The sequence below is a fragment of the Melozone crissalis genome, unplaced genomic scaffold (assembly GCF_028551555.1).
Source record: "Melozone crissalis strain CALT ecotype California unplaced genomic scaffold, PUWL_Pcris_2 ptg000005l_1, whole genome shotgun sequence".
Lineage (NCBI taxonomy): Eukaryota > Metazoa > Chordata > Aves > Passeriformes > Passerellidae > Melozone > Melozone crissalis.
The window spans coordinates 55034358-55088991 of record NW_026535783.1 but is presented as its reverse complement, the minus strand read 5'-3'; the positions used below and the strand labels follow the sequence as shown (position 1 = coordinate 55088991).

At 37.4% G+C, this 54634-nt stretch overlaps 1 protein-coding gene across 2 annotated transcripts; it reads left to right on the top strand.

The window, feature by feature from the left end:
* The first annotated feature begins 20296 nt into the window (after nucleotides 1–20296).
* Nucleotides 20297–54035, top strand: RGS7BP (regulator of G protein signaling 7 binding protein). Of its 2 annotated transcripts, XM_054282295.1 has the most exons (6): nucleotides 20297–20506; nucleotides 23218–23384; nucleotides 43000–43130; nucleotides 50763–50910; nucleotides 52171–52241; nucleotides 53741–54035. In XM_054282295.1, the coding sequence occupies exons 1-6, from the start codon at nucleotides 20348–20350 to the stop codon at nucleotides 53830–53832; spliced, it is 768 nt and encodes a 255-aa protein (XP_054138270.1). In that variant the 5' UTR covers nucleotides 20297–20347; the 3' UTR covers nucleotides 53833–54035. The 2 variants fall into 2 exon arrangements, with proteins under 2 accessions (XP_054138270.1, XP_054138261.1); XM_054282286.1 differs by lacking the exons at nucleotides 52171–52241; nucleotides 53741–54035 and adding an exon at nucleotides 51648–52155.
* The last annotated feature ends 599 nt before the right edge of the window (nucleotides 54036–54634 follow it).

Here is a 54634-nt window from a genome sequence, read left to right as displayed (position 1 = left end):
CCTGTTGGAGGGAGTCCAGAGGAGGCCACAGAGAGATCAGAGGGATGGAGCACCTCTCCTATGAGGAAAGACTGAGACAGCTGAGCTGTTCAGCCTGGAGAGGAGGAAGCTCCAGGGACATCTCACTGTGGCTTTTCAGTAGGACCATCTAAGAAAAATGGTGACAAACTGTTAAGTTGGGCCTGTTGTGACAGGACAAGGGATAATGGTTTTAAATGGGGAAAGAGTACTCTAGAGGTGGTGAGGCACAGGTACACATTGCCCAAAGAAACTGGGGATGCCCCATCCCTGGAAGTGTTCAAGACTAGGTTGGACAGAGCTTTGAGCAGCTTGGTCTAATGGAAGGTGTCCCTGCCCATGGCAGGGGATTGGAACAAGATGATCTTTAAGGTTCCTTCCGGCCCAAACCATTCTATCATTCTATGAGTTTTAACTAAAAGTTAATCTTCACTTTAACTACTACTGCTTTTTTTTCTAAGCATTTCTTACATGCCAGGTATGTACAACCCTGTTTTAAGATTTTGGACTGCAAATGCACATCTTGAAAGAAGGTGCTTCAGAAATACCATTAACATACCATGCTGTGAGTTGACCAGAGATGTCTGTACATGCCAAGTCTAATGCATAGGGTGGACATGAGAATTTAGTGACCAGGAGCTTTTCAAAGTTCAAAAACTGCTGATACATAGACTCAAAAAAGTACACGTATTGTGCAAAGTGAATATGGTGATCGATTAATTCATAGAGGAGAGTGAGTTGAAAAAGTACGACAACAAGAAATAAGTGAGAGAAAATTGTGAAAAAGAGTAATTTAATTTTCACTGTCAGGAAAAGGAGTTTAAATATGATGTGGTGATAAGGAGGGAGCCCGTATGGAATTCAGGGAGGGAGATTAAGGTGGCTTATCCTGTACTCATGTATCAGAAAGAGAGCCCCAGCCCACTGTTCTCATGAGCTATTTAATGGAATGTGTGGACTATGTTAGCTTTGCCCAGGCTGTGAAGAGAATGACTTGCTGCAAGAGGATCAATAGGGAAAAGAAGGCCCCTTTTATCATCCATCAAAAGATGCTTGTACTAGGAGTGGGTACAGCAGGGGAAAAAAAAAAGATCACATTTTTTTCATTAGCTTTTCAAAGAGAAAAAAATGAGGATTGAGGCATACACACAGCAGTACAGACATAAAGAGGCACAACCAATAAACCTAAGGGAAGACAGCAAAAGAAAAGGTTTAGAGGGAAAATGAGGAGCTTCTCTTTCCCACTGAACTTTGAGACATCTACTTTAATCAGCAATTAATTAATTATTACATTATCTGGAGTTCTCAATTGCAAAATCCTAACAGTATTTCCAGTTTTGTTTTGTAGCTATGACCTGATTTCCTTCATCCTTTCTAAAAATAAAGCCATCTACTGTCAAAAGAAGTTTTGAAACATTTACAGAAATCGGTTAAAAATTACTTGATCAAAATTACAAATAGGCGATTTTAGCTCATATGAATGCTTTGAGACAGAGTTTTTGGTGTTTTCAAGAACCATTCATGTGACCATCCACTTGGCTTACATAATTTAGACCTGTGAAAATGGTTTCAGCTGTCTTAGATTTCACACCCTTCTTTGGATCAAAAGTGTGTATGTAACACATACTTATCACAGCATGTCAGGTAGAATATAGACTCCCCCATCCTGTTCTGGAAGAGATTAAAACATACTTGCTATTGCTTCTACTACTAAGTGATTTCTCTGTCTCTCTGTACAGTGTACAGTACATTTTAAAACCATGCACCATATTCTGGATTTCCCTTCCAGGAAGCAAAACAATATCCTAAACAAGAGGCATCATTGCAGATTTGCAAGGTAAGACACAGCACTTTTTACACACTCTTGTGGGTACTGGGAAAATTGATCAAGACACAAAGGTAGCCAGTATTAGAACATGACATATAAACTGATCATTTAAGTTAAAAAATATAGACGACAAGGAATAATGCCTCATTTCTTGAAACTAAAGGTTTGTCTGTTGATACTGAAATCAGCCTGATAGAAACTTTCTGACACAGTTTTGAATATTAGAAAGCAGGCATTCTTTACTGCAGCCTAGTCACTCAGAAGTTCCTTCCTCTAATTGCGTGTGCCAAGTGTCAGGCGAAGAGTGTTTACCATACACATTGATTACAAATTACAAAAAAGATATCCCTGCTTATCTGATGTGTCTGTATCACTTTATTCACATAGTTGCACCCCTCATCAGAAGTCCTTCTATGGTTCTTTGGGATCTGTCTTCAACGCCTTGTGTCCTTTTCAGGGGGCTGTTTGTCAACCCCCTTCTGAGTAAGCACAATGTAATTGTTTTTGTACAACTTACTCTTTGTCAGCCTCTCAGAGCTGAGCTGGCATCCTGCTTGCATTTTGAATGGGTTCTGTTTGCCTGAGTTACATCCTTTATCTATTTCTCCAGCAGTGCTGTTGTTCTACTGCCCTTACCAGAATAAAATGCTGTTCTGTTCTACTGTCCTTATCACTGTCTTTGACTAAACTTATGACTTATGTGACTTATGGACAATTGAAAGGATTTCATTCATTGCCTTAAAGTGCCTGTACGTAAATTCCAAATTTTAGCTTTTTCTTTTGCATGTCAAACTTTGGAGTTTGCCTTGACAAAGGCACAGTTTATTGGTATGAAAAAAAGAAGAATGTATTTAAGTCTGTAAGACTTATGAATAGGTGACAAAAGTCTCTTACAGAGAACACCTCTAAGTATTGCAGTCATCTAAAGAATTTCTTAAATTAACATTAATCCCTTCTTGTAAGTAAAAAGTGCTTGGAAAGAAACAACTTCATTCAACCATTAAAAAAAACCCTAAGAAATCCCTTTAGAGCTGTGTTTATGATGGCAAAAAATAAAATTGTAGGTGGGATTATTTAGACCTCCCCAAGTGACCTTGGCCTTAAAGTCTATGTATGCCACCTTAATCTCATGTATATCAAAGGTGGATGCGTTCTTCAAGAAACAGTAAGGTCATGGCTCCCTTTGAAACCTTTTTTTGCATTAAAATTATTTTAAATTAACTTCAACTTTTGTAACCATAGAAATCATGGTACAATAAAACTTCAGCCATTGGTGTCTGAAGGAGATAGAGCAGTAAATCTTTGCTCTCTGAAGATATTTATAGGTTTTTATTAAAAGTTTTCAGAGGCTAAGAAAGAAATGGAGATATACGTGACAATGCTAGGATGTATCAGCAGACCTACATCCTGCAAAAAATTTCTGCCACGGATTTTTTGTGAGGGTAAAGAGGCCAATTTTTCAGAAAGGTTTTGTTCCTTGAAAGCTTTATGTGCTGAACCCAAAGCCTCTGTATGTCTAATGCACACCCCTGCAAAGGGACTAGGATTTCAAAACAGGTTTTGAAACATCCTTAAGAGTCTTTTCTATCTCCTCCATTTCCATATCTCTTCAGAACACATCTCTACATGCATGCAGGAGTGGTTGCCCCAAAATGATCAACTGTGAAAAGCCTGTGAAGCAGATTTTATCTGAGGAATTATTACCATATTCATAACATAGCAGCTCTGTGGACTTAGAGAGTCAAGTACTCAAAAGCTGTCACATATCTTTTCTGCCTTTTCTCAGCTACACTCTGAAGAAGTGTGTGAAGTTCCCATTGACTGGTGCCCAAATATTTTCTATTTTCTGTATTACATAGCTTTATTTGCTTTATTAAAAATCCCACGATTCTGGATGATTAAAAGATGATCATAAAACCCAAGTCTCTTGGAGAAATAGTCACACTCTCATATATGACAATTGTGTAAAAGTACACATTTAAATGCCTATTTGAAAATTACTTTAAATTGTAATGTTCTAAAAGCATTAGTAAGAAAAGTATTCAATTTTTGATTAGGTATATTTTTTTGTTTATTCCTTTGAAAAGTAAGTTGAAATTGCTTGGAGCTACCCTCTTAAGTAACTTCCAGATTGAACATGTACATTTTGCCTGCAAATAAGATAGAGAGACTATGACTACAATAGCCATACTTGATTTGAATATGCAAAAATAGTACTTGCGTGTGTGAACTTTACTGGAAGGCAAGTAGGAGAGTTTTAAAAACAATATATTTTTTTAATCTTCTTCAGGATGAATACTTATCAAACTAAAGGCACACATAGGAGTGTCAGGAAATCAACACATTTTAAAACTGATGGAGAAAAAAAGCAAAACATCAAATTTAATCCAATATATAGTCATGATATAGCACTCAATCATATTTTACCTGCTTCACAAGCACAAATAATAATAATAATAATAATAAACATATCAAAACTTAAATTAGCCAAATATTTCTTAATAAGAAGTTGGTAGATGTTGCTCTCCTTCAAATGTAGTCCCTGATCTTTTATTGAGTCTCCTACTGTTCTATGTCCTGGTTCTGCATCAGGGTGGAACTCAAATTCTATTCCTGCTACCTGAGGAAATCTGGAAGCTAAGAAGTTTTCCCATCCACAAATACTGGATAGGAAAAAGGAATAAATCAAATCAATGAACCATTCAGAACAATAGTGTAAGAGCCAGACCCAGAGCAAAAAAGACATTGCTCTTAAAATAAGACTAATCATCATACTTGCACCAAATATTCAATATTTTAAGGTTATTTGAAGCCGTAGCTGTTAGCTTTTTTGCTAGCAGTCTGTAACTGATTATCTGTGTTTACCAAATGGAAGGTGTCTACATTTTTATATTCCCATATTAGAAATGTTTATTATAGGGAAGTAATAATCATACTTTGCAAAAGTGTAACACAAGTTTTGTGATACCATTATTACCATTAAATCAAACTGTGTGAAAATATTTTAAGTATGTAAGAAAATTCATTTTATTATACACAGGTCAAACTGACTGAATGATTACTCTACAGACTTTCCGTCAAGAGCTCAATATCTGTAAAACACCTTTTAAAAAATTTCCAATACTTTTCTTCACTGGATTTCCAACTCTTAGTAGGGGATCTAAAACAGTGAAGATAGCAAAAAGAACATACATTGTAAAATCTTTGGCAGGTTATACTCAGTTTAAACAAAGGGTATGTACAAAATCAAAACAGATAATTATGAAATTTCTAGTAAGATTGTTCTTCCATAAATATTTGGCTAAATAATACATTATCTTGTTAAAAGATATAAAGTCAGCTGTAGTTTGAGGTTATCCTAAATGAGAGGCAATGTGTATTAAAAAGCTGTTCAATAACAGTGATATAGGAGTCAATACCACAAATATGTATACACATATTCATGTGCAGGAAATAGCCTTAGAAAATTAAGCAAGCGTCTTGAGTTAATGACTTTTTATTAAAAAAAAAAGTGTTGTTTGATTTTGTAAAATTTTGCACACCTGGGATCATGGACGAGCCAAATCTCAATCATAATTCCACAATAAAAATGGTATATAGAGAGTAATTAGCTAAGAAGAAGAGGTAATTAGAGATAGAAATACCATCAAAAAATATTGTATATGAAGATTTGTTGATAATTTCATTTTTTAAATAGTTTGGTAGCACTTTGGTTTCAAGCATGTTTGGCAATTACAATTGTCCTGAAGATTCAGTTCAAGCATATAAAAATGTGGGAAATTTATTCTCAAATTGCTTCTTATTTGATTGAGTAATGGAAATAGTTGTGTAATTCTGTCTTTCAAGACCAGATCTAGGAATTTACCAAGATTTTTGTCTTATTACATTACTGCTGTACTTTTACCTAGCATAATTCTTAACTCTGACCTATTTGTTGTACAGAGACAATGTGCTTGATTTCTGTCTTAGATGTGGTATTTTAAAATGAAAAAAATAAGAGAAAACAAGAAAAAAACCACAACAAAAGAAAAAAATTCCAAAACCAAACAAACACCCCCCCCCACCAACAAAAAAACATCAAAAAAACCCCACATACAGAACATAGAGAAAAGTAGATATTTAACTTATAAGACTCACCAATACACTATGACCTATGTAGACCATATAGACCAATTTTTAAATTATTTTTTGTAAGACTATGTGTTCATTTATGCACCAATATATTGTTGTACTTCAATAATAACCAGTAGCAGTTAGCCTATGTGATTAGTTCATGTGTTAACATGCTGGTATTTTCAGTATACATATTGATAGATAAAACATTAAGATTTACTCTTTCTTTTTTTTTGCTAATTTTAAATTCCTTATTTCTTCAGAGATTTCTTTTAATGGAACTATATTTTAATGCTTCCTTTTGTGTTACAAGTTCCTGACTTCTGGATTTGCTCTTACTCAGATATTTTGGAAGAACTGCTCCAAACTAAATCATTAAGATGCATTTCTAAAGTTAAATATTAATATATTCAGAAGATTTTATATTTCTAAAAGTGTTTTAAATGATGACCTGAAGCAGTTACTGCTATATCAGCATAAGCACCTTCTAGTATGATGCTGGCTGTAGAATTTCCTAGAATGCTTCCTACTCTCACAGTATCAATGACCATCTAGTTCTCTATCAGCTGAGCAAAGGACTACTTCTAAAGGATGATGAATAATGAGATTTTCAATATACACAAACATTCCTTAGTTGTAGAAATATTTTTTTAAAAAATAGATTCATTTTATAAGTTTCAGCAGAAATACAACATGAAAAATATGTACTATCTCTTTAGTCCCATAAATCTGAATAACCATACAGAGCATCATTAGTTTTGCCCTTAATTAGTGCCAACATTTCTGAAGCCACCTAGCTTATGCTCATGCTTTTGAGAAATTTAGCAAAACCAGCAAAGCCACAAAATTCATCACTCAAGTTCAAGTTTATTTAAGCAGGGGGGAATTCCAGTCTAGCATTTCTTTTTGTATCCCATATACAGGATTTGCATGTAATAATAGTAGACAGTAGAAGTGATGAAGACTTGCTGTAAGATGATAAACCCAAGGTATTTTCCCAAGAGTAAAAAATAAAGTTTTATCTATGATTGTACTTAGGAAGAAAGATTGATTGAATGGCAAGAGACAACTTGGAAGATGAATGAACTAGGGGAATTTGTTCTCATGCAGGGAATCAGTTCTGACCTGCAAAAAGTATGTGGGATTTTACTTACAAGCTTTGAAAAGTCAAAATCATCCTTTTTTTTGTTTGTTTGTTTCATGCTTCCTCTTCAAAAGGAAGGTAAAAGGATTCTAATTATGCTAATGACTCCTACAGAGAAGACTGAAGAATTTGGACAGAACTCGAAAATATATGAAAACAGCTCATAGTCACATACATCAAATTAACACATTGTAGCTTGGTGCTTAAATCCATTCTTGGAACCATCATCACCCACGAGCATTTCCTGAGCAATTTTCTTAACTATTCTCCCAGTTAAAGGTTCAAAACAAACTCACCTGTGGTAAACAACAGAAACACTTCTGCAGGTTTAAGATCAGGGACTGCTGACAACTTCACAATCAATCTAACAATCTCAAAGTTTTACTGTAATGCTTAGTGGGTTTTAGCATCCTTTGTGAGTACCAATGATCTAATTTAAACTGTCTTGTGTTCTCCAGAGTCCTCTCTGAGACTATCTAATATCTCTGAGAGATATAGTCTCTGTATAGAGCATTTCACATGCTAGTCCAGTATGTTTTAGGCACAGGTCTTACAGGAATATACCTGTGGTAGACTCTGAATGGTATGAGTGCTGTATATCAGAGAAATTTGATTCTTTTAAAGTAATGTTTTGTAAGAAATATTTTATTCACAGTAAGAATGCACAATGAAACTCAAGAGCAATAACCACATAGGTAATTAAAGTATAAAGGTCTAGGGATTGGATTATGTGCTACTAATACATAATTATATAAAAAGAAATCCTTATAAATGTTAACCTTCAATTAGAAAGTCCCATCATCTATAAAACAGAATGTTATTGGAAGCTGTATTCTTTTACTCGGCCAAATAACAGTCTCCAACTGTTTAATGCGTAACTGTCAAGAATAAATTTCCTCCTATTAATTCATATACTATTCATATCATTCCTATGCCATATAATTCATATGCTCTTATCAACAAATTATCTCAACAAGTCAGCAAGTAACAGATAGGATACTGATTTTTTATTATCTACTTTCATATATTATGCAGATAAAGTAATAATTTAGAATCAAACTGCATAAATTGTAAGATTTCTGAATCTCATTTTCATAGCTGAGCTTAAGGCTCAGTTTGATGATGTGATGTTGGCTGGGCAATCACAAACCATATGAAGTTTACCAAGGACATGGACCAGGTTCTGCACTTGGGATGGGACAACCATGGATGTACCATGTCTGTTCCCAGACAGACTGGGAATGAGAGGCTGGAGAGCAGTGCCATGGAAAGGGCCCTGGGCAAGCTGATGGCAAGCTGAACATGAGCCAGCAGTGCCCTGGCAGCCAGGAGGGCCACCCGTGTCCTGTGGGGCATCAGGGACAGCATCAGCAGCCGGGCAAGGGAGGGATTGTCCTGCTCTGCTCTGCTCTGCACCGGGGCAGCCTCACCTCCAGCGCTGGGGGCACTTTGGGTGCTGCAGTGTAAGAAGGAGAGCACTGGAGAGTGTCCAGCGAGGGCATGGAGGGGTGAAGGGCACTGAGGGGAAGCAGGATGAGGAGTGGCTGAGGACACTTGGTCTGTTCAGCCTGGAGGAGACTGAGGGGAGACACCATTGCAGTCACAACTTCCTCCTGAGGGGAAGAGGAGGGGCACTGATCTCTTATCTCTGGCAAGCTGTGACAGGACCTGAGGGAATGTCATCAAGCTGTATCAAGAGAGGTTCAGGTTAGATATCAGGAAAAGATTCTTCATCCAGGGGATGTTTAAGCAGTGGAACAGGCTCCTCAGGGAAGTGGTCACATCAACAAACGTGCCAGAACTTAAGAAGCGTTTGGCAAGCCTCTCAGGCATTATCACACAAGGTGTGATTTTTGGGGTTGTTTTGTGTGATTTTTGGGGTTGTTTTGTGTAGAGTCAGGAGTTGGACTCAGTGATCATTATGAGATCCTGTGGGCCCCTTTCAGCTCAGGATATTCTACGATTCTATGGTTTTTAAGGGTAATAAATTCATATAACCACTTGTGTAATGTTCCATTAATAATTAAACTGAAAAAAATACATAAATAATAGACTACATTCCTCTGTGGTCCAAGTTCACTGAAGTAAGTCAAGTTGTATTAGGAGAATGTATAGATCTCATTTCAAGACAGACAGGTAAACTAATTCAAAAATTTCTGCTAAAAATAAATATAAACTGCTTTAAAAAAGCCTGAGAATCCCAGGACCATAATGTTAACACAGTACAGTTAATTGCAAGTAGAATAATACAGAATATAGGAGTACTTAGAGCTTCCCACCACCTAAATTCATGCTCAGATGTGAAGTCAAGATACAGATCTTATAAAACTCTACATCCAAGGATATGGAGCTGCTTTGTGGCTCAGTATTTATAGGACCATACAATGTGCTGAGGTGGAAGGGATCCATCAGGATAACTGAGTCCAGCTCCTGGCCCTGCACAGGAAACCCCAAGAGTCACACCTGTGCCTGGCAGCATTGTTGAAGCACTTCTTGAACTGTCAGGCTTGATGCTGTGACCACTTCCCTGGGGAGTCTGTCCCAGTATTATTGACATGGACTTTTGTGTTTCACAAATCTAAAGGTTGGTTTACTTATATATGTCATTGCCAAATAAACTAACTTGTGCTTTATCATTTCCTGGGTTAATGCACTGCTGTTCTCAACAGCCAGTTCTGTTGGTTACTATTTGACACATTCTCATTTGTGAATCTGAACACTTTCTGCCTACAATTAAAGCAAAGTATTTTACAACTAAGACTTAATTACTCTGTTTATTAAATAGTGTTTCTGCAAAAAGCACACATTATATGGTTTGCTTGTTAATTTCAAATAAGATTATAGGCCAAAGCAAAAATCTTACAAAGATTCAAATGGTCTTGGATTTATGTCTTCCCTGAAGTAATTGTTCCTGAGAACTGGAAGAGCTACCAAGATGCTGCTACTGTACAAATTGTGTGCTTGTCCTCCTGTGACAAGGGCTATTTTGAGAGACCACTAGTCAAAACCAATATCTTTTTTACCCATCATGTGAAGTAATTAGGCTGTATTGACACAGAAAACACCATAGACTGCATTAAAGGTAAGAATTCAAGGTTATGTTTGAGACAACTTACGAAAGCTACAGATGAAGCCACTCTCCTGGAATAAACCAACAAACCAGAGGTTCTATGAAGTTCACCTTAGATTTCCTTACTGAAGACAGCAAATGGGAAGTACATCTGCAGGAATCATGTGCTGTTGCTACACATAAAGCTGATGAATTTAACCAATCTCTCTAAAACCAGTAAGTGCATTCAGGGAATCTAAAACCAGTAAGTGGATTCAGGGAATCAAATTTTTACATGTATTGCAAATGTACAAGCAAAACTACAACAACAACAACAACAAATCCACCAGGGGCATTTGTCATACTCTTCATGCTGCTTATCTATACTTGCAGCATCCTTTTAATTGATGTTTTGGTAAAGATTTCATTTGGCATTTCCTCAAAATAACTGAAAATATTTACAAACAAAACAGATGAGCAGTGTTTAGAACCCTATATTCTCTTTCAAATGTCAATAGCAGGTGTTCTATAAATAGAAAGGGAAGATAAAATAGAAAAAGGTTACAGGCAAAATATGAATTTGCTCTTTTTCTGCCATGAAGTTATTCATCATGGGCTTTACCTACCCCATGATGAATAACTTCTACCAAAGTGCAGTAACTTAAACATTTCCTTACAAGATTTCACAACTTTTTTTAAGATGGTATCTTCAACTTATCAGGATCACAGTGAATTCTCAGCTGAGTTCCAGCAGCTGTCCTTTCACATTTGTGCTATCTAAATTAGTAAGTAAATTCCCAATACCACCATCTGGGGAACATGGAAAACACTGAACACTGAGAGCTGGACTCTCAGCAGGCATCTGCTGAGCCTCACTTACATGAGACTGTGTTAAGAGTAACCCACTGATTACATATGGAGCTGTTGTTTGAACTGTTTTTTCCTCCCTTAACTGTAGCTCTCCCCAGAGACAAGGCAAAGAAATAATATATAGGCAAATATTAACCTTTATTATATAGATCCTTCATATACATAGCATATATTTCACTGGATATCTCCCCTCCTCTGTGGTTACCTGTGGTGAACAAAGACGGGACGAGGATTCTGGTCCAATAAGCCTGTAATGTAGTATAGTCTAGGTCTATTTATGAATTTTTAATGTAATTTTTAAAGTTCATTTGTATAATAAATCTTTCTCTCTCATCATAAGTTTTAGCTTGTGTAGGGTAAGCTCTGAATTTTACTCATACCTGGAGGTGTGATGTGCTAACCTCAAAACTATAGTTTCCCTTATTATTTAAAAGAACAAAATACAAAACTGTTCTTCGATCACATAGAAAAAACAAATGTAAGTATGGAAAACAGAGAAATGAGTGAGAAACAAAACCAGAGAAATAAGTACAAAACATTTAATGGAAGGACAATGCAAGAATACATGATAAAAAACAGAAGATGAGAATAGGCCAATTTAAAAAATATGACATAAACTGTGAAGAACATAAAGCAAAGAAACAAAAGGACAAAGTTAAAAAGACAAAAGACAAAACAAAAAAAATGCAAGTCCATAAAATAATATTGGAACCAAGGACTTAATTCTTTGCCTCTACACAGTAATGCAGTCCTATATTTTTAGGAGAATAGTCATACATTCTCAGATATTTAGCTCTTTACTGACAGCACAACAGCCTTATTCAGGATTTTAAAAACAAATTTGAAAAAAAGCATATGCTATATATTTCTGAATCACTTCAGGTCCTCCCATATGCTATGTTCTTTTCCCAATCTAAGGAAGACTTATTCAAGCTTAAGATGCATTGCTTTTTCTTTTTTCTCCTTTGAAATACATCGTTAGAAACTCTGGTCTTAGTGAGTATGTCTCCCTAAACCCTACCTCTTCTGAACTCATACTTGTGTGTGAGTTTCTTGATTCTTACAGGGATATTTAATTCATTATCATACAAAGCTCAATGAAGAATTATTAGAAAGGGTTCTTTTGTTTCCATCATCTGCAAAGAAGAAAGGAGGAGGAGGAGGAATTAGAAGAGAAAGAAGTTGCTAGGCAGAGCCTTCATCCATATGTTTCCCAGTTTCCAAGGAATACACCTGCCACCACAAACAGAAGGACACTTTTCTCATTACGAATTTTTCCACATCCCAATAACCAACCACCAAGGTAAATCCAGAAGCCTACACCAGCAAATCAGTACACCACAATAATGATTAACAACCTTTCTACATAGGTAAAGGGATAAAATACAATCAATCTTCAACTGAGTAAAGTTTGGAGACTTTTGCATATAATGAAGCAACAAAACTGGAAATTCTGGAGAGTATTGGAGAGTATTTTCTGAGAGGCCACCATTTCACACTAATATAATGTGGAGGGGGGGCATAGAGAGAATCTTTCATTTGCTTTCACATGGATGATATGTATGATTTGGGTTTGTTTGTTTTGGATTGGGTGGGGTTTTTTGTTGTTGTTGGTTTGGAGGGTTTTGGTTGTTTGGCTGGGGTTGAGTTTTTTTAATTTTATTTCATTTTCATATTCTATTTTTCTGAAATTCCCTAGTTTATTCAGTTCTAGTTTTCCTTAAAATTCTCTGTGCTTCAAGTGAATGTCATTGGAATAACACCAGGCAACACCATCATTGGCCCTCAAAGTATTTCTAGATTTTTGAAAGAATAATGTTAAATCTCAAAGTTAGGCGAACAAGAAAGAAAAGTCCCCGTTACTGTCCTTGTATGTCACAATGCACAGCCAGATTCTCAGAAATACACAATGTTCATCAAGAACAATTACAGGTTCTGCTCTGCATATTGAAAATTTTACCAATGAATTTAAAAAACATCAATTCTGTAGGTTGATGAGCTTAATGAAAGAAGATTGATGACTGATTAAGGACAAGTACAACAAAAGCATTTGGCAATATGTATTCTCATCAAGAAAGTCTTGATTTCAGGGCAGTTACTTAGAACAACAAGGCCAAAAAGAGCTCAGCTTTCCCCCGTGGAATCCCCACTCGTCATTTGATTCAATCCAAACTGCTTTTACATGCAAAAATTAATTATGCTGTACTTACCATGTACCAAAAGTAAATTAAGTCATGGTGGTATGCCATAATGACACTTACATGGAAACAGCATCATTTCCCATGAGATCTAAGCTTTCATTTAAAGAAATTATGAAAATACAGTTATTAAAACAAATCTTTCAAATGGGTATTTAACCAGCAGTGAAACAGTCCAGATAATAGTTCTTAACAGGATCTGATCCATTTCTGTTCATTTCAATAACACATTAATTCCAAAGTCGAGTAATGATCACTTCAAAAACCTCTTCCAACCAGGTAACAAACATGACAGAATAACTGAAATTGATGTAAAATATTAGTTTGTTGGGCTACAAGATCTTTAAAAGGTAGCTAGTGAATGGTTATTAGGAAGAGCTGAGGAGAAGAGATACAAACTGGACCATAAAGGCTGTTTCACAATGCCAAATTCAGATGGCAAGTAGAAGAGATTTCAGAGCACTGCTGCTTCCATTGAGTTTATTTATTTTGAGCTGTAGTCTCATCTTCACATAACATAAATACAAATTCGTCAAAATTACTAAGCCTGAGTGTCCAGTCTGATTTAATGTCCAGACTTTCATTAGGTCACTTGCTCTGAGACATTACATACATTTGAATTATTCCCTGAAACAGCACAATTCTTGTGCTATATTTACATTAGATACAGTAGCAAAGTTTTACTATCCTTGACTTGCCTTTGTTATCTGAAAATATTCGTCCTTTTTTAAACATTATTTGACTTTTGCTTTTAAAAATTTTGCAAGAGAACAGTAAAAATTTTATAAAACTACTATTTATATTAAAAATGTAAACATGTAGCCTACCTGCAAGCTTCCTCTTTTGGGTATAGTTTATGCTGCGTGCTGTTCCATTGCTGAGCTCTGGGACTGCGTGACCATGAGGCAGGGCAGACAGTGGCAAAACCATTTCTTACACTAAATAAACCAGAGATTTCGTATAGGCCTTTTATTTCTAGTAACCACTACAGAATAGCCATGGACATGACAATGAGCACAAATTTTGCCATCTCTTCCACTTTTATAAAGTAGAGGACTTTTTATAATGTTTCTGAAGATGCAGTAGAGGACTTCTGTATTGATCCAGGCTTTTTTCCTGTAGACATAAGCAAGAAGAAAAGTACTTGAGTCTGGTATTTATACTCTCAGATTCTCAAAAGACCATACTCAGTTTTTAGAATTAATTATATGTTCCCTGAATGCATAAATTATTGCAGTTTATACACTTAATATAAAAACACAAACCCCACATATTCCTCTTATTGCATCAATCAAGCACTCTCTAGACCACCATATAGCAAACATTGCATTTTCTAAGTAGTAGAGCACTGATACATCTAAAGACTTTAATTACTTAAACATCCATTTGCCTAAAGCTCTATTCTCTTAGTCTCCCTCTAACAGCTCCTCACAAATCCATTGTGTTTTCTTTTTCATACCTCTTTCTATTCTTCTTTAATAACAGTAATCTTTCACTTTGAGTTTAATCTTCACCAGCCGATTAATAATGTACAGATTCATTGTAAGACTTTATTAAAATATTTTATTCTGCAGTCTTTTATTAAATTGTCATGAGAGTTGTGACTCTTAAGGGATTTTAATAATATCATTACACTTAGCTTTTAATTGTCAGTTCTTACACATATCTTTTAATAATTTTGGGCTTTGTGTGTTATGACACTAAAAATATTTTTTCTTGGTTTTTTTACAGACTTTTACAGGAAGATTAATCAGTGGTCTCTTTTATCTTCCATTTCTTGGGTGTCTTTGTTTTATGTCAGATTTTCTGTGATAATAAAAAAGTAGGTAATATTAAGGCAAAATTGTATTAATTTATTGCATTGTCTACACTATTTATAGTCATCCTCTATTGCATTGACTACACTAGAGCTAAAAGTAAATAATTTGCTTTCATAATTTCATGAGAAACTCATCTTAACCTCTTTCATTTCAGAAATAATTCTTCCTTTGTGCAGTTCGAAGATTTTCTGTGCTAATGTTTGGGTTTTTAAAGAAGGCTTTTTTCCCCCCTCTTAATAAGAGAAGTGCTGATGGCCTTAACATTAGGTTACTAATGATACTGTGTTTTTAAAAAATATAGAGGTGAAAGCAAAAGGTAAGTGGTTCTATGGGCCATTTTCTTAGACTTCCTTGTAATTAAATCCTATATTGTGCTGGGCAAATGCAAATAAATTTGAAAAATTTAGTCGGCTACCCTCCTGAGTGTTGCCACAGATATTTTCCCACAGACTGTTCCCACAGTGTAAGCTCATGTTGGAATTACATATGTAAATATATGTGGTAAAGAACTAGAGAAGATGGGAACGTATCATGGATTATCTCGTTTAGAATTGCTTTCATTCTCTGCTTTAAAGAATGAAATAGTTATTAAGTGCCAAATATCTTACCATAATAATTTCTAGAATCCTCAAGGCATGACTTAAATATTACAAACAATCTTTTGCAACACTTACCGAGAAGGCAAGTAAAGCAGACTTAGCCATTTTTACATTTTTGCTAGCTTAAGCATGTTGTTTCATGCATTCCTAACCAAGAGCAACATGCCTGTACTGGGCTGACAGCTACAGTCTCCCTGGTGATTACAGTTTTTAAAAATTTGACAGCAAGCAAAGTAAGCCTTTTCCTCAGCATCTCCGCTGATAATACACTGCATGGACATAAGCTTCCTAAGTGAACTTCGAAATTATTGAGACTTCTAAGATGACAGAACTTAGGAAAGTGTTCCTGTCTGCTTCACAATTTTAACTGACAGACTGCCTGTGTTTTTGGAATTGACTGATTATAAATTTATCAACACAAATATGTTTCTTTGATTTGAAGGGTATCTATATAAATTGGTTTTAGATTCAAAATGCACCTGTAGTCAAAAAACCACCCAATTCTAAAGGAACTGAATATTATATTTTTCTATATCTTGCTATTAAAGTAGTACATAATGAAAATACACTAATGTTTGTAAAATTTGCTACAAAAAAATTTGACTTGGTAAGCATTGCACTGAGCACAAGCTGAAGAGAAAGAGTGCTGGGAGCTGTCTCTGCTGGAGGACCTCTGAAGCCAGGAAGACTTTGGATACATAAAAGACTACATGGAGTAAGTATGGAATAGTCTCTCTTGTGGCACTTCTTTCCCTAACTCCCCAGTCTTATGAAATTATTTATAAAAACGAAATGGCCATTAAAGTGATGATTTTCAAATGAATTATTATATATTATTACATTTTTATTTGTGATATTTAAACAGTTTTACTCCATAGGAAGCCTGGTGAAAAAAACAAGTGCTTTATCTCCAGACACTGATCTCACCCCACATTTTCAGGGTATAAATCTGTGCACTGTCTTAAAATATAAATTTCTTTGAAAATATAAATTTCAGAGAAATGTAGAAAAGTGTATATTTTTTGTTTTCATTTTCAATTTAACCTTAAAACTTATAGTTTATTCTTCTGTCTTATGAAGATCATGCAGAAATACTTTCTCTTTTTTTCTTCAGTATCTGGAATCTTCTTGGTTTCCTCTTCTCTCTATGTATCTGTATCTAAAGAAATGGCCTTTTTTCCTCCTAAATTTTACATATCTCTTTCCCTTTTTTTTTCCCCCTACAAGGATATTTCGTCACATTTCTCAGAAATTCAGTCTCTCTTTCATAACTTATCTAGTCTGTTAGATTCTACACTCCCTTGAGAAATATAATCAGAAGCCAACAACCAGAGCAATAAACGGACAAAGATTACAACAAAATGGAACAAGAGAAACCAAATAATCTCAGTTCATGTTTTGGAATTACCATACAGGCTAGGCAGAAGAAAGACCCGCATATACACTTCTGGTTCATTATGAGCTATAGAGCTGCAAAGAATTTGACTATAATAGGCCATGCAATTGCTGAATTTACTTCAAGGTCACCTGCCTATGGTCTTGAGAGGATGCCATAGGAGGGAGAAACAAGCCCCTGCTTCCTGCAATCCATTAAACATCAGGAGATGAAGCTGGAGCAAGGAAAAGGTGACAGAAACACTAGTTCAGACAAGAAAGAATCATGTTTCTCTCTTCAAGAAAGTTTTCAACATACATGCATCAGCTTTCAAGAGAGAGCATTTGTTTCCTGGCGATATATATTTTCAAACCTTGCTGTTTTCTTGTTGCTTCCACTGCCTACCCTGCAACAACCTTTGGTGGCTTAGCTTGGAGCTCTTTCCCCCATCCTCATTCCTGGGATGCCTACAAAAATCATTGTCTCTTATGCATCCCAAACTGAGTTGATACTTGTCACTCCAGGTACCTCTCACTCATATGTTTCTCCAACATAATCCTGGGTTATGCTGATGAAGTGCCATCAAATTCATCACGTTCAGCCAGAACAATTATGAAAACATGGAGTCTTACAAATTACAGAATCACCATATCCACTTTCAAATGTGGACATATTGAATATACCATGTGTAGTGAAATAAGTCGCTAGAACTTCAAAACTGTTCCAGATGCTGGCTGACAGACAAAACTCAGCTGTGACTCAGCTTTATACAGGGCAGATATATCACCAGGAACTAAATTACAATCTTTCTTAAAAGCCAGTGGGACTTTGGTTCTGATTTCAGGGGACCAGAACTTCAGCCAAGACAGGTAATGTAAAAGTAAACTCTTTGATACATTTATTGTTATTGTTGTTTGGTTTAGTATTAGCATTTTTTTCATTACTGCTATTGCAGTAGCTCTTAATAAGACTAGAAATAGACTGAAAAAATACTACAACATTTGACTAAAGTGATCCTTAAGCAACAAATAAAACACTAGCACTGGTATAGCATAGCGTTATATTTAATTTCCCTTTACAAATTTATTTTCCCTTACCTATATAGATGTGAGGAGAAGATGTGTTCATTTTGCTTTTTACCAGTATTAAAAATATTTTTCTTGTCATTAGGAAATGTCTTTTCTCTATATTGTAGCTGCACAATGTTCTGGCCCAAAGCATAATTTCATGCATTTGCTTCCTATAAAAGAATTAAATTAACCATGGAAAAAAAAGTGATGTCCTTAAAACTATCAAACTGCAAGTTTTTCTTCACAGAATGCTGAAAATCTAGTATTATGTTTACAAAAGTAAAGTTACAACTACAAGGTCATTTTAGCTTTAACTAAGGTGATGACAGCACTTTCAAGTGCTGCAAATCCATCCATACAACCACATATCCAGCAGCTTACATTTTTGTGAAAATAGCAGGAGAAGTCTAAAAAAGAGTTTCAAAGGAGATTCATAGGCCATATCCAGATTAAAGTGGATATGAGGTTGTCCATGTTACAGTAATGGTCAGTACAGCCTGAAAAGAGCTCCTCAAGCTGCCAGAGTGGCATTGATGGCATATTCAAGCCCCCTGGCAAGATGGAGGTTACTCTGTGTGATGTGTTTAATGTTGCTTTGGATTCAAGAACATTACCAAAACACAAAAAAAGCTCTTATTCAGCGGCCTGAATAAATAAAATTATACCAGAAGAGAGCTAAACAGCCATAGCTCCCTGGGTACAGAAAGGAACAAGACCAGCAGAAGCTGAAGCCGTCTCAGGCCATAGCTCACGCAGGGGCAGTGCAGTCCCCAGGAGCCCCCGGGGAAGGCAGCTGCAGACACAGAAGGGGCACAGCCCCACAGCCCCCACAGCATTGGAGGGGCTGTGCCCACGGCCTGGGAGCACTGTGAGCACCAGCCCGGTGAACTGCAACTGCACTGCGGGTGCCCAGAGTTTCTCCACTTAATTATTATTTAATCTTTCCTGCAAGTAACAAATGCAATTGTGTTGCATCACAAACACCAAACTTTTTGTTAGAGCCCCAAAATATGAAGTTTTTTTACAGACAGAAAGAAAGTCATAGTATCATAGAATATGTTGAGTTGGAGGGAACCTATCAGGACCACTGAATTTGCTCCTGGCCTTGTGCAAGACACCCCAATAATCTCATCATATGTATTGGAGTGTTGTCCAAACACTTCTTGAACTCTGTCAGGCTTGGTGCTTTTACACCTCCCTGGCAAGCCTGTTCCAGTGTTCACTACCCTCTGGGTGAAAAATTTTCTGATATCCAACCTAAACCTCCCCTGACTCAGCTTCATGCCATTTCCTCAAATCCTTGCACTGGCTGTGAGAGCGATGGGATTGGCACCTGCCCCTTTGCTTCACCTCACGAGGATGTTGAAGACCACAGTGAGGTCTGCCCTCAGTGTCTTCCTCTCCAGGCTGAACAAACCAGTGACCTCAGCTGCTCCTCATAAGGCTTCCCCTCCAGATCCTCCACCATCTTCGTGTCCCTCGTTGGGACACTATCTAACATTTGACTAAATTTGATCAATATTGAGCAACGAACCAAGTATTTTTTTATAGAGAAAAGCGACACCTAAGCACGCCTCTTGAAGATCAGGTATGAGCTTCGGCAAATGCGGGACGGGCGGTGCCCTACGATCCCGGGCCGCGCCGGGGCGGCTCCCAGTGGGGCGGCGGCTCCCCGGGCCCGGCCGGGCGCGGCGCTGGCGCGGCGCTGACCCGGCCCTTCACGGCTCCGGCGGGCTCGGGGCGCGGCGGGCGCGGCCGCGGCGCCCCCGCCCCGCGGGGGCGGTGCTGCTGACGGCGCCAGCCCCTCCGGACCTTCCGCGCCGCTCGCGGCGGGCGCCCGGCCACACGCGGCGGGTCGGGCTTCCCCGCCGGGAGCACGGGGCAGTGCATGGGCGCTCTTCTCCAGCGGGCAGGGTCGCGCTCCCCCCACTCCCCCCGCCGGCTGCGCGAAGGAGGACGGCGGAGCATGCCACCGGCGGGGCGGTTCCGCGGGGACTGACATGCTGCTGAAGGAGGGCAGGCGCCAGCCCCTCCGCCTCTCCCCGCGGTAGCGGAGGCGATGCTGCAGGGCGCTCCCCTGGCTCTCCCGCAGCCGCCAGGCTATCGCCCACAGCAGCCGCGCTCGCTGCCGTGAGCGGCGCGGCTTCCCCCGGCCGAGGCGACGAGCGGCGCGGGCCCGCACCCGTGCCCGGGGCGGCGGCGGCGGCGGCAGGGAAGGCGCTGCCCGCGTCCGCGGGCGGCTCCGCGCGGCGGATGCGTGTGCATGAGCGCTGCACCGAGCGGGCGCAGGAAGCGCCCCCGCTCCGCCGCCTCCATCTTCCAGGGCAGCAGGACCTCGCCGCACGGCCGCGACAGCGAACGCCGGGGCAGCGGCTCCGATAGCGCCTACCAGATCCAGAGAACCCTGGACGACTGTAAGATGGTGGGTACGCCGGGCGGGCTTGCCGTAGTTTTTTACCTTTTCCGGGCTCTCCCGGCGCAGGCAGCGGTGCCGTTCTTCCCGCCACCTTGACTATTCCCATCACGTGCAGTTGCACTGTTTTTTAAACCGCAGTCCCCTCCGGGGTGCTGCCCTGCGCCCCAGCTCGCCGCGGTTCCAGAGCGGAGGCGAGAGGTTCGAGGAGACCTGAGGGAGCCGGCTGCGGGACAGGGAGCGGAGCCGGTCGCCTGGACAGTCCTGCGGGAGCGGGAGTCCTTGCCCCAGTACACTCACAGCAAAGCAGCTGGAGTTGCTTTTTCGGTAGATCCGTCCAAATCTGTCCCCAGGCTTGGGCGCACTGAAGCCTAAATGGGTAAATAGTTGCCTCCAATGAATCGCTGCACTACTTGCTGTCTTGTGCAGCAACCGCACGTTTGCCCTAGTATCCTTCTAAATAAGGAGACCTAGAATTAGAGGCCCTGAAATGCTGTTCCTGATGTATATGGTACCTGTTACCAGTCTTCCCAGAGTAGCTGGTTGCAGTTGTAAAACCTCAGGTGAAACGCCTGTGTCTGTTATTTATGGACTGTCGCATTCTGGTATGAGATTTTTCCTCAGTCATATTCAAAATGCTTGGATTCTGACACTTTCCTCCAAATCAGCACCGTATGCCCCCTTTCAGGCTTTCTGACCTCCAGTCAGCCTGACGCTGGGCCCCAAAATTACTCCTCTAGCTAGTGACAGATGTAGGAAAAAAATGAAGCCACTGCTACTTTTCTGGGTAAATCTGTACCTCACTAAAGCTCTGTCCAGTAGCAATGGAGCTGCTACTTCTATTCTGCTGGATTCTGGCAATTTTTTTTCCTCTGGTGCTGAAAAATGTGCTGGCAGATTATCCGCTCTGATGCTTCAAGATTGGGAGCCATTCCCAGTGCATGGAGGAGCAAAAGCTGCCACAGTAGCTCTATAAATATACCCAACAAGTGGATCTTAGTAGGTTCTGCCTGTTTTCTTATTCTCAATAGCATAATGTTGTTAGTTGCAGAGAAGTTTTTAGAATTGACTGATTAGAAATAAACTATGTTTTATAAAGGATGGACTATCAAGTTGTGATAGGATTTGGGAGGTAAAATCAGTGTGGTTTTTTCTTGTTCTGTGTCTTGATTCAGCAACATATGTGTGGTTTTGTTTTCCTGGACAGTGCTAAGGTGTCTGGATGAGTCTGTTTAAACAGGGGATGTCAGGTGAGAACTGGCAAAATGGGTCTGATGCAACCAGTTACCAGTTACAGGATGCGACATTTTTCTTCCTATTGCAGAATAATCACACTATGACACTACACAGTACAAATTTTTTCCTCTCCATTGCCTTCATGTATTCTCTTAAGCTACAGAATGATAAAAGTTGAGGACTTGTTTAGCAAATAATATTGTGCCTAGGGCTTTGTTTGGTGTGTGCTTTTGGGTTTGTTTGGGATCTGGGTGTGGGAGGGTGCAGATGTATTGAAATGCACTTGGGCTGACTTGCTGCTCCTGAAGCAGAGGAACCTATTTGCTGTTCTTAAAATGAAATTTCAGAAAGCATGGTCAAAACTATTTTTGATACCAGTTCTCAGCTATACAGTTAATTGCAGTGGAATGCATCAAGGGTATGAATATAACACTGCAGAGGTGACTCGTTTATTTCCTGAGCATGAGAATTTGAGGACTTGACTTTAAAAATTAGTAGCTCTGATAGACTTGAGGTTCTCAGTATGTTTTTATGTTGGGTACGTTGAACTCCTGGTGGTAATGATGACTGCAGAATTATGAGCAATTACTCTTGTCTGTTTTTATATAGTTTGGAATTGAGGTCAAAACACAGATAAATAAATATTCTGTTCTATTACTCTAATCCTTCCACCCCCGCCACCATGTGGAGCAAATGGTCTCATATGCATTCTTTCAGAAGACAGCAAATGTTTCGTTTCTTTAAAATATCATTCCCTGTGCGTGATCGGTGGAACTAAACAATAATGGTCTTTCCATAACAGTAAAATGATCCATTTATCCAATAAGATCTGTATGTATCTGCTGTATATTGGATTTCTATGCAGGTTGTAGTGTTTATTTAATGATTTCTTCCTTTTTCCCACATGCACTTTAGAAAAGGTGCTTTCTGGAATTTTAACAGGAAAGTGCCTATCTGGTACATCTTCTCAGTCAGTAACAGCAGATGAGTTTTAAGTCAGAAATCTGGGTTGAAGGGAAGTAACAGAACAAAAATCATTACAAAATAAATTAGCAAAATTGCCAATTTAAAAGCAAATGCTACATTCCAGTCCCTGAACATGCTGTTAATCAGGAAGCAGGAGAAGCAAAGGCAGTAATTTCTGGAGATATTTTCGCCTTTCATGATAGCAAAAAATAACCTCATGCTACTAGTAAAGCAGATGTTTTTTTGTCTGCTTAATATTTAATACTAATAACTCAAACACTTTCAGATATTAAAAGCAGAAACACTACTTTCCTACAGATGAACATTTATAGCTCACAGAAGAAGCAGCTGCCATGGAGGCTCTAGTTGTTTACTGAATCGTGTGCTCTTGATCCTGTGTGCTACGAAATTTTGAGAAGCAAGAACAAGCCCTAGATTGGGCATGCTTTTAAAACATGGATTGTTTTTACCAATGTAGTTAAAAATTCTCATGCATGTAAATTGTTTTTGTTTTTCAGCTTGTCCAGGAGTTCAATACCCAGGTGGCTCTCTATCGGGAGCTGGTCATTTCTATTGGGGATGTCTCAGTCACCTGTCCTTCTCTGCATGCAGAATTGCACAAAACTCGAACCCGAGGATGTGAGATGGCCTATCAGGCTCATCAAAAACTAGCAGCAATTTCTGGGTAGGAGACAACTTATTAAAGCCGTATTCATGTGCTAATCTTTGTTAAGTACTACATAATGCTTTGCCTGAGAGTTTGCATTAACTTATCTTTCTGTTTTAGGCGTAGGGGTGTATGACCACAAATTTTGCAGAATGTCTAAATCCTTACAATAGTGCAATTTTGTATCAAATCCTGGTCCCCTCACCAAGAACATATCCTTCTGATTTCACTGGATGCTTTTATGTGAGACAAACAGGATTTTACTGCTTATCACTACAGATCAAGGGGGAAGTCATGCCCTTCAAGGGTGAAGTAGCAATAGCTTTCTGTCCAGTCTTTCATTGAGTATACCTAATTGAATAGTAAGAGACAACTAGCTCAGTTCAACTAGAGACTCAACAAAATTAAGCCAAAATTAGGTGCAAACCAGAGGAGTGGGATGCCAAAACTACTCTGAGAACTTATGTTTATCTTCTACATGTTTTTAAACCCTTGTTTGTGTTGAAATAAGAATGAAAGCTTTGCCAGCATATAATGTCTTAATTTATTCTTTGGTATTACATTATGTACATTCCTTTCCATGGTGACAGAATGTATTATCACATACTTGAGACTATGCCTCAGTGCAAGATCAACCAGCATAAATTGCTGTTTCCTAAAAAATGGGAATTCGTGCAGCTAATTCCATGTGGGTTCTTCACAGTATGGTGACTGGGGCATTTGTATTTATCATGTACCCCCTGAGTCATGTCTTTCTGATTACACTTTTTCAGAACTTTCTGCATCTGTCTATCTACCATAAGGTATTTTGCACCACTAGAAAAAGAAAACGCCTTCTTTTTTTGTAGCTCTGCCTAATCCCTGTTGAATTTCTTTTCGTCACTGTAATATATAAAGAAGTCTGTTATAGGCTTGGTATATAATGGGAGCCTGAACTAACATACCAAACAGAAGAGGATACTGGTTGGATATTTTAGTAGAATTGTCACCCTTTTCAAGTAAGACTTTGTGCAAAGTCACTTAAGTTGATTTTGTGACCTCTGATTTGTTCCTCAAACAAATTACGTGCTTTTAAAATGCTTAAGTCAGTGGGAACTTTTAATAAACCAGCAATGACAGTACATTGAAAATGTGAAAACAAACAGTAGTGAAATTTATCTTTTTTGCTTTCAGACTCAAAAGAAAAAGTAATATGAACCAAAATAGTACATTTGAATAGCTGAACCTATTTTGTAACTTTAAAATATTTTTTCCCTGTAAAGAAAACAACTGGTACATGCTCATTTAGAAAGTATGTGGGTTTCTTAAGCAATCATTTCGCAGCTGGAAGTCTGTCATATGCACAAAGATGTCCTGAAGGTTGTGCAGTTGCCGCGAGATTGACATTTGGCTAATCTAAAACTGTTTTAAATAACTCTGATAATACTGTGATATCCATAACAACTGGTAGGTGTTAGAAACTATCTGGAAATTACTTGTTTGGTTTGACACACAATTTACAGGATATGCTTCGCATCCCCATGCTTCTGTAGCTGAGAAAGGCCATATGAGACATTAACTTTTTTATGTATTTGTGAGGAAAGGTGGAAAATGAAGATTAAAAGAAAGCAAAAAAGAAATAGAAGGAGAGGAGTAATAAATAGTCTTAGAGATTTAGTTTTCATTTCGACAACAAGACTGATATAGTCTGTATGAAATAGGATCTGGAATAGGAATCTAATTGGATAGAAAGAAGTATCAGGAAGAAAAATGCTTAGGGACGGGAATGCATTAAATCATCCTTAGTACTAGTCAGGAGGGTAGTGTGCTGCTCAGAAACCACTGTTATTCAGCATATGGGATGAAGGCTTACTTAGTTCACTGCTTTAGTTCAAAATGCACAACACTGCACTGGGTAACATGACAAGTTATATCTTCCAGGGCTTATTAAAGAAGATGTGTTGCTTTTCCACCCAGAAATAATAATAGCAAGTAGCTTTTTGTGTTACCAGACTATAACATTTCACGAGAGAACAGCATTCTATTAATTAAGGCCATCAGTACTGTTCAGGTAGTCTCTAAGTGATCTACCTAAGAGCACTCTTTACTTTTGAGAAGTTAGTGTTAGTGTCTTAGGAGAATACTAAGTTCATTAAACTTGTTTGTGCTGTTTTCTTTGGAAAATTAGCAGACACCTTAATGTTATGCTGTTCCTCTTTGAATATATCAGGATTTCACAGAATCATGGAATTGTTAGGGTTAGAAGGACCTCTGGCGATCATCTGGAAATCACCTAGTCCAGCTCCTCTTGGCACTAGTGCATGTGAGACTCTTAAATACACATGTGACTTGGACAATAAGAAGAATTCCCTTTTGTAATTCATTTGTCCTACAAGACTAAGCAAGGTAACAAATGGGAAAGATGCAAAGACTTGGAAAGAAAAAAAAGAAAAAAAAGAAAGATGCAAAGACTTGGACAATAAGAAGAATTCCCTTTTGTAATTCATTTGTCCTACAAGACTAAGCAAGGTAACAAATGGGAAAGATGCAAAGACTTGGAAAGAAAAAAACAAAAGCAAATCCTCTATGCTGGAGAAAGGAGCTCTGGGAAGAAGTCTGGAAATTGTAGAAAGGGAAGGAAATGCTGAAGTGGAGATAATGCGTTAGAAACCGAGCAGGATAGAAGTCATGAGGACCAAAAAATACATTGGTCATGGACATATCAGTTCTGGAATATTAGACAGACATCAGAGCAGGACAGTGATGTAATGTGAACAAGAAGAGAAGGCTGCAAGTGTACCTGTAGAAAACGGCTACACTGATATGCCAACAAAAGCAGATTCAGCTGTAGAATCAGAGGAAGTGAAAGTCATGATTATGTTTTAAAAACTGAGAGGAAGAAAGACAAAGGAGATGATGAAAAAGAAATGAAGTAGCAAGGAAACATAAAACGTTATGAAGTCCACACTGGATTAGACCATATCACCCCATCTAGCTCAAACCTGACAGCTGCTGGTAGCAGCGATTTCATTAAAAAATAAGCAAAGATACAAAAAACAGGTTGTGCATGGAACGATGACTTCTCTCGCCAGCACTCAGTAAGTAAAGGCTGCATGTGAACAATCAGTATCTGAAAAATGTGATTTCTCTAAACATTAAGATCTTTTACTCAAAAAATGCTGAGGTTGAATAAGGACATCTTTACAGTGTGATGTATTTAAAAACCTATTTACTAATAAAATATTACTGAAAAACAAAATTTCAAATTAAGTCTCCAACTTCATAGGGCCTCAAAGATATTACATCCTCTTCTTTACTTGCTCTGATATCTTTTTCTTATAGAAGTAGTGAGATGTTAGCAGAGGGGAATTAAGATTAGAAATAAAAATAATCTAAATTGAAATATCCCAATTCTAATTAATGGTCGTTTAGGAATGCAAGTCAAAATAAACCATCTTTTCATTGTTGGCTTTCTCAGGACTTTAGGTCGATTCCTGCTCTTACACTAAAAGTTGTTAGTGATTTTTAATGAACTGTCTTCTGAAGAAGGTGAGTAAGGTTCAGTCCTTTCATCACATTTTCTTCTATATAATGTAGCAGAAATTAAGGTATTTACGTTGTTCATCCTTATAGTATTAGTCGTCATGGTCAAAACTGGAGAAAGTATAGCAACCAGAAAATGAGTCAGCATGATTTTTTCCAGAGAAAAAGAAAGGAAAAAATATTTGTAACAGTAAGAAGATGACAGGAAAAAGATGTGAACCTCTGTTTTGGAAGGGAGTCTGCTTTATGGAATGATAGAGTGGTGATCTTTTAGAGTTCATCAAATGGGGTTTCATCAGCTGGTTTTATAAGTGGAGTCCACTGAGTCTGGGATGTCAACAGAGAGATAACTCAGAACTGTATTTTAAGATACAGGTCTGCACAACTGTGCACACACTTTTGTAAATGTCCTTACATATTCTCAGGCACTTGATATGCTTACATAATGTGTGCACTTGGCAAACTGAGACCAGAACTGGCAGTGTCTCTGTGACAGTCTGATATATATATATATGTTGGCAGTGGCTTTTTTCGCATGAAACAAAACTTGTGTGAGAAGCTCAGGGGTGCATGGCAATGTACATCTGTGTGAGCATAGCTCCAGAAGTAATTTTTCTCTGTTTTTCTGACTGGTGTTGCAAAGTCCAAAATATAAGGAGGAATAAACCTCTCTCTATACTAGTATCTGCTGGGGCATCAGCTCTGCAGAAGAGCATCTTGGGGCGTTCTGGTGAACATCAGGTTGAACATGAGCCAGTGCTGTGCCCTTGTGCAAAGAGGGCCAGCAGCCTCCTATGGTGCTTTAGGAAATGTTGCCAGAAGGTTGATGGAGTTCATCATTCCTTTCTGCTCAGGGCTGTTGAGGCCATGACTGGAATACTGGGTCCAGCAATGGGCTCCCTAGAAGAAAGGAGGAAAGGACATCCAAATCAGGGTGTAATCAACTACCTTAAAGATGGTTAGGCAGCATCCCACATACAAGGCAATGTATGCTAGACCTACATGCTAGACCTGGGATTGTTTAGGTTGGAGAAGAGAGGGCTGGGAGGGGGATGTTATCCATATGCATAAAAACTACCTCATGGAATAGTGTAAAGAAGACTCAGTCAGACTATTCTCAGTGATACACAGTGATAGGACATCAGGTAAAAATTGAAATACAAAGAAAAATTGATTTAAAATTTTAAATTCCTTTTTTTCCTGTGAGGCAGGTAGAATATTGGAACAGGTGCAGTGAGAGGTTCTGGAGGCTCTGTCCTTTGAAATACTGAGAATTCAAGTGGTCATGGCCCTCCATAACCCTCTGTAGCTGACACTGCTTTGGTAGGAGGCTTAGGCCAAATTAGTTCTAGATGTCCCTTCCAGCCTGTGATGAAGTCATCATAAATCTCCTTGGGAAAAATCAAAGAAGGTTTCCTTATTTGATACCCATGTGCATCTGTTACTTTTATTAAATAGTTTTTAATTTTAAGTACCTCTAAGTTCAGGAAAGGTTGAGAAAGTCAGCTAAAAATCGCATCCTGATTGCAATCATTTGCACAAAAAGACTATCATAATCTTGCTTTAAGTTTTTAATTTTATGTAATTTCTACTTTTGTTTTCCTTTGCCATCTATAGTAGGAATTCTCATGTTTTCAATAAGCACCAAATGGTAATTTTCTCAGAGCTAATTAATATTAGATTGTTTCTTGAGGCTGTTTTAAAACATTCTGCTGACACTCAATTGTGCCCAATTTTTTTATTGAACTGTCTGAATTCTCCCTGAATTACAACCCTACAGAATTATTATCTGCTTTCTAAAGGACACAAACAAAAAAGATTGCCTCAAATATTTTACACATCAGGTGAGAAGAAGACTGCAGACCTATAAGTTAATGAAAACTGTAATAAGGTAGGCATAAGAGAAATAATTTTAATGGTTAAACTGCATGTGTTAAATAAAGCTCTACTGGCAGCCAGTATTAGCTGAGCAGAAACAAAGCACAGCAACACTTAGCTCAACAGGGAAGAATTTTTATAATGGTGATTCAAAACCAACTTTATACCAGCAGTTAGAGCAACAAACCAGAGGTCTGTCCCACCTAGACCCTGATGGAGCAGCATTCATGAAGATCTCTGTCCTTCATGGACATCTTTGCAGTCACTGCCATGTTACTCCTGTCAGTGTGTGTATCAGAGGTGGGGAGAGTGATAATGTTGATCATGGGGTTCTGACTCACAGGCGCTGCTGGCTGTACCCAGCTCTGGGTTGGAGTTGTTAGTGTTGTTTCAACTGCTAGATTAAAGTTAATAAAAAAGGTAAGGGCTTCACAGAGATTGCAGTATGATAACCAGAATGTGACCTGATTAAAGTATAGTTAAATATCAAAAGTAATGTTATGATACGTAAGAAAACAAGGGAGGTAGTCAATATGCACTGCAAGAATCAGTACTCTTATACAGTGTAGTACCAGTAGCTTAATGCCCTCTGAAACTTGTGATTTTTTGCTAAAATGTTGCAGATGTTTTAAATAGTAACAGCTTAAAGTTGTGACCTTAAAAATCCTGTCAAGTAAAAAATACTGAGATCTTCCATTTCAGAAAACTCTTGGAAATATAAAACATCATTTTGCTCTCATGGGCTATACTAAAAGCATCTCAGTAGGTTGTTTCAATCCTAGAGCTCACAATTCTTATAATCATTTAATAGTACGTTACTTAGGAAATTGTCCTGATGATGTAACTATGACTGTCTGAAATGGGTGAAGTCAGGGAGAGCTTTGTCTGCCTTCAAAGAAGAGCTTTTTAGTATTACTAAGCATTCTTATCGTATAAAGTCTCATTGTCCCTCAACTTTGACATTCAGCTTCTGTAAAGATTTACTGGAATTTTTTACATGCTTGAAATTTTTTTGTAGTTTTGAGCAGATCAGATAATAGAAGAAAATTATTACAGTCTTTATTCCACTTTGTCTGGCTGGCATATATTCACTGATTTCTACATCGTGAAGTGATTGCAAATGTAGTACTGTGTATCAGAAACTACACCTGTTACAGTGACTCAAATCCTATTTTGACTAATGGGAGTTCCTGTGCATGGGAATGGGAATGTTTTGATAAACAAGTTCAGATGTGGATAGTTCAATGTACCCCTTAAGGACCATGTAGTGCATGATAGTGCAGTAGGTATACCATAGCTTAGTCTTTTCACAAGAGAGTAAGATGCACATGTATTGTTCTGAATAGATTCCTTGTCAAAAATTTTCTCTGATTATATAATCCACATGCATCTAAAATTATGGAAAGGGAGAGCAAAAAGATAAAACTATTTTCTGTGGAACTGAGTTAAAGTACCTTTGCTTATTAAGAATAAAATATATTTACTCAATTTAAGTTGCAAGTTGAAAATGAAGTTAAGTCAGGCACCCCAAGTTCAGAAGGCAAATAATGGAAGAAAAACAAGGCTATTTATTGAGCCAGACCTCTCAAAATAGCTGACCTCTATAGACCGGCATTTTCTTTGTACCTCTGGCTTTGGAGGTGCTTTAATAGGTGTTTGGGACTTGAAGATCCAAGGTATTAATATCTCCCTTTATAGATCTGTCTTTCATAACTGCAGGCCAGATTTAGTAAGGGGCAAACAGACCTAAAAGTGGTTTTATTACTCTATTATTTTTCTATGTTCCAAACAGCATTTTGAAAATTCTAGAAGTTCTACATCTGCAGTAACACAGTGTAAGTTAGTTTTGACAAAGTGGAAGAGCTTGTAGCAACCTGCTTAATGATAAACCTCACCAGCAGTCAGAAGGACAGCATTCTTGCTTGTGCAGGATCTGACAAGATTGTTCCCAGAGGTGCTGGCAAAGCATCCTCAGAGCCTGACAACTTTGGACCCTTCACAAAACACAGCGGCCCCTATCACTTCCTTTTAGCCAAAGCTGAAGGTGAGTCAAACTTAATTTCTAGACCACTTGCACCTGTGTCCTAGAAAAGGCATGAAAGTGAGAAAAGGGAAAAGCGAGTGCTAAAAGTAGAACAGACCTTGTCTTTGTCAGTCAGTTATTTGCCCCTTTCTTCCATCTGACACGCAACATATCCATAGCCCCTTCCAGTGCAGTGCTGCCACTGCTGAGACACTCCAGGACTGCTGGGTAAGCCAGACAGGTAAGCCAGACTGCTTGCATGATGGGTCCCTCTAATAGCAGGGAAGCCATGTCCCAGCCCAGCAGCCAGGGAGGCTGCCCATGCTTGAGGATACTGCTACAAATAGCAGTATTCTCCCTGGCAAACATAAAGCAGTGTAGCTTTTCCTCTGTGACATGACCTGAAGCTGTGAGGTAGTTGTGGAGAATTAGGAGGCACATTGCCATTGTCTAACCCAGTGGAAAGAGTATTTTGCATGAGGAATCAAAATGATGTTGAGGTCTGCTCTGTACTTGGGCTTCAGCAGTGCCATTGCACGTAAACACTGAAAACCATTAGGGAACTTCTTTTGTGGTATTCTAATCCTTGCTCCCATATTTTTTTTCCTATGTTTTAAGCAGATAAAGACATAGACACAGGGAAACAGAGAATCAGAACTCAGGTAAAGGCTGACTATTCCTAGTATTTTATATCTTCAACCTGGCAAACTGTACATTCATCTGCACAGTACCATGGCCTAGCATCAGAGTATCCTGCAGATTTAAGGTGGTTTCCCTTCCATTTTAACATGCCCTCTGCATTCATCACTCCCATTGTGGGTTCCTGGAAAGAAATACCAAAAACGAAGATATTACTGTAATTCAGGTCCTTCAATGGACCGTTCTCTGCTGTGCATGAACAGCATTCCACTACAGTTAGATTTTAGAAGGGTTATTTCTCAAACTCATTAATAATGGAGTATTCCAGTTATAGGTAAGACTATCTGTAGCAATGATTGAAATAACCAACCTGTTTCACATTCCTATTCCGAGGTATACACACCTTTATATGAGAAATTTGGGGACTGAATTACATTGGCAGGGTCTCTTCAGAAATGCTGCAGAATCAGAGCTGATCTTTTGCAGAAAATTTGGTTTCTCTGCCAGCAGTCTCTAACTTGGTGCCCTTCTCTTGCCCCATTTTGTCCTTTCAGAAGATCTGCTCTCATTGTTGAACATAAAAATCTTTTTCACACCTTTACTTTGCAAGTGATTTTCTTGGGGAGTAATCAGCCAGAGTATCTAGCAGTTAGGTATATCTCTAGAAACAGGAACTATGAGGATTTTGAAAAGCCCACAGAACTTAAGTGTGGACTCTGTTTTGACAGTTGCTGTTACCTCTGCTTCACTTCCGATTTTCTCATGACCTTTTCTCCTTTGTCATTCCTTTTTTCAGTGTTTCTTGCTTTTTTTCCCCGTAGCCTGTCTCCAAATAGTAATGAAATGAACATCTGATGTGCTACTGTCACATTAACTATTTGGGAACTTCTCATGGCAGTCTTGAACGTACATCTAACAAGCCCCCTGGAATCCAATGATCTTTAGATCTGTGACATTACTGTAGTAAACATGGCTAACAAAAATAATAAATTTTTCAAACTCCTGTGTTTTGGGAAAAGTCTGGAAAATCTCATTCAACCTCTCACTGATGTTGCAGATGAATCACTTATTAAATAGGTGTACCAGTACTTACTATCTCTGAAAAATACTTATAATTTTACCGCATATTTGAGTCTTTCAAGGAAAAGCATTGTTTTCAAATCTTCTGTTTTATTGCTACAGTAGATATTACATTTTTATCATTGTTTTCATAATTAATTTCTTCTGAAATTGATTTTAAATGTCAATTTGCTGGAATTCTAAGCCTTAACATGTAAAAGCACATAGCAACTCCTGTTGCTATGTCTTGTCATGTCATGTCACAAGTGGAATCAGTTAATAAGCTCTTCTAAAGCAAAAACCAGAGTGTTACTAATTTATATCAGTAAATAGTGCTTCACAAGGAGATCTAGAGATAAATTTTAGAAGGTATTTGAAGATAGAAGTGTAGCTGATTATGAACCTTTCAAGTGATGCTAATTTCAATGCCCACAGAAATTAGGAGTACCAGAGAACCTTGCGTGGTTCAAAATTAACATTAGACCAATCCAAAAAAACGTTTTCATTGCAGTATTTCTGAAAAAATAATATACACTTCATACCTATCTTCACAGATGTAAATGAAAGTTGCACTTGTGCTAATCTGTAACCAAGATGGCCGAGAGGAGTGCCTTTGTTGTCCCCACTAGGCCTGCTGCTTTGAGTCTGTTTCAATAGCATATTTCAGTGTTTCTCTTCTGTAGGTTTCTAATGAAACACAACTAAAGCTAAGAATTTAGTGATGAGTTTTAAGTGCATCTTTCCTGATCATTTTCCTAAATACTGTTCGATTAAGAAATCCCACATGGCTGCAATTTGGGTGATAGACACTGCCTATCTTTGTCCTGTTTAGCTTGGCTTAATATTGTTCTCAGAAATTTCTTCTGATTCTCACTGAATCTTATAAAGCCAATCTATGTTGACAATATGTTCATATATCTTAAGAGAAATGAAAACATGAGATAATGGAGTTATGCATTAGAAAGGCTTCAGCATGAGCTCTCAGAATTCCACATATACTGGGATTTTGCTTCTGATTTCTTGCCTCTTTTTTTTGTAAGTCTTGGACTGAGAATTGCCGGTTAATGGAAATGCTTTTACTAATGCTCAGTATTTCTCAACATTCTGGATCACTGTTCTTTAGTTAGAGGGGAACCATTTTGATTCTGTGCCCCTCACTGAAATCAGTCAACAACATTGACAAGTTAATTGTGCAGGGCCATGCAGTTAAGGGCCTGTCCTTCTCACAACCCGTGTTTGATCAAGCTCTTTCAAGTGCTTCACTTCCTGCCCAGTCAACTAAGAAAAAACTTTACACTTACTGGGAGCTGCTTGGTACATGGAAGTTTGCTCTAGTGACAGTAGCAAATAGTAGCTACTCTTAACAGCATCATCAGTACCTTGCAAGATCAGTCTCCAGCCATGGGAGATACCAGTTCTGTCAGGCTTCCACTGGAAAAATTCCAACCAGTTTCAACAGGATGTACAAAATCTGTTGTAATTTTTCTAATTGCTTTATCACTCTGTTTCTGAACAATTAAGTAAATAATTGAATCTGGGCATTAAGATCTTGTCTTGACAGAGCATTAAAGGAAGCATTCCAGTATTACCAGTTAAATGCTGTTTAAATTCATGTTTTAAAGTTAAAATATGCTGAAGTGTTGACTGTTATTGAATTGAATTTTCTTCTTGGTGGGAAAAGGAAAATAGATCTACATTTACATTTTCCATATAATTTTTAACTATCAGAGAAATAATATGCTGAATTATTTGTACATTAACATGGGAGGTCTTCTTTTCTCTTATATTCCATTTTTTATCTTGCTGTTCTTATCTTTCATAAGAATGCTTCCATCATGAACATTTCCTGGCAGGAGATCTCGTGTAAGAATTCAGACACTGGTATATTAAATTCTGTGCTCAAAGTTGTTGAAGAAACTGCTTTCCCATTTCAGAAGAACACAAGTCTGCATTTATTGTGTGAGCAAAGAGAAGTTGACACTTCATATCTCTGTCTGTCATGGCAAGACAGATCATTGCAAATGTACTGCTGGTAACCTTGGCAGCATGGCACATGCCTGAGTGGCAAAATATTTTAAAGTGCCATGTTTATACAGCAGCTTCCAATTATTTCCAACAGTTCTGGAGTTGTTATTGCGGTGAAACAGCACTATCCACCCATGTGTTTACGAGCCCTCCCAAAAAAAAACCCAACACCAACAAAGTAGTGTTTGGTACTTGGGAATATTATGACAACTGCAACCACAGTGTGTAAGACTGAGTACAGGGTGAGGCTGTGTGCTGAGGAAGCACTCCCTTCATGCAGAGTGAAGAGTTCCAGTGTACCAAAGTTGTGGATATTCCAAAGTCTGGGCATATAATTTAGCTGCAGACCTACCAAAAGTAGTGTGTGTACATTTTGCATCATTCAAGACTCAGGAACAAGAAGTATGTCTGTGCAGCTGCTAACATACCATGCTGAATGCCTAAAGGAAGACTTCATGGAGAAATCCTTGTTTCCCAAACAGAAAAAAAGGCTTTTCAAAGAGGGGAAAAAATAAAAGTAACGCCAGATCACAAAGTCAAGTAACCAAAGCAGGATTAAAAACCTAAGTGAAAAAATTGCAAAGTGCTTTTTGCTAGAATACTGCTTCCTGAACACATTTTATCAACAGATGGTTTTAAAAATTTCTTTCTCCATATATGAATTTAAATTCAGGAAGCTAATCTATCTCTTTTTTCTTTCTACTTCTATTTTTTTCTTTTTTTTTTGACACATTCGAGTTTTCTCAGTCTCAGCTGTGATTTCTAACTACTCTTACAGATTCGATCTGTGAAGTATCTGGTGAAGCTGTGTGAGATTCTACTGATTTTATAACATAATTTCTTTTTCACTTTGAATACTTCTCTGTGGAGGTATTTGAATTTTTCTTTAAAAAATTAGAATATTTCTTTAAAAAAAGATAAAAAATACTCTTGAGGTATAAGCATGATATATTCAAGCACTCCTAGCAGCATTTGATACATAAAAAATCCCAAACACCACCTTATTCTGAGAAACCTGGAAATATCTAGTGTATGCACTATTTTCCTTCTAGTTTAAAATTGTAGCAGTCACACTATTGGTCTATTTGACTAGCAGACAAAAAAAAAAGGATTACGAAAGTGTATAGATTTTTTCAATAATTGTTAATGCAATATAGCTCTTATCCAAATCACAGTGAAACTTAAAGAACATCCTTCCTTCAGTTTAAATAGTTAATTAAGTGATTTGTAATATTTTTGAGAAAAAGCAAATGCATTATTCCTTGCCTCGTCTCTTTTTAACATATTTTCACAACCACTCCGGTTTTCTCATTTTGAAATATGGAAACCAGAAATCTGAGTTACAAACAGGTAACAGGTATCCAGATTACTCTAATGCTTTATGGAATACCTTTTTGAAAAAAAATTTTGAAATTTATATTCAGAGAAGGTACTATTGACAGAAATAAAATGAAAAAAGGAAGTGTCACAAATCTAGGAATCATCTAGTTTAGTGTCCTGAGAATGGTCAACAGCAGATGGCATCCCTTGCCTGCAGCAGAGTTCCTTCTACATCTAGTATGTTTCTAGCCACTTGTGACCTAGATATCCTACAGCATCAAATACCTGAAGCACCTAACTCTCCTTCAGGCTCTCTGGAAAATTTTACCCTGTTTGTCCACACAGATCAGAACCAATTTCATAAATGACCTCACATCAGATACTAGTTTTCATAAAATTTTTGTACAACTGTTAATCAAAGGAACTGGATGGGCATGTTGGTATAAATCCATATATATTTTGCAGACTTTTGAAAGGTGGAGTTTATAAATCTTCCATTAACAAACAGTGAGTGATTAAGGGACATTTTAAATAACACAGAAGCTTAACTAAAGTCAAAGGGCAAATCCACGGCCAGCATGACTATCAGCTGTCTGCAGGGAATTTAAAAGAGGCTGGGCTTGAGCCTGTTGGACAGCACAAACTTATCTGTGCCTTCTCTACATTTTTATCAAATTCATTTGAGAACAACTTGTTGATGCTGACAAGGCAGTGTTCTGAATAGGAATTTCCTAGATAAGCTTACAAGTTATTACATATACAGCTAATGTCACTGTCTCCTTCTTGGTTAGCACAGATCTTTTCTGGAAGGTCAGCGTAATGGTTTTGATTTAACTGTTCTTCAGCATTATATAATTTGAGGCTGTGGGATTTTTATTTTTTTTTTGTTCAGCTGAGGCTAAAGCTAACAAGGCTGACTTGAGGGCCCACCCAAAGTTTTCTTTCATCTAACTGGACACCACCTTCTCAACAGGTCTGATAACCTGCAGAGAAAAAGGCCCTGTTCAGCTCATATTTGACTAGTGCGGAAGTCTCCTGGATTTCTCTGAAGTAGAAGCAAGGGTCAGACAGCTGAAGGAAGGAAAAATGGGGTTAGGGTGTGGTGGTAAAGCCACACCTTTTGGGGTTTTTTTTAATTTTATGAGAACTCAAAAGTGTAAATGAAGACGCACATGCAATTTCATTTGGAATTCTGAGTACTTTAAAATGTCCTGCTGGGGATTTTAAGCTTAGCTTATCTTTTTTTGAGACAACACCCAAACTCACACCCAGTTGCTTGCTCACTCACTCCTCAGCAGAATATGAGGAGAAGACAGGAAGAAGGGGAATGAGAAAGATTAGGTAGAAATAAAGATAGGCACATCGACTGTCTGTAGAGCAGGCTTGACTTGGGAAATATTATCCTAATTTATTGCCAATTAAAATAATTACTAATTTAAGTAATGGGACGAGAAAAGAAACATCAAGCTAGCACCTCTTCTGCCTGGCTTCCATGCTAAACTTCACTCCAGACTCCTCTACCCACCCCCACCCTCCTGAGCGGTGTAGGTGGGATGGGAATACGGGGTTGCAGTCCATAACCAATCTGCTTTGTTTCTCCTTCCTCCTCACACGTCTCCTCAGCTGTAGTGTGGGCTTCTTCACAAGCAGTAGTCCTGTCAGAAAAATCTGCTCTAGCATAGGTTCTCCACAGGTGGCTGTTCCTGCAGGAACATCCATCTGCTCTGGTGTGCTCCGTGGGCTGCAAAGAAGATCTGCTCTGGCATGGAGACCCTCCTCCTTTCTCTTGCCCTGATAGTCCCTCTCGTTTCTTACTCCTTTTTTTCCCCTCACTCCTTCTCCTTGTGGCTATTTTTGCCCTTTTTGAAAATAAGTTTTTTGCTCCGCAGAGAGGCTCAGCCGTGTCCTGGCAAGGATCCTTTGCAGAGCTGCAGGAACTGGCTGTGTCCAGCACAGGGAAGACCCTCACCTCATCCCACAATTGGCACCATGTTGCCACTATCACTACCAGAACCTTGCAACTGCATAAAACACATCTGATATTGCCTAGAGGGGAGTTTACATGCAATCTCTTGTTTCATGCTGTTTTACTCATGTACTAAGTGATTTATGATTGCATTTGTCCTCTAGTGGAGTAGTTTGGATAGTGTTCTGGTAATTTGCCTATTGCCCTTTCTTGAGTTGGTTCAGCCATTGAAACTGACTTCTGAGGGAAGAAGTCTAGAAAATTCTGATCTCTGATTCTGATAATTTCAAACCTTTTTCTTTTTTTTTAATGTTGTATCTAAATTGTTCTAACATGGAAATATCTAAAATGTTATCAACATTTTAGCAGTTAGCAGGAGTTAGCAGTGTCTAAAATGTGAGCCACTGCACTGTGGTTTTGTTCTGCTGGTTGTATCATATTCAGATTGACTCCATCAGCCTTATCAGAGTTACTGGAGATTTACACTGTTCTAACAAAACTGAACCTGATCATGTCTTCTGTTACTGCAAGCACTGTTGCAACTGCTTCAAAACAACAATCTGATTTAATAAGAACAGTACTGCAGTCATTTATGGGTCTGCTAGGAAGAACAAGCCCCGCTTTTTTCCTGGCTGGACTGGGTGGGGAATAGCAGTTGTATCGCAGTATTACATAAGTACAACAAGTACATAAGAGAACAACAAACCAACACATGGCACTGAGACTGACAGCAGTTTGAGTACATTTCTTTTAAAAATAACCCCAGCAAATGGGAGGAACACAAATAAGAACATTTTCCCAGGAACTGCTTAGAAGAAAACACTATTATTGGACGACTTCTCTACCTATATTCAAAATGAATTCACCAGTCTTTTGTAACCTAAAAATGTGTATGGTTACATGAGAAAGAAATAATCAATCTGTTTAAGATACAAAAGCAGGGGCAGGTTTAGTAGGCTGTTGAACCTGAGCTGTAATCAAAGGGGCTTCTGGTACTTGGTATATTAAGGGATTAAGTGGTATCCCCTCTGCAGCATTTGTCACACTTTGTGTCTGAACAGAAGCACCACGTGTCTGAGGTAAGTTTTGGTTTTCCTCTTTTTCATCCTTTTACTGCTTTGTATTTCTAAACTACAGTGTTTCAGACACTAACTTAAAATACAATCTACAGGGTAGTATTTGTGGACAGTAATTTTTCAGGCCAAGTTACATTATTTTTCAAGGGAGGCACATATATAGAGCATTAGACAGAATATGACGATTTAATTTTCACTTCTGATTGGACAAATGTTTATTTTCCTTTGGCTTTGAAGACTGACAGACTTCATTATATGTCTCGATAGTTTTTTTGGCTTATAGTATTTTGGAACTATTAATACTTTTATTTGGAGTTAAGCATAGAATTTGTCAAAGCAATGCTTTTACAAAAAGGTTTACCAGACCCTTCATATATCTTAGCTACTCTTTTAACCAGAGATAGTACATCTGTCTATATTTTTTGTGTTGTTGATACTTAAAGTAAAATGCTGTTCTGTTGTAAATGTGTGACTAAAAGTCTCGAGTTAGACGGTAATAATTTTTCAGTTTTAGTAGTCTTGCATTTTGCCTTATTTCACTTAAATTTCACTAATTTTCGTGCAACTGTGAATGTTGGGCACCTGTGGGAATTCAGGCAAATCTCAAGGTGTTTCTCAGTTGTAACCAACATTTTGGCAGTACAGTAAAATGATCTGTCAACTATTTTGGAGGGAAAATATTTTTTTTAATGAATCTTTACTCTTTTCCTTTGCATTTAAGGAGGAGCATTTTAGTATTTTCTTCTTTGAATTTTAAAATAACTACCAAAATAGCTTCATTTACCTCTCTTAATGATACTGGGTACTTATATGATTGGTGTAGGAGCTCCCTCTATAGGTTTTATTTTAAATCTCAGTTTAGGAAAATAAAAAGGAAAGGAAATTCCACTTATTGTCAGTGCTTTATAAACATACTCAGTTGAACAACATTACATGATTTTTAAACAGCAGGATTTTATGAAGAAGAAATCCATATATTTCACCAATGGTAAAGTATAGGAATGTAATAATGTATTACAGATTTTATAGACTTATGTTTTTACAAAGAAATTATACTTTCAATAGCAGCCTAATAAACTGTGTAACTTAAGCTACTGTTTTATAAATTTTCACTTTTGTAACTACATTTATACCATCAACAGTGAGTTGCTGGTCTGTGTCTCATGGGCAGGTGCTCAGTGCTGTGCTAGCTCTCATATATCCACGTGCACATAAACTATTTTATGTTATAGTTCTGTTACAAACACAGTTTAGCATAGCATTGTATAAGATCATGTTATATGAGGTTTCTCTTGAATAACTTAAGTGGTCTTCAAAAAAAAAATGAGCTGGACTAACTGAACAGCTGACTTGAGGGAGAATATTAGAAGTTTGCATTAACCTTCCTTTGTATATAAATATTGATTTGGTATATAACTATTAAATAATAGTTGATAATAGTTAATCATAAACATATTGTAACCAGCATTCTGAAATTTATGTCTGTACTAGTCCCCTATTCAGCATTTCTTATGACATGGCATTGTACACGCAGAAGTAGAAAAATTGATAATGCTTTAAAAGAAAATGTTAAGCCCTGTACACAGAATTCTGGGGTTATAAAATAAATCCTCGTTGGCATTCATATCAGAGCATTTGGCTTTCAGAGATGAAATTGAGGTCTATATACAAACATAGAAGCAAATTGTTTGGTTGCAAACTAATGAAATTATTGTGGTCATTATTACAACTAAACACTAATTAAATAGTTTGAGAAAATTAGTGAGGATAGTGGGCTGGAAATTATTCTCATTGTATAAACTCTGTATAATATTTTTCTTGTATATCACGCTGTTACTCTGAATTTGCAAATGACAGAAGAATTTGGCCCGTAGTCCAGTTTAGAAATGTTCTATATCCTTGAGAAAACAAGAATGGGTTGGAACATGCATATATTATTGATGTTTCTAGTTCTTACTTTCATACTGTTCATAAATAGAGTTTGTAAATAAAAACCCTAGATTTATGACAGCAAAAAAAGTCAATTAAAATATCTATTACTATGCTTTTGAATACTCTTCCAAGTTATTTGTAAATAGGAAGCCACTAATAAATCTGAATTGGCTCATGAGTCAAGCATCTTATTTATAATTGCTACCTTCCCAGTCTTCAAAATTAAAAATTCTGTCACTAAGAGCAATAATGTTTAAAAGTTTTCACATTTTTGCTTTATGGGAATTTACCAGCTGCATAAGGAAAACACTGTTTCCTTACACCTGTGTGCAGACCTTGAAATATTTTTGTCAGTGACAGCTAGAAAGGAACATCGTAAATTATAAATAAACATTGCAAACAATATTCCTGTAGTAGCCATGACTTCCAAGAGAGTCTGAGGACTGCTAACTATCTGAAATAGTGCAGAGAAAAATAGAACAGCCATATTTTTGTTTTATCTAAATCTGCTACAAGGAAATTACCTTGTCACAATGTAGCGTCTAATTCTCTTAGGGACAGACTTGTAGTTAAATAATTCTAGTGCTCAAGAGAGCTAGACAGATTCAGCTTTTCTTGCATGAGAAAGAGTAGTAGAACTGTATCTCCCAATCAAAAGAGCTCTCATAATTGAACAGAAAAAGGTAATTATTACCATCGCTGGTGGCTTAAATTTTTTGCAGGCCCTACTTTGCACAAGAACATGTATGGGCAAATCCCCTTCACGTGGAATAGACAAGCCAGTGGCTTCAGGGCAGAAGAAACCTTGGTCATAGAGAAGTGTTCAGACATCTAGGAAACTTAAATAGAAACTGAATAGACCTGTGTGTCTATTGGTGGGGCTTCAGGACTTAGATATTGCATGAAATAAGCAGTAAGTTTGAAGCCCTAAATTTTGGATGTACATTCTAAATATGGAAAGTAAATTGAACTCTAAAGTTTTTTCCTTTAAAGAAAGTAACTATGTGCTCATTGAGAATAGGGCTGAAACAGTAAGTGGTGCACACATTGTGGAAGCAGAATTGTGGTTGAACCCTTTTTATTCTGTACCAGAGCTTTATTCTGTATTTATGATAAGATACAGAAAGTGTCATGCATGCTAATTTTTCAACAAATCAAGACTTCACTTCAGTAGTAGAAGAGTAGATGTGGCTTAAGGGAAATAAAAGTATTACAGTCTAGTTAAAAGAAATAAAGCTGCTAGGATGGGCAGGTTTATTACCATATGTTTGGTGTAGTTCCTGTAGTAATAGACCACAGCAATTGTAACTTATGCTCCAGTAATTTCCTGCCTCTTTGATGACATCTGCTTTGTAATGGATTGGCAGGTGGAACCAATCGTCCTTTGTGTCCTCCAATTCCAGAATAATTTCTCTTCAGTCTTTAGTGTGTTCTGGGGTGGTTTTTTTTTCTTTTTTGGCTTAATTTTTCTCTTGTTTAAGCATTGTACTGTTTTCCACTTCTGTGATTTCAGCCTAAAAAAGTGATACTACAACCAAGCATGAGAATTGGTTCCTAAAATGGAGGTGTAGGATTTCAATTTTTGTTTTCAATATTGTTACTACTTTCCTGAAAAATGTGTTGTGCATCCCATTCTCCTCACACTGCAATATCACATCACTACTTTAAATATAGGGGAAAACAAGTTCAGGTAGAATGCATAGAAAGAGTAGGCTAAAACTGACTTGTTTCTATTGTGAGTGTCTTCAAAGTAGTGTTGATTGCTTTTGATAGAAGATTTGTAATCTGAACAGGGACTGTTACAGTGGCCTAGTAATCTGCATCTCTGTCAAGACCAAGGGTAACTGAAATAGAATGGCAGAAGACGGCTTCAGTCTCACAGAAAATACTTATCCAAAGCATTTAAAGAGAAGATGTCTCAGTCACTTATTTACCCATTTTCTGAAAACAGAGGAGATAATAAGGACATACAGTCTTACCAAAGACAGCTCAAGTTCAGCTAAGCTAAGCCTAGAGTTTTATAGTTCTAATGAATTGTTTGTAAATACTGTTAGGTAGAAGAAGTATAATAGTTTGTGAAGCAGATTCTGATGTGAAGCAGATGTGGCTGCTAGCAATAGTAAGGAAGTGGATTTTATCGCCCTCACATTTTTCTAGTCTCATTCCTAACTACATTTTTCTCTTTCATTGCAGCCCAGAAGATGGTGAAATCCATCCTGAAATCTGTAGACTATATATCCAGTTGCAGTGTTGCTTAGAAATGTACACAACAGAAATGCTAAAGTCCATATGTCTGCTAGGATCGCTGCAGTTTCATCGGAAAGGTACTGGATTGCACAAATATGCAGATGCTTGTTTTAGAAAAAGAACAATCTTTTGGGGCATGCATGAATATTCATGAAAGATAAAACACTGTCCTGGTTTTGGGTGAGGTGGAGTTAATTTTTTTCATAGTAGCCATCATGGAGTGATATTTTGGATTTACACTGGAAGCAGCATTGATAATACAGGGATTTAGTTATAGTCGTTGTTAAACCCACACGAGGTTCAAGAGCCTTTTTGCTCCTCACCCCACCCCACCAGCAAGGATGCTGAGGGGGCCCAAGGAGTTGTGAGAGGACACAACCAGGACAGCTCATTCCAGCTGACCCAAGGGATATCCCAGACCATATGGCATCATGCCTAGCATATAAAGAAGGGGAAGATGAAGGAAAGTGAGAATATCAGTGAATCAGTGATGGCATTTGTCTTCCCAAGTCATTATAAGGTAGCCTTGTTTTCCTGGGGATGGCTGAACACCTGTCTGCCCATTGGGAGAGGTGAATAAATTCCCTGCATGGCTTTTGCTTTACTTGTTAAAATTGTCTGTTCCTCAACTCAGGAGTTTGCTCACTTTCACCCATTCCATAGTCTCCCTCATCCCACAAGAATGAGCAAGTGTGGGGGCTTCATTGATGTCCAAGGTTAAATCACAACAAGCACCAAACTGTAAAGTGAATTATATATATATATATATATATATATATATATATATATATATATATATATATATATAAGTAGGTTCTATAAGTATCTATAGGTAGGTCCTATAGGTATCTGTAGGAACCTATCTATAGGTTCATCATCATTCTTACAGAAGTGTGTCTTACCAGGTATGTACCACTAATGTCCTCACCATTTAAAAGTCTGATTCTTTTTTAAAAAAGTAGTTCCTTAAGTTTTAGCTGTCATTAGTCAGACAAGTGGGCAAACTTAGTAATGTTATTAGACATATTTGTCAGGCAAGATATGTTATTAATAATGTTGCTGTTACTATTAGTTTTCTTATCTCACTGCTGCTTACCTCTTACTGCTGGCTATCTCTTACTGGTTCCAGTAAATTGTTCTTATCTTAACCTGTGATCTTCACCTTTCATGCCTCCAATTCTCAACTCCAGCCTGCCCCAACAGAAGGAGGAGGGGGAGAGAGAGAGTAGCCTGTGGCTTAGGAGAATGTCAGTGATAGCACTAAATTGGGGAGTATCATTCCTAAAACATTACCATAGCAAAAGGTAGATAAATGTGGTTCAAAAGATGCCCACCTTTATAAAAACAAATAATAGACTTGGAACTGAAAGGAGATGTCATCACTTCAGTGAAAATGCATCTCTCAAGTATACATTTCATTCTTGATTAGGTGCCTTCTGAAAGGAAGATGTAGAAATGCTGATAATTTACTGTATAGTTTACTTAGTAACCTCATTGCTTAGTGATGACGCAGGCTGATTAGGGCTGTATCTGTGCTGATTGTAACTACTCTTTCCCTAGATAGTATCTCATTAATAAAAAACATAGTAAAGCAAGGAAAAGTTCTGTAGTGAACTGTAATAAAGATCTTGCAAAGAACCTGTTGCATTTCCTGTCATGCTAAAAGATCCTGTAGCGTACTTTTCATATCTACCTGTAGAATACTGCTAAAGCCAGGGATATTTTTATTATGAAAGAAAGAATGGGAGATTTGTAAATGCTTAACTGTGGTTCTCAATTATTTTTTCAAGTCAAAAATAAGTCTATAAAACAGGAAGAGAGAGAATTAGCAGAGCCATTGTAGAACAAGATAATAGTAGCTGTTGAAATGAGTCATTGTTTTTAAGACAGATTGTACCACATTTCCTAGCATTGGCAACAGTTGTCAAACCATCTGCTGAACTGCTGAAAGTAAATAGCTTAAAGTGACCTGAGTAACTCTGAAATGTCTTGTCTCTCCCTTTTGCTTCTGGATGGAATTTACATTAATAGCTTAAGCTAAACATCAAACTATTCAATGTCTAAAGTTGGATTAGAAGAGCTACACCTTAGTTCCTACCTTGCAGTAGGTTAACTTTGATAGACATCTGTTTTTCAACTCACCACAGAGATCATCATGTTAGTTATTCTGGCCCTACTGATTAGTGATTTTTGTCCGTGCCAGATAGAGTGTTTTAGAGATAAACACAGTAACTTGGCTTCAAGCTTCTGTGACATTTTTGAAAAAAATACATAGTAGGCAAAAACTATATGATGACAGGGATTCAAATAATTTGAATACCCAATAGACAATAGCTTTTTTGTGTTAAATATTTAGTATTGGCAACACCTAGAAGTATTGCAAGGGCATCATGCAATGATGGAAATTCAAGTCCTGTGTTAATTGTTTTTTCACCATGAAGGTAGCTGCACGCTACACTGGCACCGAGAGGGGCTGTGAAATATCCATTCTTGGAGATACTGATGACTCAAATAGTCCTGAGCAGTCTGATGCAAGCTAGCCCTGCTTTCAGTGGGATGTTCCACTAGATGACTTTGCAACTTATTTATTCTGTGTTCTGACAGAACATACCATTTTCAAAGGAGCATTCTGAACCCATACTTTTCATTGGTTTCTTTACTTACAGAGAATGAAGTGTAGGCAAAGTGCATAAATTTATCTCTGGGAAGGAAAGAGACAATAACCTCACCATTATAAAATATATTGTGATGCTGCTGTGTTTTTTGTTTCTCCACTTCTTTAGTTTTTCACAGTTTTTCATCTGAGTGACCATATTAAAAAAAAGTTTCTTGTGCCCTTAACTTTTGCTTAACCCCTAGGTGTGCATGTCTGGTGTTCTTGTTCTGTCTTGAAGCTAATTTCTGTGGGTAATATTTTCCTTGTGGATGTAGCATTTCCCTTCTCTAGCCCTCTTCCTTGCCAGACAATTTGTATGTTAGGTTTTTAAACCTCCCATGAGATTTGACCAATTCATGTTCTTAGTCAGGACACAGCAGAGATTCAAGTAGAATGACATGCAGACTGTTCTCAGCAACCTGTGGCTTGTAAATAATAATGTAGGTATTGGTAGCTTGATCAGAATTTATCAAATAAGCTACAGAACTGATAAAACTAAGGCAGTTTGCTGATGCTGATGTTCTTTTCCTAAGAGAAACTCAGCCAGCAGAAAAAAAAAAAAGATGTCTTACTAGGAAAGATATTCTCTTAAGGAAACACCACATAAAAATTTGAAGGTCTGAGCTCAGGTTCTTGACTGCCTTTCACAGCACATATCTTCTCATATCTCCTTATCTTTCTTTTCAGCTGAACAAATATTCCTTTATTTGCTGTATATATATATAAATCTTCCTGTACAGAAATTTCTTGCATGGTTACTGTGTTTTAGAATAAATTACTGCTGTTATAGAACTGCTGCTAGAAAAGTCAGATAGTCTGTTATTTCTTTGAGTTGTAATGGCCACAGTGGGGCCAAAAGCCATAAAAATTTGCAGCTGTGTTACACAGTAAGTAAACTGAGGTAAGTGCTCTTCAATAATTTTTTTTGTAAGATACCTACACTACAAAAGCCGAATGTTGAGAATATATAATGATTCAACAGTTCAGTATTCAGAAAGTTTGCAAAGAGCACAAGGAATCATGCCTAAGTATCTTTAATTCAAGTGTTTTGTAGTTACTTAGTCTGGCTACCTGATCATTTAATCTGTTACTCCTCCTTTCCATAATGCCAGGAGTTCTGGCTAACTAATACGCATATAAGTACTTACTTGGGCCTACATCTTTCTTTTATCCTAATTGTTTAGTGTCATATATTTTATTTATTGCACATCATGAAGAAAAAATAACAGTTATTGAGATATGTGAGTCCCACCTGACATGTATAAACAACAGGTGAGGGCAGAATGATGCCAGCACTAACCAAGTACAGGTACCTGTATAGTCATGCAAAAAAGGCAAGAATTGAGTCTTACAGGAAAATCAAGCATGCATACTACTTGTGTTTCATGTAAGAAATTCATAGAGGTAATTATTGTATTTCCAGTGATTTGTGATAAAAATATGAATCTCCTTAAAATAGTACCTAAAAGTGATAGCTTATTTTACGAACTACAAAAATGAACCCTTGGTTCAGTGGAGAGATTTTTTTCTTTTTGGCTTTGTTTAAATGGCATGCTTTTTAGAGTTTTGAAGGGTAAAGGAAGGATTTTTTAATGGTTGTGCTACAATCATAGTGTTCTATTTAAAGACTGGTAGATATGTACTATTACTTACACATTTCACTTATGCAAGGAGGGATAAGATGCAGGAGTGTAGAAGAGCACACAGGTAGGGAGAAGCAAAATCAAGAGACACCCATTCTTACCTTATCTTCCTTACCTTATCTTACCTCTTATCTTCAAGAGACTCTCATTCTTCATACTTACTTCTATGAAGAAGTGAAGGAATGGGACAAGAACAGCCATGGAAGGAGGGTAACACAACTTTCATCATACAATCGTTGTTCCTATTGCATTTTCTTTAATAATAGTGTTTCCAGTGAGATGGTCTCCAAGATCTGCAGGTCCTGAGTGTAAATGGAGAATTAAATTCCTCAGGCTGTTAGCCATATTTGTCAAATACCTTTTTTACTTCCTGCACAATTCTTTCCTATTCCCCTTTGTACATTTTCCTGCTCATGCAGTTTAGCTGTGATATATAGCTTGTGCATTTATCCTTAATTACCAGGTTAGAAACCTGATGTAAACACTGCTCTCTTTTTGAGAGAGGGATTCTCTCAGCTTTGTTAGTCTGATATGCCACCCAAAGATCTCAAGTTCCTCTGCAGTGAAATGCTGAGGGATGGGGTTTTTTTTGTCTTTTTTTTTTTTTTCATTCATCACAGTTCTGTGCGAATTAGGTGATGACTAAGAGTAGGTGTCTAGGGTTACATGAAGACAGCTAACACAGAGATCACCACAGAAGCCATAAGGGGCACAACAGGTGAGACACATAAATGATGATGTTACTGAACTGACAATTTTTTGCCCTCTTATTTATCCATACTCACGTTTGATACTCAGCATTATTTAACTAAATTGATTTAATTTCATATCAAAAGCATTTCCTCCTTCTTACAGTAAAAAAAAAAAACAAACTGAATTACTGATGAGAAAAGAAAGAATATATCATTGCAACTAAAATTATTAAAAATCTTTCCACTGACTACATTGAAAGTAAAATTAAGGGTTCATATCAATTTTTTGAAGTACCTATGACAGAAGATATCCTTCCCAGTGACTGTAAGGATGAAAAGATTTAGAAGCTTTTGTTTCCCTATAGGCTGTGACCAGGGTAGAAATGTTAAGCCTGAGTCATACATTATTCAAGCAAAGCCTTTATTATTAGCTGACTCTTTAACTGCTTTCAAGAGACTGAGCAAATGATCTGAAATTCAAGAAAGGCTTCATGAATTGCTCACAATACAACAGAATTACTGGTAATCTTTTTCTAGGTGAAAAGAGATCTGTGTAGTTCCTTCTGCCAAATCTGCAAGAGCTTGTCTTTATGCTGATGAAAAGAACATTACAGTCTGTGCTTCTGTTCTCAAGCTGAGAAAAAGAACCTTTACTATTATTTCATCTAGTGCTGTTACTGTTTCCATTGAAACACCTTTCACATCCCTGAAGAATGCGTCTCTCCAGCATGTCACCAAGGGTCAGGTCAGGGTTCCACCATGACACTTAAAGATAATGAAACAATCCACTAATACCCTATTTCATGAGTAATGCCTTGTGATATCAGTGGCACATAAGATGGTTTACCTGAAACCTTTTTAGTGAAAAAGTAATATGTGAGATATTGGTAACATTATGTTGTGTTATGGACTTCTTGTGGTGGGAAAAATAATGAAGCTTATATGACTGAACAATGAAAACTGTACCATATGAATCACCTTAAAATAACAGCATAAGCTGCAGTTAAGGACAAGAAAAATTTGAAAGTTAAACCTACAGGGTGATACAGAATATAAAATATGTAATCTGTGAAGTAGGCTTAGTCTGCTATTCCACAAGCAACTGAGTAATCTTTCAGCATAACAGCTTGTAACCAACAGAAAGGTTTTGGTCTCTTTCTCTCTGTCTCCCCTCCCTTACAATGCCTTCACTTCTTCATTTCCACTGCTTTTGGAAAAGGAGAATATGATCATGCTTCTCTGGAACTTGCTCCTGGACGTGTAGGGTTTTTGATGACCTCACATAAACAACTTCATCAGAAAACATCAGATTTTATTTTTCCTTTTGTTGGGGTAATCTATCATGTCAATGGCTAAAGTGGATTACAGAAGGATTTGACAAAGTATAAGTTAGTAAGCAGCAAAGAAGGGACACAGGAGATTCTTTCATGGAGGCTAAATTTGTTATGGTCATGTCATGCACTCTTTAGGATTCATTTAGGTAACTGTGGGCTTCCTATTGGATTTGAAGAGCATTAAAACATAAACAAGTATCCTCTGTAACATAAGCAGCATCTAGTTTGAGACACATAGCTAAGAATAACTTTTTTTCTTTCTTTTTTTCAAGGAAATAATTTACCAGAATGTAACTATTTAGATAACTTACCCAAAAAATGTTGTCATATGATTCAGGAAGTTCTATATTTTAAAGAACAAGTTTATCTCCCTGATAGCAGGGATATGCATTTGTGATGTGGAAGAACAGTATACCATTGTCTGCAGTTTTGGCCTCTAGCATCCCAGAAAAATGGCCTGAATGACCATGGCTCTATTAGCTGTTCTTCATATACTTCGTCAAACCTTACAGAAACGACTCAGATTTGTACTGATGTCAAAACTTTTCCAATTGCAACAATTGTGAAATGAAAAAACATTTCCTAGGCAACTTTTTGTACTACTGGTTTAAATGTTGACAGTGTCTGGGATGCACTCCAGGGTGAATTTTCTTCTGTATTTGGTGCCAGAATTGTTCTTGCCACTGCTGTCAGGCAGTCCAAAGGAGATTTGCAGGTTTACCAAAATAATCTTGTAATGGTTAACTTTCTTGAATGCTCCATTATCATGATCCAGTCCTTTATCCCGTTCTCTTCCTCACAATAGCCTTGAAGATCTGTCATGAAGCACCTCCCTTCAATTTCAACACTATATTTAATTTTCATACAGGGAGCATGAATTAGGTAGGTGTCAACACAGAAATTCAGAATGTAATGCGTTTGGGCTGTGGGTGGTGGCAGCTTTATATTGCTGTTAAATCATAAAATACAGAATTTCACGTTTTTATCTTTGGTCTTCCCTCAGTATTGCTGTAGTACTTGGAGACAAGGATTGCAGTGTTCTTTACTGTCAGGCTTTTGAAGTTGTTTCCAGAGTGTGTGTTGTAGTTTCCTCACTTACTTTGTTCTGTTTTGTCTTCTGGTTGTTATTTTGTGTTCCATGAGAGCCACTGGAATTTAATTGAACCCTTTAAAATTGGTAAGAGTAACATATGGAGCACTGATTTCTACCTTGGCGTGGTCTGCTCTGCTTCTGAACAGTTCTTACTCAGAGTTTGCATCTAAGCAGTCTTTTTTCTCCATTTGTATTGTGCAAAGTCAAGTTCAAAGCCTCAATTAGATAATTTGAGTATCTGTATTAATCAATAAATAATAGGCATACATGTTTTGTTTAAATATTTTAAAGGAAAAGAACCTTGTGGCCCACCCAAGATCTTAGATGCTAAAGTGGAGGAGAGTTCTGAAGTACCTATTTTAGAAGACACGTCACTATCACCAACAGATATTCAACAGCATCTATGGCAGGTTTCCACAGATATTGAAAACACTGAAGGGTATGTGTAGTACTTCATTCCTAAACAAACAAATTTCTTTCCAGGATTTATTTATCTATTTTTTTTAATTTGACAGCCAGTGTTGCTACTATGAAAATTATAAGTAAATTAAATAACCTGTGAACTTCTCTGGTACATTTAACAGAATTTTTGGTTTTGTGAAATACTCCTGAAATATGCCAGACTCCAGTTATGCATTTCAAAATTAAAACCACAGAATCTAATTAATTTCAGTAGTTCCACCCATAGTTTTAAATTTGGAAGTTTTAGAAGGGGAACGGGAATGTTGTGGTATTATCTTACTCTTTTAACTATACAGTTGAAAGACAAAAATGAGACCCTTTACTAGAGAATAATCCTGATGGCCAACATTTCTTTGTGTTCTATTTTGAGGCTTTGTATACTAAGTTGCAGCCGAGATTTGAATTGTTAACATGCTCATTTGCATAAAGCCAAGTTCTGTTCTACTGGGCCATAGTGTGGAGAATAAACAGTGCAATTTTTTACTAATCATTCTGCTGCATTTCTGAGAACCATTTTATGTGTAGAAGAATGAAGCAAGACCATATTGGATTTAAATCCAATAGCATTAAGACTTTACCAGCCTGTAGTTCTGCCATCTATGTGCTAAATAGGAACTCTTTGGAAATTTCTGGCCTCTTTCAAAATGTATCAAAATGTGATTTGCTTTTGGAGATGATGTGTTGTTATCATATTTTCCATCATCTGCCTTCCAGAAAATCTAATGCCAGAGTCCTCCCAAGGCAGGTGAGAATGATAGCCCTGTTCCTAAAATTTTCATTTAATGTGCAGTGTTTAGTATCAAGGATTAGTTGCATATGTTGTAATTTTCTTCTGAACAGTGAAACACATTCATGGCACAAGCTACAAAATGCTGATAAGGGGTATGAAGATGATATTACTACTAGCTAATATTAATTTTAAGACATATTGTGTATTTTCCCTCAAGGGTCACATTGTGCCCCCAGAGGCTTTTAATGTTAAATACTCAATTGCCAGAATAGGTCATAAATTTGAACTAGGAAGTTAGTATCACACTTTCATAAAAGTGCTCCCCTATTAATTTCATTGCTCTTTCTTTTGGTATGCATCTTCTGAGACATGTATGTAAACCAAATGCTTGCTCAGTAGATTTTTGTATTTATTGCTCCATTATTTTTGCATATAAACTGTGAGCCATACCCTGTGCAGTCTCCAATTGTTGTTCCATTGTATCTTTTTAAACTGTTGTATCCACAGAGATATGAGAGAAATGAAAAACCTTTTAAGTAAACTCAGGGAGACTATGCCTTTACCATTGAAAAATCAAGGTAAGTTTTGAATTTTCTCTATTTATTAAAAATTAAGATAATTTAAGGGTTTTCCTTCCTTTATATACAAAAAAAAAAAAAAAAAATCTAGGGTCCTTTTATGGAAAGTACAAAAAGAAAAATCTAGGCAAAATCTCTTCCCTGCTGATTCAGTGGAGCCAGAATCTAGTACGTGATCTTTGGCCTCTTGAGTTTCATATGAGATATTCTGGAATTTATAGATACAGATATAGATAAAATAATAGACTTTTCCTGGTGATGCAAAGGCAGGAGCAGAACTACTTCACAGTGTCTGGAGTCCTTCTTTCTCAAAAGTAATGAAGGTGCAGTTTGCACAGACTGTGACAGGGATCCTTGGATCCTTCTGAGTGATGAGATTTGCTTCACCTCTATAAGGCTTGTAGCTTCTGTGACCTGACATTGACTTTCTGTAGAAAAGCTACTTGCCCTGAGTCTGCCACCAGGCTGCTTTTCCCACAGACAGCTATCAGATAGCCCATAGAAATGCACAGGTGGGCAGGGTCTCCATCCTATGCATGTATTTAGCAATGGGCGTTCATTTTGTTGGCATGTTAAATACTCCACATCTACAGGCACACTCTGTTTGTGAGAACAGCATTAAGGTAATAATTTTTCTTTTTGATTTCTTCTTGATAATGGGTGTTCCTTAAATGTGGTGCGGTCTTTGCACAGTGGTAGCTGATGAAATGTACTGAATGTGTCCTAGATCTTATCCCTAGTAACTAAGCAGCCTGGCATTCATCATAATACACTAAGAGATTAATATAGAATGATTCTATTCATTATTCAAGTAAGATTTCATGGTAGGAGAGCTTGATTGAAAACTATGTTGAAAAGTGAAAGGGAATCACTAGTGATACAGATGTACCATTGTAAAGACTGGAAGAGTGATGAAAAGTCCAGGCTTAGTCTAGAAGAAAAGAGTGTGCTGGAAATAAGGAAGGGAAAGACAAATTAGGGACATATAATGCAAAGAGAAACTTGAATTTAGAAGAGAGATAAAGGCAGATAAAGGCATACAGAGTTCTTCTTTGTTGCCTGGTGTCAACACTGCCCTTCAACAATGACCAGAAAATCACTGCCCCTGTGCAGCAGGATAGGAAGAGCATCCTAGGGTTTTAAAACTCGGAGATGTCCCCCAGGATCAGGTAATCATTATCATTATTATGGAGATCCTGTTAATTAGCATTGTAAGACTCTCAAATGCAAAATTCAGGTTATTATTTTCTCTGTGCTCTATGGGATCTACCACGGAAAGGGTTGTCAAGCATAGGAATGAATGCCAGGGAGGTGGTGAGATGTTCAGGAAAGGGCAGTACCTGGCACTTAATGCCGTGTTCTGAAGATGTGGTGCTGATCAGTTTTGGGTTGGACTCAGTCTTAGACACATAAATGATTCTGTGATCATGTAGGTGCTGCTAGGACACATAAATGATAAAATCTCTTTTCTGTGCGTATGTGTACATTTTTCATCACAGATGATAGCAGCCTCCTAAACTTGACTCCCTATCCACTGGTAAGAAGACGGAAGCGAAGATTCTTTGGATTGTGTTGTCTTGTCTCAAGTTAGAAGATTAGGCACAGAAGCACCATGGAAATCATGACTTTGATTAAACCCCTATTATTTGACCACTGAAAAGATAAAAGTATAAAGTATATTTTCTACACTAGGCTATTCATTTTTGTCTTCTGCTCCATCCCCCTTTCCAAGTGAGAATTTTAATACTCTCAAATTATGGTGGTCAAAAAATGGCTGTGGAATAGATCTAGCATATTTAAGTATGTTTTGCATGCTTACTTTCAATCACTCAAAGAAGACACATGAATTATGATTAATATATAATTTTAGAGGGTTTTTTTAACTGTTTGAGCTGCAGCTAAAAGTTTGTGTGTAGTACAGTACTCTTACTAGTATCATATTAAAATCATACTCTAACAGTCTTCAAGCATAGCAAAAGAACATTTGATTATTCTCTCACAGTCTTTAAGCATAGGAAACTATTTAAGAGCAAAACTATTAAAGTTCTAAGACATTCAAACAATACTGTAACAGAATTTGTACAAAATCTCCAGTTGCTTTTTTTGTGCTCTCATTCATATTTAGTCTTCCACTGTATCTCAAGTTCAAAGCTTTATAGAAAAATATCTTAATTTATGATAAAAAAATAATATATGAAAATATATAGGACTTGTAAATACAGAGAAATCATAATATCTATAAACTGTACAATGCTTAGAAGCAACAAATTTCCTTTTCAGGCAATGGTATATCTACAAGCTTTTGAAAAAAATAAATAATTTATTAAAAGAAGGCCTATTAAAATAAACAATGTAAAACACAATGCCAACTCATTTTGTTGCCAGTAGAATTC

What these genes read in the sequence shown, in the direction of transcription:
- RGS7BP (XM_054282286.1), top strand. Translation starts at nt 20,348, where the DNA reads ATGAGCGCTGCACCGAGCGGGCGCAGGAAGCGCCCCCGCTCCGCCGCC. An exon ending in GCTGCAGTTTCATCGGAAAG is followed by an intron (nt 43,131 to 50,762) that starts GTACTGGATTGC and finishes AATATTTTAAAG; the next exon opens with GAAAAGAACCTTGTGGCCCA. An exon ending in GATATTGAAAACACTGAAGG is followed by an intron (nt 50,911 to 51,647) that starts GTATGTGTAGTA and finishes TCTGCCTTCCAG; the next exon opens with AAAATCTAATGCCAGAGTCC.